General features: G+C 48.5%; 1 protein-coding gene across 6 annotated transcripts; it reads right to left on the minus strand.

Moving 5' to 3' along the window:
- Nucleotides 1-3,064: 3,064 nt before the first annotated feature.
- On the minus strand, nucleotides 3,065-46,331 carry SLC25A48 (solute carrier family 25 member 48). Of its 6 annotated transcripts, none has more exons than XM_082622002.1 (8): nucleotides 46,087-46,331; nucleotides 41,625-41,668; nucleotides 38,107-38,178; nucleotides 35,883-36,141; nucleotides 20,552-20,809; nucleotides 17,888-18,021; nucleotides 7,740-7,869; nucleotides 3,065-4,554 (listed from the first exon to the last, which is right to left on the minus strand). In XM_082622002.1, the coding sequence occupies exons 1-7, from the start codon at nucleotides 46,130-46,132 to the stop codon at nucleotides 7,747-7,749; spliced, it is 936 nt and encodes a 311-aa protein (XP_082478128.1). In that variant the 5' UTR covers nucleotides 46,133-46,331; the 3' UTR covers nucleotides 3,065-4,554; nucleotides 7,740-7,746. The 6 variants fall into 6 exon arrangements, with proteins under 6 accessions (XP_082478128.1, XP_082478127.1, XP_082478125.1 ...); XM_082622001.1 differs by having other exon boundaries at nucleotides 20,552-20,842; XM_082621999.1 differs by lacking the exons at nucleotides 3,065-4,554; nucleotides 7,740-7,869 and having other exon boundaries at nucleotides 16,823-18,021.
- Between the last annotated feature and the right edge of the window lie 25,210 nt (nucleotides 46,332-71,541).

Consider the following 71,541-nt stretch of genomic DNA (forward strand, 5'->3'; position numbering starts at 1 on the left):
CAGCCAAGAGCGCTTTTGGGTGACTGATTTTGTTTTGTAGAACAGGAGTTCTCAAAGTGAGACCCGTGCTCAAAACTATTTTCATATGACACCAAGATATTATCTGCCTTTTTAACTCTCATATTATCGCAAGTGTACCATGGAGTTTTCAGAAAACTACATGGCAAGGGATATCGCAACCGACCGAAAGCAGAAGCAAATATGGGAATCCAACTGTCCTCTGTTTAAGCCAGACATTAGGAGATTTGCAAAACTGTAAAACAGTGCAACTTTTCTCATTATTTATTTTTGTTTGGAAAGAATAACTGTTTTCATTAAAATATGTGTGCTAAAATGTAATGGGCTTATTATACTTTAAACAAATACTTTAAAAATTCTCAGTTTTTACAGATGGCCAAAAGATGCTCAACATCACTAATTATCAGAGAAATGCAAATCAAAACTACAATGAGGTATCACCTCACACCAGTCAGAATGGCCATCTTCAAAAAGTCTACAAACAAATGCTGGAGAGGGTGTGGAGAAAAGGGGACCCTTCTGCATCGTTGGTGGAAATGTAAATTGGTACAACCACTACGGAGAACAGCAAGGAGGTTCCTTTAAAAACTAAAAATAGAGCTACCATATGATTCAGTAATCCCACTCCTGGGCATATAACTGGAAAAAAACCATGGTTCAAAAGGATACATGCATCCCAACTGCAGTGCTGTTTACAATAGCCAAGACATGGAAGCAATCTAAATGTCCATTGACAGAGGAGTGCATAAAGAAGATGTGGTACATACATACACTGGAATATTACTCAGTCACAAAAAAGAATGAAATAATGCCATCTGCAGCAACATGGATGGACCTAGAGATTGTAATACTGAGTGAGGTACTGATAAGTCAGACAGAGAAAGACAAATATCATATGATATCACTTATATGTGGAATCTAAAAAAAAAGTACAAATGAACTTATTTACAAAAGAGAAATAGAGTTACAGATGTAGAAAACAAACTTATGGTTACCGGGGGGAAGGGGGGAGGAATAAATTGGGAGATAGGGATTGACATCTACACACTACTATATATAAAATTGGTAACTAATAAGGACCTACTGTATAGCACAGGGAACTCAATACTCTGTAATGACCAATATGGAAAAAGAATCTAAAAGAGTGGATATATGTATTCATATAACTGATTCACTTTGCTGTACACCTGAAACTAACACAACATTGTGAAAATTGTTTTAATTTCTGTAAATGTTATAATCTACATAAACAAAAATTCCTTGCGGCCTTCCGTAATTTTACAGAGTGAAAGGACTGCTGTGGAGAACCTCTGATGTAGAATAATGGTTATTGGTATTCTTTTTGCCGTCCCCAGGAAGGCAAAAGGGCAAATCTGAAGCTCTTCAAGACCAGGATAGAGGCACCAAACCTGGTGCTTAGCGTGAAATTCTGTTCTGTCTTCAGCCTCTCTGAAAAATGGAATTCTGGGACTTCCCTGGCAGTCCAGTGGTTAAGACTCTGCAGTCCCAATGCAGGGGGCACGGGTTTGATCCCTGGTCGGGGAACTAAGATCCCACATGCCGCAAGGCTCAGCCAGAAAAAAAAAAGAAAAAAAAAAGGAATTCCATTTGTAAACATATTCCTGATGATGACACAGATTAGCCTGTACTAAGCTTCCCGAGGCAGGATCCCTGCCATGGTCACCCAGCATGCCTAGCACAAGCAACTGGTACAGAGTCAGATTCAACACACATCTTTTGGGTTGAGTGTATGACGTGTGGACTAAGGAAAATCCCCAAACTGTTGGTCCCAATTATTCCACAAGATTATCTCCTCCAGGAGAATCTAACAGGAATTGGGGCCATTGCTCGTTGACCCCTCCCAGTACTGGCTACACATGAGGTTTGTCTAGGTTGGGGTTGAGTGCCTTCATTAAGGTTGAGGCCCATCCTTTTGCTGTTCAGGTGTTCCTGTGTGTGTGTGTATGTGCAGAAAGTGTGCTGCAGGCTGTGTATACTGGCACGAGGGTGGGCAGGGCAGGCAGAGGAAGGACTATTACTTAGAACCTGAAGTTGGCCTGTGCAGCTGAGCCAGCGGGAGCCTGAGAAATAAGTGCCCAGCATGGAACCCAGCTCTGCAAATAGATGTGGCTTTATTTTTAAAAATTATAAAATCAATATATCCTCACTGTAAAAGATTAAAACACTATATTGGTGCACAGAGAAATCACCATCATCATCAAAGTAGAAATTGAAAGCCTTCTCCCAATTCCATATTCCCAAAATAGCCACTATTAAGTTTGGTGTGTATCCTTCCAGATTCTTTTCAATATCTATATAATTATGCATAATTAGAATATATTTATATAACATATATATATTTTTAATTAATTTATTTTTATTTTCGGCTGTGTTGTGTTGCTGCGCGTGGGCTTTCTTTAGTTGCAGCGAGGGGGGCTACTCTTTGTTGCAGTGCGTGGGCTTCACGGTGCCTTCTCTTGTTGGAGAGCATGGGCTCTAGGCACGCGGGCTTCAGTAGTTGTGGCTCACGGGCTCAGTAGTTGTGGCATGCAGGCTCAGTAGTTGTGGTGCACAGGCTTAGTTGCTCCACAGCATGTGGGATCTTCCTGGACCGGGCTCGAACCCGTGTCCCCTGCAGGCGGATTCTTAACCACTGCGCCACCAGGGAAGCCCCAACATGTATATTTTTAAAGGAGTAACATCACACATTTTACCCTTCCACTTCATTTTTGCACTTAATATACGGCCAGCATCATATTTCCATGTTAACTTACCTCCTTCAATCACGCAGAGGAGCCAAGATGATCAAAAGAACCTGGGACAGGTTCTGACACCTGAAGAAGGTTGTTGTGGATCTCAGCTCATCAGGAGCACCCAGCAGAAGACCCCACCTGGCCTCGTGAATACAAGACTCTTCTGAACAAACTGGCAACCAGCAGCAGCGCCAGGAAATGGTCTAGCTGAGGAGGACTTAAGAAACATGTTCTGGGTTGTGTTATACAAAACACCTCAGGTTCCCCTGGGAATGAACCAGATGCTAGTCAGCTTCTCTTCACCAGCATCCATAGTGCCTGCCGGGCCCAGCGATGCATGCAGACCCATCTCTCATGTAAACAGAACCGTCTCTAATATGCCAGAATGGAAGTACCACAGGGGCCCTTCATGGTTGTCCCCGACACCAAGGACAGCGTCTGCATGTAGTAAATGCTCAAAAACGTTTGATGACTGAAGGAATGAGCAAACATCCTGCTGCTGGAGGGATGAAGAGTTTAGACCACAGCCTATAGAGCTGCCCAGGGACCCCGCAGTGCCAGGGGTAGTAAAGGAGAAAAATCAAGGAGACCATACTGAGGGTTTTATTTCAAGCAGGGAACCCTTTGCTACAGTAACAGCATAAGTTGAGGAGACTGAACACTTTCAACTTGGTGCCAGAGCCATGCTTTGTGTTGGTGCTGGGTCTGCTGGGGGAGGGGATTTTCAGAGACATTCTCCAAATCACTCAAGGGGGATGCGAGGCAGTGGAAAAATCAAGGAAGACCCTTTCAAGGGGAAAAAAGGGGTGGTGGTGGGGAATCTAAGGATATTTCCCCCACCAGGATTTAAGCCAGGAATAGATGCATCACGCTGGCTGGTGGCGGCTTCCCAGGGCACTGTGTTGAGAAGGATTCGGGAGCTGCATTCAGCTCACGAGGAAGGGGCTGTATGACTGATTAGGGACGCTCTTGGGGGCGTGGAAGTGGCAGTGACATCATGGACACATAACAGCAAAAGAGCAGTGGCCTCCCCACGTGGTCCCAGGGAGAAGTAAAATTTAGATTACATCATAATGGAAATCAGACTGTGGACAAAGAGTTCATTTTGTTCTGTTTTGTCCTCCATGTGAAAATAAGGCCCAGAGAACGCCCACCTGACCTGTGCTCAATGCTGCCATCCCGGAGATGCTGCAGCCACGCGTGCCACTGTCCGGGGAAGAGAAACCTGCTACAGGGCTTCCCCGCCACCCTGACCACCTGAGGCAGCTGGGGAAAAAGGAGCGAGCTTGCCATCTGAGTTCCTCTCCTCACCTGTGTCGAGCAGGCTCCTCTCTGGGCCGGTGACATCCACAGGGGTCTAAGCAGAGGGAATAATGAGGGTGGCCAGTCTCTTGGAAGCCAGGCGGAAGCATCTGATACAGAAATGGTTTTATTTGGGAACTTCGAGACAACTCCAGCTCCTCTGTGAATTCCCAGTGAGTTTACAGCAGTCTTGGGGGCAGGGTCTATTTGATCCTGCTTGATATCAGGTGCCAGTGAGGATCTGAAATAGATGATCATGAATCAAAGGTCCTTCCAAGGCAGCAGCTCAGCGGCCCCAGCCCAGAGGTGAGCAAGAGTGTTTTCAACTGGGAAAGCAGGGATCCCGGAGGTGAGACCGGTTGGCTGAGGGTCGGCAGGGAGGCGTTCTTTCTCTTCAGTAAATTCGCTACCGCAGGTTCTAGAGACGCCGCCATCAGCATCAGCTGTAGCAGAATGAGGCCCTGGTCAGGTGATGCTGGCTCTGGGAAGAAAGAGGAAAGGTAAGACTTTCATCTAACTGGGGTTATCAGTCAGTGAGATCCAGGAGTCAATCCATCTGAAAACTGTTTTTGTGAAGCAACACTGGGCAAAGTATCGCCATGAGAACAGACTGGGGAAAGGCTATGAGGTTGTCTGGGGTTATCTGTAAAAGTTTGATAAAAGATATTGTAGGAAAACATGTATCTTCCTGCCTTGAAAATAAATTTTCCTGAAGTTGAAAGTGGGCCAATGAAGTCTGAATATCACAGCAGAGGGTGGACCAGCAGCATTCCAGGAAAGTTCTGCGGGCAGGGGATGCTGGTGGGCCAGTAGGGATGGTGCAGTTGGACTCACAGGCCTCGGACCTGAGAATTCAGGTCAGTGCTTGGATTCACAAGCGCTGACCGCTGAGCAGTGGTTGGGACCCCACTTCTACCACCAAAAGTCATCTTCCTCGTACAGTCTGGTCCTGGTTTCTCCATGTGAACAGACAAGACTAACCACAACACAAAACCACCACCTTGTGCAGTATTTACTGGGTTTCAAATGATCCTTGGGTCACTCATATGTGTGATCTGGGAGCGAGATAACTGAGTGGATGAGTGAGAGGGAAGTGCTCTTTCTTTCCAGGACTTCATGGGAGCGGGGGCAGGGGGGGCTGGGGACGGGGGGAGGGCTCTGTATCCAGTGGTTGGAAGGGGGCTGGAGCTGCTTGGGGCTGGACTCTATTCCCTGCAGGCACCTGGAAACAATTCCATGCCGTTCCCACCACCTGTGCCCAGGAATCGGGATAGACAGCATCCCACCACTTTTTAGGCTCCCTAATTCTCTAACTACCTCATCCCACTCTGTCCTCAGTCTTAGATTACTAGGCAGACACTGGCTGCCTTGTCTTCAAAGAGTGGGTTTTACTGCTGCCTGGGGCATGACCCGCCTGAGATCTCAGCCCGACTTGATAAATTCAGATCCAGGACTCATTAAAGGGCTTTGGTGTTCTTGGATTAGAGCAGGAAGTTGAACTCCTTGGGTGAGGCTTGTTCAAGATGAGGCTCCAGAAGAGTCACTGGGAACACCCTCCTCCACCTGAGAGGCACCAGTCCCCTTGCCACCCCAGCAAAGAAAAGGCACACAGACATCTGTGCCCCTTGTCCTATCAGAGCACTTTCAGAAGGAAAAGCTTCCAGCTGGGGCACTGCTCTGAAAGGCCAAATCCAGGACAATCAGGATTGGGCTTGCTAGCAACGCCTTCTTTCCTCCTGAAGCAGCCAATCACCAGGGTGGCCACAAGTGGCAGGCTGCCATGGCTCAGGCAAGCATCCAGCGACTCTGGGATCTGTGAAGCCTTAGCATTAAACCCGCTTTGCAGCTGAAGATTTAATGACATGGAAAAATGGTCCTGAACTAGTAAATGGGAGGAGTGAGTTATAAAATACTGAGTAAAGTTGGATCCCATTTGGGGGATAAAAAAGTTGGAAGAATATTAACAAGGTCATGAGATTACAGGTATTTTTATTTTGTTCTTTCTGTTTATTTGTATTTTCTATTTTTTCCTACAATAAAAATGCATTGATTTTATGATAGGATTTTTTTAAAGTCACTTTCATCTGTTAAAAGGGGGATGTGGCCAGTTTCTGGGCACAGCTTTAAGAACCAGACTTCTCTTCCCTGTCTTGGACATAACCCAAGTTCAGTGACTCTTTACCCAGGATATTTAATTATGCAAAATGTGTTGCTGCCCTTTTCCTTTAGTAAGAGAGGGCAAAATGCCAGAAAGCTGTGGATATAGGTGCTTTAGTGAAAAGCTAAAGCATGTTATTTAAAGCCAGTGTCCAGGGCTGGGCCTCAGCTCATTCTCATGAGCCTGATCCATCCTGCCCTTCCCTTGGCTCTAGGGTCTGGCCCCATCCATGCATCCTAGCCAGACTCTGATGCCCCAGGGCAGTCAACAGGGAGGTTGGCTAGACCTTCCTAATGAAGACAATCCTTTTTGAGAGAATGTGCAGTCACCACGACTGAAGCAAAATGGTGCCTTGTTTTCTAGAAAATTCAGTGACTCATCCCACTTTGCCTTCTGAGCTCTGCAAACAACTAGTTTGGAGCTAGAGAAGGAGAAACAAGGGAGGAAAAGAAGGGGAGGAATTGAGGGGATATTGGAAGTTGATCATCCATCTACTCAACGGTGTTTCTGAGTGGCCATTTGTGTTTCAGGCTTCGTGAGAAGCACTAGTGATACAGAGGTGAAAACATAGTTACAGCTCTCCTGGAACCTTCGTGCTGGCTGGGGTGTGAGGAAAGTTGGCAGGCAGTTATAACGCAAGGGCATGTGGTAGGGACACAGCAGAGCCTACAGCAGGCACACATCCTCCTGGCTGAGACATCAGGGCAGGCTTCCTTGAGGAGGAGACCTCTACACCAAGGCTTGGACAACAAAGAGGAGTTGGTGAGGCCAAAAACAAGAGGAAGGCCTGAGAAGAGGGTGTCAGGCAAGGGCGGCATGCACAAAGACCCAGAGGCTAGAGTGAGGATGGTATGTTTAAGATGCTGGTGAGAACGAGGCTGTTAAGGACCGACACATAACCTAGAGGGCAATGGGAAGCCATTGAGGACACTGGAGCAAGGGAGTCACTTGTTCAGATTTCTGTTTTTAGATCCCTTTGGCTGCAGTGACCTTTCTACAATGAGAACAGGAAAAGGAGAGGGTGAGGGAGGCAGGGATGGTATAGCAGAGGCTGTCCTCTAGAGCTCTGGGAGCCTGTCCTCAGACCTAGACTGAGTTCAATAGGGAGGTGGGGAGATGCGGCCTGTGTAACAGGCAGTGGGCACCCTGGTTCAAGTCCTCAGTCTTGAGCCTGGGTTATTTAAATTGTACAGTGAAGCTAAACACGCATCTCTCCAAGGGCTGTTGAAGCTACTGAATGGGAAACAGATAGGTGAGCTCACTATAAACAGGTAAGTTCTGTGCCGACCTCAGTTACTGAGCGTCCAGCTCACCATCAGCCACAGGTGGGCATTTCAGAAGGGCTTTTTGATGACAAGAAGGGTGGTAATTCTAGCCCAGAATTAACACAGATTAAACAGGAAACAAATGACAGAGGGATATTTCAGAAGGCCACACCATTTTCACCTCAAAGAAGAAAGTTTTAAGCTCCAGGAGGGCACAAGTGGCTGGGAAGGAGGTGCACTGACCTTGCGCTCAGGGGCTGGTCGCCACGTGGTCCCCGCGGATGGCCTGCAGCGAGAGCTCGTACCCAAGGAACATGGCCGCGCTCATGGGGAAGCCCCGCATGGCATTGACCGTGATGCCTCTGAAAAACACCTTTGGCAGGAGGCGGCATTATCACAGGGCACTGACCTGCACCTTCCGCAGGGCTGCCACCGAGGGCAGAGCCAGGGCCGGCGCTGCTGCCCACCCACGCAGCCCCCTGTCCCAGGCTGGACCCTACAGAGCCCAAAGGACCGGGAAGGTGGAGACCCTCCCCCGCCCAGCACACACACACCCCAGCCACGCCCCCGCCCTCAGCCACGTCACTTCTGAAGGCGCGTTCCTTCGCAGGCCCGGTACGCATGCGCTACATACTATGAACCAACAGGTGAGTCCCGCGAACACCACAAACACTCGCTTAATTGTTCCGCTCTCTCGTGAGCATGCGCACACATGCTCGGTTCTCGGGACTCTGCAAGTCAGAGCTCCACATGCTTTGCAGTGGTAGAGCACCCGGCCATGACCAACAACTGTGACAGGTGCTTCACAGGACGTCCCCAAAGGGGCAGGGTAGGGGGAACTCAGGCCCTGCTCAAGATGACACACCTGGAGTCCAGGTACAGTTTGCCAGTTAGTAGCTGTGTTACTTGGGAAAATAGCAAAGTCTCTAGAAGTCAATTTTCCCAACTGTCAAATGGGGGTAATAATACTATTGACCTCCTACAGTTTTTGAGGGAATAGATGAGACGTTGCTCTTAAAGGCATTTTCACAGTGCCTGTCCAGCAGTAAAGCACTCCTTAACTGTTGACAATCACACCACCATCCTTATTATCAGTAGTCACCACTTCATACAGAGTAGCACTCCACTTTGGTCATGAGTATGAGCGCTGAGGAGTAGTACCAGTGGTCTAAACCCGGCCTTTAATACAAGAAGACTGTATTTGTCTTCACCTCTAGGTATGAATATGGTAAGATGCTTTCCTTCCACTCTGAATCTTCCTGCGTAGTGCTGGGTAGACACTGATCTCTGTGATGTGGTTCCAGCCGTTGGGAAGTTGATAACCTACTAGGGAAGATAAGCCCCATTCAGGAGTAACTACAGTATAACCTAGAACATGATGAGAATAAATAAAGGCCTTGGTGAGGGGCGGAATGAGAGGTGGAATGCCATTAAATGTCTTCTCTGGGAAGAGATCACATGTCTGAAGGCAAATCACTACCCAAGTGTGAATGACCTGAGAACTGTCAGGTATAAGATGTAAACTTGTTTATTGATGCCTGTATAATTTACTGTTTACGGACTAGACCTGGTACTATAATTTTCAGAAGGTAGAAATCCCTTACATGTCCCCAGTTTTCTTAGTTGTTGGACACTGTGATGTCAGGGTAGGTGCAGGCCACTGTCATGGGCCAGGACATCAGGTGACAGACATCCCTTCAGGAGAGGCGCCTGCACCATGGCACTCGTGGCAGCCTGGGATGTGCAGCTTTGTCAGGAAGGAGAGAGAAGGGCCTCAGTGTACCTTGGGGGCTGAGGGAGGGTTGGCCCCAGGGAAGGGAGCTTAAGATCCCCAGAGGTGAGCAAGTGGCCCAGCCAAACCCTGGAGCAATTCAGGTAGGGGGCAAGAAGCCTCCTTGTAACATTAGTACTCCTCTCTAATGTCTAATCTTTATGGAATTCCACAGGCTCAGCCAGGGTGACTGAATAGGAGCAAGGAACTGGGTCAGCCTCTGAGAGGAAAATTCCATGCCGGATGCACACAGAGGCTCCCGTGTGCACCGGGGTTTGGCTCTGCAAGGCGAGGCAAGCCAGGCAGGATGCAGCTTGAAATGTGATCCTCCTCTCCCATGGCACTGGGCCGTGCAGGAGCCGTGGGCCACTTCAGGCAGCCAGAGTTCATGAATGCATGAACGAACGAACTCCTTGATGTGAAAAAAGAATGGTCTCTGGGCTGAAAGCATCCTGGTGGTGGTTGTGGTAGTGGGGGATTCCTGGAGTGGAGGGAGGCCTTCAGATCCCCCAAGTGGCAGAACCAAACAGTAACTAACACTGGTGCCTACTTACCCCTAGCTATGGCCTGCTCTGCTGTGAGGCCCAAAGATGGCAAAAATAGTGCAGAGCTACTGGCTATCACCTTGGCTTTTGGAACACAAAAACAGTAGACAGAGTCTTTCCTCATGAATCCTCAATGGCTCCCCACTTCCCAAAGTCAAGTCCATACCCTTCCCTGGCCTTCCAGGACCCACATGCTCTCTCCTTGCACTTCTCTGAGCTGCCTCTTACACTTGACACTGTGGGCAGTATATTGGCCTGCCATTTATTCCTCCTAATAGGCCAGCTCTCTCTCACCACTGAGCCTCTTCTGGTCCCCTCTGCTGGAATCCTCCCCAGACTTGGCTATACCCTCTGGTAGCCCTGCCATGGCCACCCCAAGTAGGATTATGGCCCACTGTCTTCTGTGCCCTCAGTATCTCTGCCATCACAGCACTTCTCACACCATCCTCCAATCACCTATGATTTGTCTATCCCTTCATTAATAGTCCCAGTCAGAGTAGTGACAGCAGGGCTGTGTGTGTGGCTCACATCTGAATCCCTAGCATCTGCATGGTGCTTGCTAGAGGATCCTCTATAAATCTTATTAAATGAATCAATGGATGGATGGACAGGCAGATAAATGAATGAGTGAATGAATGAATGAATGCATGAACGAACAAACTCCTTGATGTGAAAAAAGAATGGTCTCTGGGCTGAAAGCATCCTGGTGGTAGTTGTGGTAGTGGGGGATTCCTGGAGTGGAGGGAGGCCTTCAGATCCCCCAAGTGGCAGAACAAAGAGTAACCAACACTGGTGCCTACTTACAAATGGTCCCCTCCATCTCTCCTTAGAGTCATCCAGTCTCATCCCACTGTCACAAACCCCCTCACAACAGTCACCTCTGTGGAGCTAGAGGACATCAAGTCAGTCCTCCAGCCTCCTTATTGCAGATGACAGCTCTCCATGTGTGAGCCATGGCCCATGTGGTTTAGGACAATCCTCTCAGCAGGCAGAGAATGGATCCAAAACTACCCCATCTTTCTACCGTTCTGACTTGGGAATGCCCCAGAAGTCCATGGACTTACTAGTTCCCCTACCATAAAGACTGCTTTACTGGTAATCACTGAGTTACAAGGGGTTACTAAAATTGAGTACCATTGCCGTTATTTCACTCCTTTCCAGTTCTTTACTGTCACTGAGTTCTTCTTCCATAGGGAAGTGAGAATAGGTTGCAGCCTCAGTGAGCTGCAGTAAAACTGTTTGGGAATGCGTACTCCACAAAGCCAGCACTCAAGCTCACTAGGATTGGAGCCATCCCTCGGCCTTGGGAAAAGATGCTCCACCTGCCGCTGCTGGGGATCTGACTGTGAGACCACCCAACTTTCCAGAGCTGTATAAGATTATTTTTTTAATCATGATACTATGTATGTTTATATGCAAACACATATACAAACATACATAAATATACATACACACATATATGCTTGCATAGGCTGCGAATATTTTGAAAATATATCACAAGAAACTTATAACAGTGATTGCCTTTGAGAGAAGACTAGCAGGGGGTCACAGGAGGACGTTTAGACAGTATATCCTCTTATACCTTTTGAAGCTTCCTATGTTCACATACTACAAATTTTTTTTTTGTGTGTGTGGTACGCTTGCCTCTCACTGTTGTGGCCTCTCCTGTTGTGGAGCGCAGGCTCCAGACGCGCAGGCTCAGCAGCCATGGCTCACGGGCCTAGCCGCTCCGCAGCATGTGGGATCTTCCCGGACCGGGGCACGAATCTGTGTCCCCTGCATCGGCAGGCGGACTCTCAACCACTGCACCACCAGGAAAACCCCACATACTACAAATTTTTTAAGCAACTAATAAAAAATAATTTCAGTCAATGATGTGGTTAATCAAGTTGAATATTGCTATCTCTGCTTAAAACCTGTCTCTGAATATAAACTGTGGGTCAGACACTTTTGAGGTTAAGAAATCAATCATCTGACCTCAGTTGTTTTCTAGGACTTTGCTTTTAACAGAACACAGTAAATTTTTGGAGGAAATAATATCAGCAATATATTTTGCTTCTACAGGACTTTTTGGAAAAATGGTACATTAATATTTGGGGAAATAGAAAAAAAATCTCAAATAAAAACTGAGCATCTCTTTTGAATCTCTCTTATGTGTCACTCTGTATTTGTTGGTTGAATCACAAACTGTGCTTCTGCTAAAAAAATACAAATGACAACTGATTCAACATCTATTTATGATAAAAATGATAAAGGCCATATATGACAAGCCCACAGATAACTTCTTAATCAATGGTGAAAAGCTGAAAGCATTTCCTCTAAGATCAGGAAGAAGACGAGGGTATCCACTCTTGCCACTTTTATTTAGCATAGTATTGGGAGTCCTAGCCACAGCAATCAGAGAAGAAAAAGAAATAAAAGGAATCTGAATTGGAAAAGAAGAAGTAAAACTGTCACTGTTTGCAGATGACATGATACTATACATAGGAAATCCTAAAGATGCCCCCAAAAAACTACCAGAACTCTTCAATGAATTTAGTAAAGTTTCAGGATACAAAATTAATACACAGAAATTTGTTGCTAACAATGAACTATCAGAAAGAGAAATTAAGAAAACTGTCCCGCTTACAATTGCATAAAAAATACCTAGGAATAAATCTAACTAAGGAGGTAAAAGGTACTTGGTAAACTATAAGACATCAATGAAAGACACTGAAGATGACATAAACAGTTGGAAAGATATACCATGCTCATGGATTGGAAGAATTAATATTATTAAAAAGACTATACTCCCCAAGGCAATCTACAGATGAAATGCAACCCCTATCAAAATATCAATGGCATTTTTCATGGAACTAGAACAAATAATTCTAAAATTTGGATGGAAAAACAAAAGACCCTGAATAGCCAAAACAATCTTAAGAACAAAGAACAAAGCTAGAGGTACCATGCTCCCTGATTTCAAACTATACTACAAAGCTACAGTAATCAAAACAGTATGATACTGGCACAAAAACAGACACATAGATCAATGGAACAGAATAGAGGACGCAGAGGTGAACCCATGCTTATATGGGCAATTGATCTATGACAAAGGAGGCAAGAATATACAATGGGGAAAATAAAGCCTCTTCAATAATGGTGTTGGAAAAACTGGGCTACCTTCTCGCACCCTATATAAGTGCAAAGTGCATTAAAGACTTAAACGTAAGACCTGAAACCATAAAACTTCTAGAAGAAAACATAGGCTATACATTCTTTGACATCAATCTTAGCAATATTTTTTGAGATCAGTCTCCTCAGGTAAGGGAAACAAAAGCAAAAATAAACAAATGGGACTATATTGAACTAAAAAGCTTTTTCACAGTGAAGGAAACTACCAGCAAAATGAAAACGCTGCCTACTGAATGACAGAAGATATTTGCAAATGATATATCTGATAAGGGGTTAATATCCAAAATATACAAAGAACTCATATAACTCAACATCAAAAAACCAAACAACCCAATTAAAAACTGGGCAGAGGACCTGCAAAGACATTTTTCCAAAGAAGACACACAGATGGCCAACATGCTCATGAAAAGATGCTCAAAATCACTAATCATCAGGGAAATGCAAATCAAAACCACAATGAGATAGCACCTCACACCAGTCAGAATGGCTGTTATCAAAAAGACAAGAAATAACATGTGTTGGTGAGGATGTGGAGAAAAGGGAACCCTTGCACACTGTTGGTGGGAATGTAAATTGGTGCAGCACTATGGAAAATAGTATGGAGGTTCCTCAAAAAAAATTAAAAATAGAACTACCATACAATCCAGCAATTCCACTCCTGGGTATTTACCTAAAGACAATAAAAACACTAATTAGAAAAGATACATGCACTCCTATGTTCATTGCAGCATTATTTACAATAGCCAAGACTGAATTAAATATTGACATTTGTGAAAACATGGATGGACCTAGAAGGTATTATGCTAAGTGAAATAAGTCAGAGAAAGACATATACTGTATGATTTCACTTATGTGTGGAGTCTAAAAATCAAAACAAATGAACAAACATAACTAACCGGAAACAGAGTGATAGATACAGAGAACAAACAGGTTGTTGCCAAAGGGGAAGGATGTTGAGGAGGAGAGAAATAGGTGAGGGAAATTAACAGGTACAAACTTGCAGTTACAAACTAAGTGAGTAATGGGTATGAAATGTACTGTGTGAGGAATATAGTCAATAATTATGTAATATCTTTGTATGATGACAGGCGGTAACTAGACTTATCATGGTGATCATTTTGAAATGCATAGGAATGTCAAATCACTATGCTGTGTACCAGGAACTAACAAAGTGTTGTAGGTCAATTATACTTTTAAAACAAACAGAGAAAAAGAGATCAGATTTGTGGTTACCAGAAGTGAGGGGTGGTGGGAGGGGATGTACAACAATGATAAATATAATGAACACTGCTGTACATTATGTGTGAAAGTGGTTAAGAGAGTAGATCCTGAGTTCTCATCACAAGGAAAAAAGTATTTTTCTATTTCTTTAAGTTGTATCTATATGAGATGATAGATGTTCACTAAACTTATTGTGGTCATCATTTCATGATATATGTAAGTCAAATCATTATGCTGTACACCTTAAACATCTACAGTGCTGTATGTCCATTATATCTCAATAAAACTGGAAAAGAAAAAACAACAACTGAGGTGAGAATTCTAGGAACATGGCAGAGTAGAAAATACCAGGACTCTGTCTCCTCACCTAGATAACTATTACACAGATAGAATTTGTCTGATGTAACTACTTTAGAACTCTGGAGTTTACTGAAGGCTTCCAACTTCCAGGGGAGAGTTTGGGCAGTGGTTAATTTCAGTCAATGTCAGCATTTAGCACAGTAGCAGCTACCCACCCCCCATCCCAAGCCCTTTGGCAGGCATCTATGCACATGTTCCTGGAGTAACCTGCACACAGCCTGTGGGAACCAGGGTGTGCAATGAGAACCTTGTCCTCCAAATACTGGACATCTCTGTTCTGGTCACTGATTGCTGTTTCTGATCATGAGGTACAAAGAGGAGGGCAGTCATTCTTGTTTAACCTCCCCCTCCATCTTGCAACCCCCTTGTTCACTGGCAGAAGTGACTTCCAGGGAATTTAAAGGGATGGTGCCCCTTTCCCTTCCTTTCATTTCTCTATTTTTCCTCTTTTGGGAGCCAGACATTAAAGACTAGGACATTCAAAAGCAACTGCATGTATGAGGAAAATTACAAAGTGACTGCGTATGCCCAGGGAAAGGCACAGGCTCAGAAAAACACTGAGAAAACCTTAAGTTTACACCTCTGGTTGATCATTGGCACAGAGATAGTCTACAACAATCAAAAACAATAACAAAACCCACTACACCCTGGGGAAGAGGGAGAATTGGATTTCTAGAGTTACCACATTATTAGATTCAAATGTCTAGTTTTCAATTAAAAATCACAAGGCATATAAGAAACAAGAAAGTGTGGTCCACTCAAAGAAAAAAAATCAAAATAAAATGTCCCTGAAAAAGACCTGATAGCATACCTACTTGACAAAGACTTTAAAATATCCTTCTTGAAGATGCTTGAAGAACTAAAGAAAGATGTGAAGAGAGTCAAGAAGATGATATGTGAACAAAATAGAAATATCAATAAAGAAATAGAAAACCCAGAAAGAAAGCAAACAAATTCTGGAGCTGAAAAGCACTGAATGAATGAATGAATAACTGAAATGAAAAATTTACTAGAATGATTCAAAGGTTTATTTGAACAGGCAGAGGAAAGAATCAGCAAACTTAAAGATAGGACAAGAGAAATTATTGAGTCTGAGAGACAGAAAGAAAAAACATTGAAGAAAAGTAAACAGAGCCTAAGGGACTTGTGGGAAACTATCAAACAGAGCAACATATTCATTGTGGGAGTCCAAGGAGAAGAGAGAGAGAGAGAGAGAGAGAGAGAGAGAGAGAGAGAGAGAGAGACAGAGAATATTTGAAGTAATAGGGCCAAAAACTTCCCAAACATGATGAAAGACATGAATATAAACATCAGAGAAGCTCAATGAACTCCAAGTAAGATGAACTTAAAGAGACCTACAAGAAGACACATTATAATAAACTTTTGAAAGACAAAGAGAGAGTCTTGAAAGCAGATAAAAAGTATCCTCTATAAGACTTTCAGCAGATTACTCATCAGAAACTTTAACAGCCAGAAGGCAATGGGTGAATATATCCAAAGTGCTGAAAGGAAAAAAACAAAACTGTCAACAAAGGATTCTATATCCAGAAAAACTATCCTTCAAGAGTGAGAGAGAAATCAAGACATTCCCAGATAAACAAAAGCTGAAGGAGTTCATTACCATTAGATCTACCCTGTAAGAAATGCTCAAGAGAGCCCTGCAGGCTGAAATAAAATCACTAGACAGTAACTTGAAGCTGTATGAAGAGATATTGTAAAAATCTCACAAAAGGTAAATACATGGGGAGAGTGACACTAGCATCATGGCAGCCCCAAATGTCCCTTATTTTGTCCTCACTTCAACAACAAAAATTCAGCATCCATCCATGAACAAAAGTGCCTCTGTGGGAGTTGTGGGATCTAGCACCATACACCGAGGGACCCAAGAGGAGTCTTGCCCACCTGTGCATCAGCTAATAGGCAGACAGACCTCAGTACTGGCAGCGAAACCTGCAGTAGCCTGTGAATTGGCTCCAGCCACCCTTGGCTGTAGTCCAGGAGCAGGAGAACACCGACTTGGGAGGTCACACACAGATGAGAGAGCCTTTGTGGAAGTCCACGTTTCCAGAGGAGAAGCTCTGGCACTCCATTGGAGCAAAAAAACAGAAGTTTGGACACACTGGAGTGGCAGTTAGTAAGGATTGGAGGGCTTGGGATGAGGCAGTCACGTGAGATAAGGCCCAGAGGTCAGTAGTAACATTAACACTAATAAAACTACTAATATTAATGCTAATGCTAAACAGATGACCCTTTCTAAATGTTCTCTATGTGTTATACATTAAACTGAGCACTGTTTATATGCCTAATTTAATTTAACCTACAAATATCTCTGCTGTTCATGGTAGGGGTGATTATCACTGGAGAAATTGAGGCCCAGAGAGGGGAAGCTTGCCTGGATTCCCCCAGTTCACAAGTAGCCAGGCCTGGCTTTGCACTCAAGTCTGCTGACTCTAAGAGGCATGCCAAGAAAGCCAGGGGGGGCTTCCCTGGTGGCGCAGTGGTTGAGAGTCCGCCTGCCGATGCAGGGGACATGGGTTCATGCCCTGGTCCGGGAAGATCCCACATGCCGCAGAGCGGCTGGGCTCGTGAGCCATGGCCGTGTACTGCAAAAAAAAAAAAAAAAAAAAAAAAAAAGAAAGCCAGGGGCCCATTTGAGGAAGAGCAAGCATGAGGGTACTAGGGGGTATAGTGGGAGGCAAGATAGATGGGGATGTTTATAACTTTGGACACTACATGTGGAAACCTGATCTTCATTCTGAGATCGTTTAGAGGCAAGTAGAGGCTTGGGTTTAGGATAAGCCCTTTAGGTTCAGGAGAAGGAAGACAAGGCCAGGCTAGAGGCTGCCTCAGTAGCCAAGACCAGAGGTGATGGGGTCTGGACTTGTGTGGGGTGGAAAGCAGAAGAGAGATCAGGGAATTGGAACCCGCAAGATGTGATGATTGAGGTGGTTCTGGGAATTCCCACTTATGGGAGGGGTGAGGCTGAGGTGCTGAGCAGGGAGTGAGGAGGGAGCTCCTAGCCTTTCTGGATGAGGAGGCCAGCTTTGGTAACACAGATGTGGGTCCAGACCCCGGCTCTGCCACATACCAGCTGTGTGACCTCAGGTAGTTTACCGGTCCTCTCTGAACCCATCAGCTGGGTGCACACCCACTTCTTCCTCCAGGCCGGGGCTAGGACTGGATGAAACAAGTGCTTCATAATTTAACTGCCAGCACCTCGGTTTCCTGAGTCCCTTCTCTGTAGTCTCACATCTTCCAAAATCTCTGACCCTACCTTCCAGGGACTGACACTGACCCTGCATGACTGCTGTGGGGCTTACTTTAAGACCTTCCTTCTGGTAACTCTGGGAGATACAGTCCAGGACACCTTTGTATTTGTTTACATAAACCCCGTCAGCTTGCAGTCGACTCTTCACGACATCCATAGGAGTTGCTGTCCCCCAAGAAATTGCTCCTGTTAAGAGAGAGACAAACAGGTATCAGGGGCTGGCTGGTTGGGGTCTGGAGGGGACCCGGCTCCCTGCAGATTTCCACCATTCAGAGGCTTAATATGCTGCTGGGGGACGTGGAAAGAGCTCAAGGTCAGGACCTATGAAGGGGGTTCTTGATTCTCCCTCACCACTTGCTGTGGGACTTTGCAGAAGTCTCCTGCCACCTCTAGGCCTTGGGTTTGTCTTCTGTAAAATGGGCCAGCAGTACCTATCTTCATGGGGTTGCTATGAGGACAAATAACCTGATGCATGTGAAGCATTTAGCACAGTTCCAGGTCCATCGCTAGTGCTTCCTAAGCAGAAAGCTTTATTAGCAGCTTTTATTGGAGGAACAGGAACAGGCCCCATAGTACTTTCCAGGCACAGGGGAGGGAGATCAGGGTGAGGCCTGAGGCTGAAGGCTGGCAGCTCCCCAGAGGCAGGATTTACTCTGAACATGAAGAAGATGCTAAACAAACACTTTCAGATAGCCTGCTTGCCAAGGAAGGGTCAGCTGAGGGATTGCAGAGAAGAGCAGGGGCAGGTCTTTTAAAAGCTCTTATCTTTTCCAGTGATGTGGAACAGAAGCCTTAGGACCATGTGCCACTGGGTCATCTTCATTGGATAAGTTCAGGTGTCCTGGTTTGAGTACTTTGTGACTTTAAGGGACTCTAAGAAAACAACGCCAGGTTATTGTATAAACAGAGAAATTGGCACATTCTTTGATGGGGAGAGAAAAACAAACCGATGCCAAAGTCCAAGGCAGCTGGTTTGCAACGTTTTGTAACTGCTGCCCAGCGGCTCCCAAAAGAGGCCTTAGCCTGTCCCCAGCCCCCTTCCCATCCCAGCCTCCTGCCCTTGGTCCTCTGGGAGACCTCTGGACCTCTCCTCCCTCCTGCCTTCTTCCAGGATAAATGGGGCCGCTTTCCCTGGAGTCAGCCCAGGTGCTGCCCTGGCACACTCCCCTGTTCTCAGCCCATGGGCGAGGGTATTTCAAAACCAGGTTTGACTGCCAGGCCACACGCATCTGCTCTCACCAGAAATGAGAGAAGCTGGGGCCTGTTTGCCTTCTCAGTCAAGAAGTACTTATTGAGCACTTACTGGGAGCTGGCACAGGCCAGGCCTCAGGCACAAGGCAGGAAATGGGAACACTAGGGTCTGGTGGCTAAGATGTGGGCTCTGTTATGTGTTTCCTAAGTTTCAAGCACAGCTGATTAGATGAGGAGGAGGAGGAGGAATGACAATTTTCTTCTGTCCAGTGGATCTTTCCCATCAGCATCAAACATACCATGTTACCTGCCTTTTTAAAAAAAATTTTTACTAGAGTTTGGTTGCTTTACAAGGTTGTGTTAGCCTCCACTGCAGAACAAAATAAATCAGCCATACACATACAGACATCTCCTCCCTTTTGGACTTCTCTCCCATTTAGGTTACCACCGTGCATTAGATAGAGTTCCCCGTGCTATACAGTATGTTCCCATCAGTTACCCGCCTTCTTGAGAAGCACTCCTCTCTTGACTTCTGTACCCCTCTCTGACTATAGCTGTGTTTCTCTCTTTCCCCATACAGCACATTCAAATCTCTCAGAAGTGTTGTTTGTACTTGGGTTCTCCAATTTCTTTCATCCCATTCTCTCTTGATCCCACTTCAATCAGGTTTTCATACCTTTCTCTTCATCAAAATGGGTCTTGTCAAAGTCCCTGGTGACCTATGCATTGCTAAGTCCAAGCAGTGGGAATAGCAAGTGCAAAGGCCCTGTGGTGGGGAGAGAGCCAGGCACGGTCAAGTTGCAGGAAAGAGACCAGTGTGGCTGGAGCAGAGCAAAGTAAGGGGACGGTAGCAAAAAAATGAGTGCGGAAGGGTAACAGGCAGCTGGAATGCTGATGGTCTTGAAACCATTGCAAGGTCATTGACTTTTACCCAAAGTGAAATGGGGATGCAGCGTGGGTTCTGCGTAAAGAGGTTAAGTAACCAGTCCATGGTCACAAAATGACTAAGTGTGGATTTGAACTTGGATCTTTCTGACTGCAGAGTCCCTACTATACTATCTACATTAGCTGTGTGACCTTGAGTTGGTCACACTGAACCTGTTTTCTCACATGAAAAACGGGGAGACCGATTCCTACCTTCTGGGGCTAATGAAAATCTCACATTGGAAAGGTTTGCAGTGTGCCAGTATTCAAAAAAGGTGAGCCATGATAACAGATTTTCTTTTCAAAGCTCAGTGGTACCTGACACAGAGCAAGTGCTCAAAATATACCTTCCAGCTGAAAGCTGCAAGAGTCCAAATAGGGACTCAGAGAGAAGGGGATGGGAGAAAGAGGGGGGACCATTCCCCATTCCTAGCCCTTCGTCTGCCTGGTGAGGTCTGGCCATAGCAGGTACTTAGAATTGTTGGATGAGTGGCTGGATGAACCCTGCCCTTCCCCAGGGCTGAGAAGGGCATGGTAGGCTCCCCAGCTGTCTTGCTGCCACGGTCAGCATGGGGGCAGGAATCAGCCATGCCGCCCTTACCTGCCATGCCGCCTGCCAGCCACACAGCACAGGGGCTGGGGCCTGTGTGGGCCTCAGGCGTAATCCAGTCACTCAGGAACACATAAGGGATGAAGTAGAGGCAGTAGCCCGGGACGTCCCGCAGCAGCATGGCACTGGCGCCCCGGTACAGCCCTGCCAGGCCTTCAGTCCGCACGATGGTTATGATGCAATGCACAGGCCCCTGGTAGGCTGGCTGCTCCCCAAGAGCTGCCACCCTGGGCTTCAAACCAAGGTTGGCTGCAAAGACAGGGCAAAAAGATGGCAAGTGACCTGGGGGCAAGAGAATGACCATTGTCTGGCACTGGAGTCAGCCCAGCCCATTGACAGTTCCCACTCACGTCACCAATTGATTTTTACCAAAACTTCTGACCGTCTTGGCAACTCAAATGGGGATTTTGAAGTCCCAACAGGGAGCTCCTGCCAGCATGTGCAGCCAGACTGGACAAAATCCCAGCCAGGTGATAAAGCACCTGTTGCCTTAGAATGCCCAGAGGTTCTCGGTCAACCATCACTATGTCTTTTTGAGTAGATGTGACTGCACAATGCCTTGGATCAAATATGCTGAGGCATACCAAGCTCCTTCTTGAAGCAGAGGCTGGAAAATCCAACACACTGTGTGTGTGTGTGTGTGTGTGTGTGTGTGTGTGTGTGTGTGTGTGTGTGTACACTCGTGCATAGTGTGGTAAAAAGTGTATGAGATTTGGACCCAGACTGTCCTGGTTCCAAATCCTGGCCCTGCTTACCAACTTTCTGACCTTGGTAAGCACCTTTTTAGCCTTTGTTTCCTTACCTTTGAAAAGGGGACAGGCCAATACTGTATTGTATACTTGAAAGTTGCTAAGAGAGCAGATCTTAAACATTCTCACCACATACACACACAAAATGGTAACTATATGAGGTGATGGATGTGTAAACTGACCTTATCTTGGTAATCATTTCACTATACATACATGTACCAAATCATCACATTGTGCACCCTAAACTTACACAAGGCTATATGTCAACTGTATCTCAATAAAGTTGGAAAATTGTATTTTTTAAATAAAAAAGAGAACAGGCTGTTGTGAGTATAAACAAGGTAATACTTATAAAGAGCTCAGCATGGTGCTAGGAACACTGTAGGGGTGCAATGTTATCACCAGATTATTACTGAGACCAAGTTGACTGGTGTGAGTTGGGTGCAGGATGCACTGGCTGGAGGGCTGGACATGTTCTCACTGACTCTCTCCAGCCCTGGCCAGGCTGGGCCCTGAAACAGCTGTAGGGCAGTACTGGTGCCACTGGCCCCTCAAAGCCCAGGGGCATAGGGTGCTGTCTCCTTAGCTGACCTCTGGGGTCTCTGCTGGCAGATTATCAGTTGTTATATCAGTAGCTTCTTTACAGGATGTGTGTAGCCAGCAAGTAGTGACTCTGTCTGTTCCTCTAATTCTTCCATCGGGCTTCTTCCATCTCCCTGCCTCATGCCTGTCTCCTTTGCTATGGACCTTTCAGCACAGCTTTGACTCATGGCCAGAGAGACCTCCTAGTCCCAGTGCAGATACAGCAGACTCATGTTCAACTTTCCCTTCTTGAAGAACTAACATGACATGGCCAGGACAGAAACAGAATGAAGCTTGCCTGTGACCACATGCGTATTTTGCCACCTGGGTTTAATTCCTATAAGCACCCTCTCAATGGGGTTTTACACATGCTGGCTAAGAGACAGATCACTTTTGTTATACAGGTGAACATCCAAGCCCCCTACATAGCCCCATCTTTATCAAATGAAGGTTAGGAAAAAATACTCAGCTTCATGATGCCACAGTCCAAACCAGAGATTTAGGAGTAAGTACAACCTGCCCTTTTCACTCAACCCGGAAGTAGACGAGGTCCAAGGGGAGGTTCCTACTTGCCTGGAAAGTATGCTTGAACAAACTAATCCTGTATTTTCTTTCTATGTTGGGGGAACAGAGGCATCCTGGCCACGTGCATTAGGCCAACTACAACGTGGGCAGGAGGCTGAGTCTCATTCTATAGTCTATAGCAGGGAGTGAGCAGGGATGGTGGCCACTTTTAGGGGCACAGGGCCCTCTGAGCTCAGAGCAAGATCAGACACTGTGGTGTTTGAAAATCCACTGAGAGGTCACTGAACACCCCTTTCTCTCCCAAATCCACTATGATACCACCAGGGTCATCCTGGGAAATTTTGACGTTAGCCCACATAGATGTTAATTGTCCCAACATATTAACTTTGCCTGGGCCATGCTCATGTCAAAGTAGCAGTGATCTGTCCCAGGAGTCAAGGTTTTCATGAATCAACTGTGGGCATGATGTAGCTTTCAGAAGTTACTGATTGAAAGAGAATGTCCTGATAACATTCTGCTTGTTTGGGGGACAGATGTTGTAAAAAAACTTGTCCAACCTCCAACTGACTTTGTCAACAAAAAACCTGTACTTTTTTCCTTTTCTTTTCAGGATAAGCAATAAGGAAATTCTCTCACATTCTCCTAGGGTTGTAACATAAGCAATCTAGCTTCTACTGCTTGAAAATTATCCATTTACAATTATTACAGCAATAGAATTGTCATGGTGACCTGGAATACTGACACGAGTCTGAACTGGTGGCCAAGGCCTTCTGGACACAAGTTGATACTGTGGAGCCCTTGGAACTCCTTCCACCTCCCTCAACCCCAATATTTTTAAAGAAACTTTTTATTTGGAAATAATTTCAAATTTGCAAAAAAAAAAAGTACAAAAAAGGAAAACTGTACACAGAACACCTTTACCCAGATTCACCTATTGTTAACATTTTACCTTATTTGTTTTATGGTTTGTATGCTCTCTCCCTCCCTCCCCCTCTTCTCCCACTCCGCCCCCTACTTTTCACTCAAACATGTGTGTGCAATTAAACTGAACAGATGCCTTTGTCCCAGGGCCTAAACTTTGCCTGGGCCATGTTCATCTCCAGGTAACAGTGACCTGACTTGGAGTCAGTGTTTTCATGAATCAGCTGTGGGTACAATGTGGCTTTCAGGAGTTACTGATAGAAGGAGAGAATCTGATAAAATTGGAAAAACACTTGGCCAAACGAGAACCGGCCTTGACATCAAGACCCAAACCAGAACCAAATCTGTACTTTCATTTTTTTCTCCCAAAATAAGCAATAAGGAAATTCTTTTGCACACACATGCATACATAATTTTATTCTCTGACCCATTTCAGGGTGAGTTACATACAAAATGGTCCTTTGCCCCTAAATACTTCAGTCTGTGTTTCCTAAGACTCGGGATACCATTCTACGTACTGTGGGACAACAGCCTGGTTCATAATCTACATGGACAATACTTGTATCTAATGTACTGTCTATGCTCGTACCTTCCTGTGATCTCATGCTGACCTTTAGAGTGTTCCTCCCCGACCCCCAGGACAGGATCCAGTCTATCATGTATTATATTTAGTTGTCATGTCTCTTTAGCTTCCTTTCATTTGGAGCATTTCCACAGCCTTTCTTTGTTTTTTTTAATGACACTGCCATTTTTCAAGACTACACCACCCCCTTTCTTGTTAACAGAACTTTCCTTATCTGAGATTTGTTTGATGTGTCCTTGTTATTACATTGAGATGATGCATTCTTGGCTGGACTTCTTCCCTGTTCTTAAGTCTCACCTTTTTTCCCATGAAGACCAATCACTCTTAATAGCCCTTGTCTTCTCCTCTGGCCTCCTCTGCCTGTTTTTATTAGTTTGTTTTTTAACTGAGGTATAATTTACATTCCATAAAAGGTGTAGCTTGTAAGTGCACAGTTGGTGAGTTCTGACCATGGCATGCACCAGACACCATATCCTACTGAGAAAATGACGTCTTAGACTTGAAATAAACTGTTTTGGTCACTCAGGCAGAGCAAAGAAGCCTACCTAGCCTCTCCTGCTTTTCAAGGCAAAAGGATTCTGTGACATCGATGACGTGTCACTCAATGAGAAGCAAATCTCTTTTGGGTGACAGTAGTTATGGGCCCACCTACTTTAGCAATAGTGCTATGGACAATTCATAAGGGACCACAAGGCAGAAGACTGCTGGGATTCTGATCAATTGCTCAGACCACAAGATGCTCTGTGGCTCAGCTGGGGAAGGAGTTGCCCAGGAGCCTTGGCAGCTAGACTTAGAAAAGCGCCGAATCAGAGCTTCTGGTAAATCTAGCAGTGGACCAAATTTAGTTTGTGTAAAACAAATTTTGGTGACCCTTAACAACTGACTTGGGAGGTTGCTGGCAAGCAGCTCTTGGAAATATGTGTAACTGATACATGTGGATTTGTCTTTGTGCAAGGAACCCAAGGAAGGAAGTAGGCACCCTCCTCACACTGAACCACTGCCCCTCAGCCTGTTGTTCTGGAACCTTCAGGGCTTTGGCTTGGGGTGCACACATGCAAGTGAAGGGTTCACATTAGGTATATTTCCTTCTAGAATGAAATGTATTTAGTTTCTCTAATGAGAATTTTTTGTTCTAAAATGAGGATAAGATGATGAATCAAATTTTGATTATTTCTTATCATGAGCACTTTGCCATTAAGGCCATTTTTTGCTGTACTCTCTAAATCAAGAGTCTTTTACTATGGTAGGTAGAGTTACACTCAGGATGCCTGTGGTTTTCTTTGTTTTCCCAAATTCATTTAGGGTCAACTCAAGCACCCTACACCAAGACGAGCAGGATGTTCAAAGTTGATAAAATTGCCCCCCACCCTGCTCCTAACCTTCACCTAGGAGCTTAGGAAGGCCTACACAGTTCTAAAAGGACCCCTCCTCCGGGCTCCCCTGCCTGGTCCAGCTCAGTCCCCACAGCACACACTGTGGCTGTCTGGCTCCACCGCTCAGCAGCAGTGTCTGGTGCCTTGCTTGCTGGCTCCTGCCTGGGCCAGGAGGTCCCTCTGTAGGCAGGTGCCTCTGCAGGGAGCTCTGCAGAGAGTACAGGTGTCCAGGTTTGGCCAGTTCTAACAGGTACACATGCAGCCACTCCTTGGGGGGTCCTCCTACCTCAGAGAGGCTTCACTGGCTCGGATGCAGGCTGAGGTCCCCACAGATCAGCCACTAGTGCCCCTCTTCTCAGAACCCAGGGTCCTGCCACTGCATCCCACTGTACCCTTCCCAGACACAAACACGAACAAGTTTCACTTCTTTCCTTTTTCAGGCAATGCTGTTCAATTTCTTCAGTGGGTCATGACCTTGGAAACAGGAAAGTCAGCTGAAACACAGTGACTGGTCACTGATCCACTGAGGTAAGGAGGGCCCAGGCCTCAGGAGCCTCTCTGGAAGGGAGAGTGCCACCAGTCCTCCTCTGTGTGCCTATGTTAGGGTGGGGTGGAAATACAACATCATTTCTCAACAGGTCACTTTCTCCAGAAAATCCTTAACAAGTCTGCCACCCACTGATGAAGCCCTGCTGGTCCCCAGTTAGCAATGTGTAGGCTCACCAAGTGTTCTGTGCTCGAATGCCTCTGGGCCAGCAGGCTCTCAAATGGAAGGGGGCAGCATGGGGTTATTTCAAGGGACCCACCAATCCACAAGCATTATAGATTGACAGAATTCCTAAAATATCTCACATACATGTCTGGCCATTTTTCTCATATGTGTAGGTGCTATTGTGGGAACACAATAACAATTACTTAAATACACTGATGATCCATGGTAGCTTCTTGTCATATGTGTTTTCTTAATCTGTGGACATAAAGTAAACAGCTGTTCTCTGGGTTGGTCTCCATTTTATATATTTAAAAGGTACTCGTAGAAAAAGCTGGGACCCCTAGTCCATGCCAAGGCTGTACCCCCTATCATGGTCTGTCCTGGCTGCTGCTGTTTTCTGAGCATGTTGTTTTGCCTTAACCGGTTCAATGAGTTTCCTGATGATAGGAATCACACACTGTGGCCTGTCCCAGGCACTGTGGCCCTGTGCCTGACACTGTGGTCCTTCTGTGTCTCAACATCCATTCAGTTAACACTTGAGCATCTGATCGGCAGCTCTAGCACCGGGGCCTCCCAAAGCTTTCACCTCCTGTGTTCGGCATTCCTCCAAGCCCAGCCCTGTCTGGTCCTTGTGCCAGAGACTATAGGTGCTAAAAGAAACTTCCAAATCATAAACTGCCACACTTGTCGAAGATGCTATGGAAGCATCCAGTAATGTGGATGGACATCTTCCAACAAACAGGTTGGGTATAACCTCTGTGGTTTGGGTTTGAACAAGCTGAGGGATCCCTCAGTTCACTTCCCCAGGGTATTAACAACGGGGAAGCTCTGGCCCAGTTCCTGTTTCTAAAGAGTCCAGCAGTTTTCTCATATTCTAAAGAGTCCATGATAGGCAGATGGTTTAGTAGAAAGAGCCCTGGATTAGGAGCAGCTGGGATTTGCTCTGTTGCTCAGCTGCTATTTACTGTACAACCTGGTGCAAAGGACTCAACCACACTGGGCTGCAGTTTCCTCATCATACACAAAAGGGGAAGAATCAGTGGCCTGTCCACATCATTTGGCTTTTGTGAAAATTAATTGAGAATGTTGGCAAATGTACTTTACTAAAATGTGTGTTGTGCAAATGTACTTTACTTGAGGCAAACAGTTATCATTCCTGTCTTTATTACCTCGCCCTGATGTGACTTCAGATTCCCGAAGTGCTGGACCTGCTAATCTCAGGCAGCCAGGCCCTGCTGTCACCTGCCATGACCTGCCAAGCCTACTGTGGAAAGATTGTAGAGATCGATCCAGCTCTGAGAACTACCAACACTAGTGTCAAGTCTAGAAATCAGGACAATATTTGCCCTTGTCAATTGATTCAAAGAACAAATGGATGTGTCCCCACTGTACGTAACTTACACAATGGTGCGTTAGGTTGTGTACACCTTCATTAATCTTGGCAAGCTATGTGGGACCACAGTTTGAAACATATTCAGTCACAGTGTCCAGAACTCAAGGGCGCCTCTTGAACTGCATGGCTATATGCCTGGCCTCTTCACAAACCTCCTCCCTCCGCTTTTGGGCTGCCATTGCTCCAGCCCTCACTTCCTACTGGCACACAGCCTACTTGAGAAGAAGGCACCGACTGTATGGTCCTGGCTAGTTTCCAGGTTTTTGTGCCCCTTATCACATTCCAAGGGTTCCCGCCTTCCCAGAGGCTTTCTTCTTTAGGAACTGAATGGAGCAATGTGTATCTCTTTACGGAGCTTAGCATCAATAATTCCTGCCCTGAACTAGGAAATTCTTAGAAAGTCCACTGTATCAAAAGGCTAACCTGCCTGGAGATAAGTATGCTTCTTGGCAGCCACACATCTTTATGGGAGCAATAAAACTGTGTTGCCAAAGAGACAAACTGATGTAGTCAGGGCCTCTGAGGCACAGTTGTTGACCTTCTCAGCCAGACATTTCAGAAGATCCAGGGAGAAATGGTTTCGCCCCATTTTGTCATCATGCAGATTCTTGAGCTCAGACGGCCTTTGTGTTCAGGTGTGTGGCTGATGATCTTACTTGCCCAGATCACACCTCAGCTGGCACTCCCGCTGCTACCATCCAGTCCAGCTTGTCCCCTCTCGGCACATCCAGATATTAGGACCTTCTCCTCCTCGAATCCTGGCCCACTCTGTCCCTTTCATTCCATCAGATTATCTTAAGTATGGTAGAGTCAGGCTTCCTCAACTTCCTTCCTCTTGCCTCAAAATTCTCTCACAATTGTCTCTTTCCTTCTCCCCTCCCAACTTGGAAAAGAAAGTCTTTTTCCTTCTTTACCCATTGGTCTCCGTCCCCACTGTCACCCTGACTTCAGCAACTCTCCCTTCTTCCCTCTCCTTCTCCACGTTGGTGACACAAGTCTCTCAGGACTGTGTTCCCAGGGTGTGGAGCTGTATGGCCCGGGGTGGAACAGCCCAGGGAGCCAGGACAAGTCACTTAAGCCCAGCCTCAGTTTCCCCACCTGTCAAATGGAGAATGACAGTGCAAATTTCACAGAGTTGCTGTGGTGAGTGAATCACGGGATTTGTGTTAGCACAGAGCACACGGCTGGGGCGCAATACTTGTTAACTACAGCTATTAGCATCAGTATAGCTCCCTCCCAAACTTCCTTTACAGCGTTTTCTCATTGACGTCTACCCTGGTCTTACTGCAGCTCACCTTGGCATTTGCATCTAACGCCATGACTTCAGCTATCACTTCTATGTCTGTCACACCCGTCTAGACCTCCAGCCCTGACATTCCGTTTGCAGTCCCTCCCTCAACAGGAACCAAGGTCAAGTCCCCACAGTTCTCACTCGAGCCTACCCCTCCAGCCAGGGTCCAAACCAGCAGCAGCAACGATGAGTATGTGTGCTCACCCACTCCACGCGCCAAGCTCTGTCTTGCATGCTTCATCTGCTGGTTAATTCCCTGAGTGGGAGGTACCACCTCCCTCATCGCCAACCAACTTTGAAATCCTGGGTCATTTTCGACACTTTCCTCTCTCCTGCTTGGCCTGTTGGTTCTACATCATCAATGCCTTTTCCATCTGCCGCTCCCCTCTACTCCCAAAGCCCACGGCCCTGGGTCCGGCGTTCCCAGCCTCTCACCGGGTCTGTGGAGCAGCCTCCAAATCAGCCTCCTCACCTCTACTATTCCCACCCCCTTCCATCCCTTCTGAAGGCCAGGTTCACTTCCTACCACACAGCTCTGCTCATGCTCAGGTCATGCTGCTGTCCAAGATGCTCCACTGCCTGCAGAATAGAAAGGAGACCCATACTCCAAGCTCTTCACAACTGACCCTGCATCTTTCACCCCTCCCCCCTCATCCTGCCACATGCTTGCCTTTCCTGCCACTGACTCTTTTTTTTTTAAAGATTTTTTTTAACGTGGACCATTTTTTAGCATCTTTATTGCAGTATAACTGCTTTACAATGGTGTGTTAGTTTCTGCTTTATAACAAAGTGAATCATCTATACATATACATATATCCCCATATCTTCTCCCTCCTGCATCTCTCTCCCTCCCTCCCTATCCCACCCCTCTAGGTGGTCACAAAGCACCGAGCTTATCTCCCTGTGCTATGCGGCTGCTTCCCACTAGCTATCTATTTTACATTTGGTAGTGTATATAAGTCCATGCCACTCCCTCACTTCGAATGTGGACCAGTTTTAAAGCCTTTATTGAATTTGTTACAATATTGCTTCTGTTTTATGTTTTGGCTTTTCAGTTGCAAGACATGTGGGATCTTAGCTCCCCGACCAGGGATCGAACCCGCACCCCCTGCAATGGAAGGTGAAGCCTTAACCACTGGACCACCAGGGAAGTCCCCTGCCACTGACTCTTCCCTTACATCGTTTCTCAGTCTGAAACACCTCTCCCTCCCTACATCCCCACCTCCAAATCCTAGCCAGTATTCAAACACCCAATCAATAGCCACTTCCTCTCTGGAGACTTCCCAGTCTGCAGAGCCAGATTCTGAGGTTCCAGAGACTTCCTGGGGCCCTTCTCATTCTGGTGCACACCTGATTCCCCACCAGACTGAGTGCTCCATGAAGGCAGGGGCTGTGCGTGTCTGATACCTGATTTACCTACTCTGCTTGGCTCAGAGCAGGGCCTCGGGAAATGCTAGTGAATGAATGAATCAGAGTGAATTCAATCAAGTGTAACCCTCAGCCCTTTGCCTCCAACTGGGCCCAGTGAAATTACTATGACTGTCAGCACAGAGTTAATGCTGAGTCCTCCTCTGATTCCCCAAACTCTGGCCTCCTGTGGTGTTGAGGGCTTTGTGATCTGCACATTAATTAGGCTCTTAATGAAAACAGAGACCTGAAAGCTCCCAGATGGGGGAGGAGTGAGTGTCATTGGCCACCGGGCTCCAGGATGTGACTTGGCCCAGGCAGCAGAGGGACCTCACCCCTGAATTCCAGCTCGGGCCCTGCAGGGTGCCTAGTGAGGCTCATGCCTGGGTGAAGGGTAATGATCACTTGAAAATGGCACCTTCACAGGCACCTTACTGTCAAGGCCAGATCTGAATTAATTCAGGCCAAGTGACAGAGGCCCCGGGAGAAAACCTCTGTGAAGTTGGAAGAGTTTTCATGAGGATAACTGCCATCTAGCATGTACTGGTAGGCAGCGCCAAACGGACACTCCCTTTAAACTTTAGCAACTGCCTATGTAATTTGGTAAAACCCCTCTGTATAACAAATTTCACAATACGTACCAAGAATCTTAAAAATGACTGTACTTTTTGACCCAGTCACGAATCAAAGAGCCCACACATTTAGGGAAATGACTGTAAATGAAGGCAGCTCTTTATGGACAAATTTGCTGATCACATCACTATTTTTAGAAGAGGAAAAGCTGTAAACAGCCTAAATGTTCACTTGTAGGAAGACTTCTAAATAATAAGTTTAATTGCATAGCTAACATTTATTTCGTGTTTTCAATGTACCGGACATTGTGCTAAGACCTTCCTGAGTTACATGTTATCCCATCCCATCCCAGTTATGAAGGAGTTACTCCTGTTACACCTTTTATGCAGATGAGTAAACAGGCTTGGCAATAACAGGTGGAGGTAAGATTAGAAGCAGGTGGCCTAACTCCAGAAACTGAATTCTTACTACACTGTATCATCCCTCTCAAAATGTGTGTGTGTGTGTGTGTGTGTGCATGTGTTTATTTGATGGAATATTGTACATCTATTTTAAATATTATCCATCTATTTTAATTTTATAATTCTATTTTAGTAACATGGAAGATGCTTCTGTTTCACATTGAATTAAGAACAGGGTGTGAAACTGTCTATATAAGTACAACCTCTTAAAACATTTAATCCATGCATATAGAACAGGAAAAGGAAACATATTAATGTGTTAACGGTGACTGTATTTGGGTGGATGGGCGCTTTCTCCTTCCACATTCAGACAGTCAGGATGAACTCAATGGTTTTATATTTGCACGTCTCCAACGTGGCGTAGTCTCTCATAGCCCATTGTCACCACCCGGGAAGTGGACTGGAAGTTCTGGGGTAAAGCCACAAGCCATGAGCAAACCCACAAGCCCTGCACAGGGTAGCCTGCAATTACCCATCTCAGCCCAGTTATCAGGAAAAGCGGGCCTGACTCCGAGCACAGACCACAGACCACAAGCTCGCAGCCAACCACAGCCCCACACTGTCCAGCCCACACAATGCTTTGGGCTGCATGGTGTTACGTTGGTTTGTGTTTGGTTTTGTTTTGACTTGAATTATCTGACAAGTTCCAGTTGGAAGACCCTGGGAAAATCTAGCTTTCTGCCTTCTCTTAAAAAGCAGAAGATCCAGGCCATGTGGCAACAGTCAGCCGGAGCAGGGTTGCAGTCACCCCTCCCACAGGATCTGGGCAGCTTGCAACTGTGCGTACCACTCCCGACTGCCTTCCCAGCACCGAGGCTGACACATGTGCTTGAACTGCTGTGTATCTAACAGCAGAGTGATATGGAAAGTGAAGTATGTTCTGTGTTTCAATAAAAAGAGGAAAAACGAAACACAGGTTAGGAGGACTGTAGGTGTCCAAAAAATGGAAAAGGGTACATTTTCCAGGTACCTGTGCTTACTTATGTTACCTTCCTGGTCCCAGTGAGTCTTTGAGTTTTCTATCTCTGGCCTAGAGGGTTCCCGAGGAACAAGTGAAAGGTAACTACATGCTTCCTCATCTTCTGGAGAGATTCCTGGCAGAAAGTACTGCCTGGTGACCCACTGCCTGCCTCCCATGCTTTATCCCCAATAGTTGATCCTGACCAGCACCTGTAGTCGCCAAAGCCCTTTCCCCATGCATCTGGGGGGACAGGGGAAGGTAAGGAAGAGTGGGCCACACAGAGCGGAGTTGCCCAAAGCCACAGAATTCAGACCCATCCCTTGGAGCCCACAAGCTATGCCCACTACTTGAACAATGTCATTTTGGAGACATGCTCCAAGTCCCCTTTCCTCCCTCAAAGTTTGCAACTGGTTTCGTACATGATGATTTTGTGCAAAGGCCCAGATATTACCAAAGTTGTTGTAGCCTCAGCTTCTACAAAACCCTGGGGCAGAGGCAGAAACAGCATCAGTGGGCTCTGAGTCAGTTGCCTGGGTCTGTATCCCAGCTCCACTTTCCACTAGGGCAGTGACCTCAGGCGGGTGATGGAATCTCTCTGTGCCTCAGTCTCCCCTTTGTAAATGTCTAGGAATTGGGTTGTTGTGAAGATTAAACACACACTAAGTTCTTCGCACAGTGCCTGGCACATGGTGAGGGCTAAGTAAATACTGGCTGCTCGGCCCCCATGGCTGTGACTATGCTGGGTTAGTCCAGATCAGAGGCTCTAGGGGCACAGCTGAGGCGGACCCTCCAGTCTTGGTTTCTACCTTCCCTCTGCCCACTCAGGTCAACCGTTTTGTGTCCGCACTGCCAGCTAAGCCCCTGGGATCAGGCGCTAATGACTTCGAGCTCTGCAGGGCTGAGAAAAATCTGTGTGCAGGGCCTCCCTTGGTCTCTTATTAAGAGCCTTCCCTGAGCTCCCTAAAGATCAGCTTCCTGGCACACTGGGGAAGACAGAACAAACACATTTTCGTTTTCTGTTGCTGCCTCAAGCGGTTTACTTAAGAACCGGTTTCCTTCTGGCGCCATGCGGATGAACTTACAGCCTGAGGCCATGGTCCCGTCTGTACAGGAGCAGGGTCAAGGAACCACCTCCCGCCCTGAGATGCTGGAGGAGGACAGGGAGGGTACACCATCCCCATGTTCTCCCTGCTCAGAGGGCTTATCCAGGAAACAAGGCTCCAGAAGGGTCCCGACTTCCTGGACGGGCAGTTCTAGAGAGTCCCAGCCCAGGTGGGCTGTGCCTCAGGCTCCCATGGCCCAGGAGAGCAGGCATGGGTGGCCCTTGGTGCTGCCCTAACCAGGTGTACAGTCCTGACCTCTACGCTCTCTTTTCACCCCTCCCACCACCTGCCCCAGAGCCCTTCCTGACCCCCAGCCTGGCTGAGAGCCCAACCCACTCCCTGCTACCCACCCTAGTTGGAGTGGCCCAATTCCTGTCTGCCCGTCTGCTGGACAGAGCGCTACAAGAGGGATGGAGTCTTTTGTTCATCGCTGTGTCCCCAGCACCTAGCCCTGTGCCTGGCACACAGCAGGTACATAACTATTGTGTGTTGGGTAAATGAACAGGGTTAACAGTCACGCTGACCTCCCACTGTCGGGTGGATATTAAATGAGATGATGCACATACGGCGCTTAACACAGTGTCAGGACACGATGAACACTTAGCAACTTTGGCAGCTGCTAATGGAGGCTGCTCAGCTCCCTTAACGTGAGGCTCCTGCACACCCAGCGTTGGGGGCTTTCTTGCGTCTGGCTGTTCTGCTCTTATCCTTCCTCCAGTCTCCGGAGGCTTCTAGCCTGGCCTCAGGACCCCTGTAGCTCAGGCCTTAGCCTGCCAAGTCAGCCACCATTCTAGAACCCTCTGCAGGAAAAGTGTAGGTGGGCGAGGACAGAACAGAGAATGGAAGCAAACACTGTGAAGAAAGTTTACCAATTAACTTGCCTCCAAATGTCCCGGCATTTATTGAGAAACACCTTCCTTGGTGTCTAGGCTGGCTGAGGGCCCCCTCACACGTACACAAGCATGCCTACTCCTCTCTCTTCCCCTTCCATGGACAAGGTGCCCTGGTTGTGAAGGAGGTGGGGCTGCCCCCAGGAGCCTCATCACCGAGACTCTTGCAACATCTGGACCCCAAAGAGCTTTAAGGCTTATGGAGAGATTTTCTCTGCACCCTAGACTAACACAGCTTTTTGGAAGTAGACAGGATAGCGCAAAAAACCAGCCTGGGGGCCAGGACTCCTGGGTTCTAGGCCTGTCCACGATGCCCTTCATTTCTCTACATCTTTGCTTTTGCCTCTGGGATAGGACCAGATCAGCGAGCTTCAAACTCTTCTCAGAGGTGTGACCCTTTGGTCAAACTGAGCTGTACCAAGACACGATTCAGTATGTCAGGTAGATGGAGGTGAGGATCTGCCTGCCCCGTATCTCCCTGGGCGGCCCCCATGGGAGCATGCTCTGTGACCCTCTGGGTGAGCCAACCCATTTGTTGCCTTGCATGTCCCCGCATGCTGACAGGGACCATGAGCATCCAGCAGGTGTGACTCATTTTCTTGGGGTAGCAGGGACCCCTGTGAGGAGCATCAGCATTGTGCTCAGAGAGCGTGCAGACCTGCCCTAGACACCTCCCCGGCTGAGCAGGGAGTGCAGGCTGAATCGAGGAACCTGGGTTGGGCGCAGGAGAGGCACTGGCCTGGGCTGTCCTGAGTGAGCTTTTGGGGCTTCAGCCATGGGGCAGAGCCGACCCCTCGCCTCTGTGGGCAGAGGGTTCACATGGAGGCCATTCAGAAGGCTGCCAAGGAGAGGGGACTTACCCATGAGATCTGTCAGATATATATCTGACGTGATAGGAAGGACCTGGGATGTAATCCTTCCACTATACAGAAAGGAGACTGAGGCCCAGGAAGGGATAATATCTTCCCTGAGGAGACAGAGTAAAATGAGAGCCAAGGACCAAACCCCAAGGTATTGAAATTTGTCTAAGACCCCCAGCTCATCCTTCCTCTGGAGCTGGCACTTTCTACTCTGCACAGCAAGTACCTTCCCATCCTTTCCATCCTCCTTCATCAAAACTGCTCCAGAGAAGAGTCAGAAACCTCTTTCCCAGCAGGGAGGAGATGACAGCTCTAGCTCGCGGTGCAGGAGTAGCTACGTAGCACACAAGAAATGAAGCTCTAATGGAACATCAAGGGTGAGGGAGGGGCGGCCCGCTTCATGGCCCTGCAGCCAGTCCAGTTTGAGGCCTCCCTGGCTGCACTCCCTGGCGTGTGGGGGGCAGGTGTGAGTCTGAGACCTGGGCAGTCACACAGGGCCCCTCACTTGACAATGCTCTGCTGTTGTCCTTTTAAAATTCTTACTAATTTGTGATCAAGAGAGAGATTGCATTTTCATTTCACCCTGGGGGGCTGCAAGTTATGTAGCTGGTCCTGACTGCCCAATCATTAATTGTGTGTCCTTGAATAAGCATCTTAACCTCTGGGAACTTCAGTTTTCTCACCTGTAAAATGGAAAAAATCACAGCACCTGCCTCAGAGAAGTGTGCTGAAGACGAATTAAGAGAACCCAGGCGGGGCTCTTTGCAAGCACCGGGCGCGTAGAAAATCCTTAACCAGTGAGAGTTACCACTACAGATAAAATGATTCAACATAGATGCCCTGCTCCATAAAAAGATTATTAACCAAATCCCAGACCTGGGAAACCAGGAAACGGTCACAGGTCCCCAGACACCAGGCCACCTCCCCTGGCCGCTTACCTTCCCGAAATGGCTGTGTTTGCATCTGCAGCCGGATCTTGATGAGGTCCACGGGTGCACCCAGCCCTACAGAGACCACGCCAGCCACCATGCTGGCCAGGAGCAGGTCAGACAGCACACGGGGTGAGCCGGCCTCGGGCTCCTGGCACCGGTGGTGGCTGAGGAACCTCTGTGTGTTGCTGAAGACCCCAAACACCACTGAGTTGTAGACAGCGATGCTGGTGAGGGGGAAGGCCATGCCCTTGAAGAAGCCAAACACCTGTGGAGAGACCCAGGTGGAGGAAGCATGAGGGCCTATGCTGCCCTTGGTAGAGACCTTGCCCCCCTGGAGCCTGCGGGCTGGCGGGGGAGACACCATAGGAGAAGCAAACCAGTACGTTGGTGGAAAGAATAAAAGAGGATGCTGATGTGAGAGAAGAGACAGGGGAGGGCGAGAGCATCCTTAATCCGAGGAGGAACCGGCTTCTGCATGAAGCTTTGGTTCCTGAGCCGTGATGTGCTGGGCCTGGAACCTGCATTTGTCACTGGAGTGGCAGTGTTCTTGGGCTGCGGCCAAGGGCAGCCCATGGAGCCCCAGTGGGTAGTGGGCTCACCACGCACCACACACTCTTTCCTCATGTGTCACTCCAACAAAAGCATTCTCTGGGCATGTGCCAGGCCCTGGAGGACAACAAGAAAGACACTCTCTCCACCCTCACTGAGCTCACAGTCTGGGGGCAGGGGAGGGGGGACCCAGATAAACTGACAGACAATTAAAATATAATGTGCTAAGCCTGTAGTGATGGGGTAAGAAGGGTCCCACAGCGTCCCAGGGGCACCTGGGTGCCCCGAGCATGGGAGTCTATTGGAAAAAAGCCAGAGGGGGAGTCCCTGGATGAACAGCACGAAGAGGCTTCTGTCCATACACACTGCGTTCTCAGCAAACACCACAGATGCTCCACTGAAACTGGAAACTTCCACAGGCTCTTCGAGGAGTCAGTGCAGCATACATGGCACCAAAGATGAAAACGCACCAGGAAGCCACTGTAAAAACTCCAGGCTGTACTCAAACCCACTAACCCTGACCTGAATGCATGCCCCCTATTTGCAAGGGGCAGGACACCTCCTCACACAGGCATCCACACACGCATGTGCACGCAAACACATATGCACGCATGCACCATGCTTCAGCCTCTTCCTCTACAACAAGGTCCCGCAGATAACTTGAGACATCACTTAGCTCTGAGCTGCTGTTTCTCAGAGGAACTCCTACAGTCCCCACGGAAACCCCAGAGTGGTGATGCTGGCTGGCAGACACTGTGGAGAACATGTGCCAAAAAGGAGGCTCAACAGCTGCCATTCGGGGGACGCAGGAATCGGACATTACCCCAGAACAACGAGTGCTGGGTTTACAGTGCTCACCCTGATTTTAAAGCAAACGATCAAGAGATTCAGAACAACACCAGGACACAAGACATACTTTGACTGAAGAGAAGAACCTCCAGGTGCAGGCAGGAGGCTCCCGAGCTCCAGGGCACTTCCTAGGATGGAGCCTGGCGGGGACAGCAGTCAATTACGGGGCCACATTTCCAGTGACTCAAGGAAAAGCCCAGGGCTGCCACAGGGCTTACACCTGACTATTTCTTTAAACCAACAGGTCATTTCATTCTAAATTTTAAAATTTATTTTAAATTCCCCAAGGAGGAGCCTTGGAAAGTCTTCCAAAAGCACATACTCATTCTCAAGAAGGTCACCTGATGCTTCTTCTACAAAATGTTATTCAGAATTTCCCCTTTGCAGAGAAAACCCCTGGGTCCATGGTCTGGAGTGACCTGGGGTACAAGCCCGTTCGGGGTGTCTGGGATCAGAAGAGCCTGCTCCCTGCACCCTCCGCCCCATGCTGGGATAAAGGAGCCTGTGAACACATGATTTACCGCCACACATTTGGTTTTGAAAACCTGGCAGGTCCTCCTGTTTTTGTAGGAATTTTCCACACTGTGGTTCTAAATGCCTCCGAATTTCTCCAGAGAGGTGACACCAAACCAGTTTTTTCCCTCAATAACATCCCACTTGGGGGCAGGGTTAAGTTTAGGTAGCACATAATATTTGAGGAGTGGTGTGAGATGAAGAGAGAAAATTGAGCCAAAGGTGATGAGAGGAATAAACAGGCCTCCTGCTGGGCATGCGGGTGTGAGGGGCTGTGACCTCGGTCCCCAGGAGGAGACACCACCCCGGGAGCACTTACACTCTCCCTCCTGTACACAGTGCGGATGCAGCTAAGGGTGCTCCCGTAGCCAGTGCCGGCCTGCAGGCGAGCCTGCGGAGAAAGGCAAGGGCGTGAGGGCCAGCCAGAGACAGGTTACATCCCCACCTCCCTCACGGCTCTGGGCTCCCAGCACTGAAGCCCAGAGAAGGGAAGCCCGGGCCCCAGTGACCCCGTCAGGAAGGAGGCCTGGACTTCAGTCCCGGCCTGGCTGGCTTTGCATCCTCTACCTGCACCAAGTCCCGTTCTCACCTGCTAAATGCAGCAGGAGTCCCCTTGGTCTGAGAGAAGAACAAAGGCCAGTTTGCTGTGCAAAAACAATGCTTGTGTGGGGACATATGATGCTGCTGCATCTTGAGTACAAAAAGCTAACCCGTGGCTCTGGCCCACCTGCTGTCCATCACTCTGCCCTCCTAAATACTCCCGGGAGCAACCTGCTCTTCTCATCTCCAGAACCCCTGCATCTCTCACCCTGATGATGGGCTGGGCCCCTCGCTGGCCTCCTGCTTCCCCCACCCCAACTCCTCTGCCTGTGTCTACACAACAGTCAGACTAATCTTTTCCAAACAACGATGAATGTTTGTCACTGCTGATTCAAGCTCTCCAGTGGCCTCCCACCAAACTCAGAATAAATTCCACCCTTAATCAGCACCCAGAAGCGTGGCTTTCACCACCCGCATGTCATTTCCTCCACAACCATTGTGCCTGCCACATGGCATATTCCTGGACCCTGGAGCATCAGTTGTTTCTCACTTCCAGAATGTTCCACCTGCTTTCTTCCCCTGGAAGACTCTTTCTCCAGCTTCTGCTCATCTTTTGGGTCTGAGCTTAAATGCTGCAATGATGTGATCTGTTTGTTTACTTAGGGTTTATTTGGGCTCCCCCTCTGGGGCAGGGCCATCTTGTATTTCCTTCTCGTCCCCGGAGCCGAGCGTGGCTGTGGCACTCAGCCCTTTGCACTAGCTAACCGAGCGGCCGGAGGGTGAAACTGTGGCATCCTCTAATGGAGGCTGGCTCTGGTGACTGGGGGCATCCGTAGACAGGCAGAGGGTCTGAGAAAAGCCACAGAAGAGCCCAGTGCACACTTCACTCTGGGTCTAGACCAGAGCAAAAGTCTGTCAGCTCTTGAGGAAGCTGCCACCGAGGCCAGCAGCACAGCTCAAGCCTCTAAGGCCTCCAATTGCAACAGGAGCTAGCATTTAGTATGCACTAAATGCGTACTTGGGAAAACACTGGAAATCCTATGGAACTTATCTCACAGAATCCCACAAATGCTCTGAGGCATGGATACTATCCCCACTTCACAGATGAAGAAAGCTGATTCCCTGTATATGTTTCCGATTGCTGCTGTAACAAATTATGATAAATTCAGTGGCTTAAAACAATGCAAATTTATTCTCTTACAGTGCTCTAGCTGGGCTATAGAGAGCTGAGCCCTGAGTAGAAAACCCTGGTCACATTGCATCAGACATAAACTTTAAATGCACCAGCTGTGCCAGGAGCCAGCAGTGAATCCTGACCCCAGCTCTACTGCCACCAAGTAGCCAGTGCTAGCTCTCCCACCTGTGGTGAGGCAGCTGCGGGCAGGGAATGAGTCTCTGGCCCAGGTCAGCAGCCCGGATCCTTCTAGCTTGGCTCTCCCAGGGGTGAGCCTGGGAACCAGGAACAAGTCACTCATCTGCCTCCCCACACCCCAGTGTGTGTATTCTTCAGGACAGGAGGGGATCGCTCACTGCTCTATCCGCACTGCCACTTGACAATCCTCATGACAGCCCCACCGGGGAGGTGCTCTGTGCCCATTTTACAGACGAGGAAACCGAGGCTTGGGGAGGTTAAGTGCTGTGCCCTAGGCACAGGAGAGCATGTGGGAGGCTGGAACTGGACTCCAGGTTATTCTGACTCTGAGGCTCTTGCCCAGACCTTTCTCGGTGAACAGGAACTCTAGAGAAAATGCCAGCCAGAATGAAGGAGGATGTTCTGGAGAGAAACAAGGGCCCCAGGCCACAGCTCCGGGCTGGACCCAGAGGCCAGCCATGTAAGCCAGCATCTTTAGGCTGGGACCCTCAGCAGAGAGGTTCTCAGGCTGAACAGAGACAAGATTTTATGTATCAGGAAAGGTTCCCTGCAGAGGCTCAGGGGGCAGAGTGGAGAAAAGGAGGAGAGTCCTGGTCTTTATAGGTAACATGTGGCCAGGCAAAGAGTGGCCAGGCTTGCCTGTGCCAGGGGCAGGGGATGAGGATGGGGGTTCCAACAAGCTCTACCCTCCCCTAACCAAGCTGCAGGTGAGGGAAGGATGCTCTACCAGGGAGAGACACTGGTTGCCTGGGTCAGAAATGTGGCTGTTAGGCCTGCCGGGGCAAGGACTGGACTTGCTTTGTCCACCACTGCTGCCCTGCCAGCCCCACAGTGCCTGCACAGAGAAAGCATCCAAGGTGCATTTGATGTATGAGCAAAAGGCTGGGCTTGTGTGAGGGGTATGAGGGGCCAGGAAGTACCTTTAACTATTTAGACACATAGGCTGACCTCCCCATCAAGAAGAGAGCAGGCCTGGGCTCTGACTGAGGAGGGGCCCACGGCCACGCAGGGAGGAAGATGGGGAGAAATGGGACCACAGTGACCACTGGAGAAGGGCCTGGGAGGTCCTCTTTGTGCACGATCCTGGCAGAGCGTTAGATACAAATGTGGAAGTCAGGGTGAGGAGGCACTATTTGTGGCCACGTTCTCAGGGTACAGCTGTGAGTGTGGCTCACCATGGGGACAGGTGGCAGGGGTAGGGGTGGACCCAAAGAATGTCCCTTTGTAACATCTCACTCCTCAATGCTTCGATTTGTTGTATGACCTGAGGTGACACCCTTCCCCTTTCTGGGCCAGTTTCCACATGTGTAGAACAAGAAGTGTGGATGATCCTGATGCCGGGTGGCTTTGCTGGCTCCAACAAGTTATAACGGCTTCCCATTCCCAACCTAAGTCTAGAGTCTTAACCTGAAGTTCAAGACCTCCAAGGATTGAGTGCCGACCGACCGGTCCTGGATTCTGATCCGTAGCTGCTTTCAGAAACCTGATGCATCAGCATAAGTGGCCATGTTGGCCCTTCCGAAGCATGGCCCCCTGGCGGTGTCCCCACCTCACTGTCTTTGCCCATGTTGTTCTCTGTGCCTGGAGTATCTTTTCCAATGGCCCAACCTTAGATTATGGGCCCAGATTCTGGTTCCTTTGCTCCATAGAGGCTTGCAGGAGAGCACTCACAGTGCCCCACCCCTCCCCTGCAGCTCATGAGAGCCTGGAGGCAGAAATGGAGCTTCACAAAAACAAAATCACTGCCCAGCAAGGAGGGGGGAGCATTCCAACCGGGCCTCCTAGCGCTCTGCCCCCGTGGACTGGCACAGAGAGCCTGCCTTGCGCTGGTGGCTTTCTGGGGGTCAGAAACAGCAGGCACATTCCCGGAGTCAGACTCACTCCAGGCCCCTTTCCAAAAGGTAATGGCAACATGGCTACCGTACCTTGACTGTGTCCAGAGGGTGGCCAACAATGACGCTCGCTGCACCTGTGGATCAAAGAGGACTTCCTGGTTACTCAGTCCCTGGACTCCTCGCTTGTACTGGCTGGCTCTTAGGACAGAATGGACGACTCAGACACTTACATTCACTTATTCAATCAATGCCCAGTCACCAGAGGGGACACCCCCCCACCCAGTGTGTTAGGCACAGGCTCATGCATGGAGGAAGGCAAAGAAAATGGAGTAAAACCTGGGCCCTGCCTCAAGAAACAAGTACCCTTAAAAAAGGCAGGTAAAGGTGCTGGGATAACTGGGTACCCACATGCAAAAGAATAAAAAGACCTCTACCTCATACTCTATACAAAAGTTAAAAGAAACCAAAGACCTAAATGCAAGCACTGCAACTATAGAAATCATATGCTAAAATATAGGGGGAAATCTCCACGAATGTAGATTTGCAACAGATTCTTACATATGACAACAAAAGTACAAGCAACAAAAGAAAAATTGGATAAATTGGATGTCATAAAAATTAAAAACATTTGTGCATAAAAGAACACTCTCAAGAAAGTAAAGAAACCTACAGAAACGGGGGGGGGGATATTTGCAAATCAAACGTTTGATAAGGGTCAAATATCCAGAATATGTAAAGAACTCTAACAACTAAAAAGAAAAAACATTTTTTTAAGGGCAAAGGACTTGAATAGACATTTTTCCAAAGAAGATATACAAACGGCCAAGTACATGAAAAGATGCTCAACATCATTGGTCATTAGGGAAATGCAAGTCAAAAGCACAGTGAGATTCTGCTTCACACCCACTAGGATGGCTATAATAAAAAAAAAAAAAAGGAAAGGAAAATAACAAGTATTCGTGATGATATAGAGAAATTGGAACTCGTATATATTGCTGGTGGAAATGTAAAATGGTGCAGCTGCTGTAGAAAACAGTTTGGCTTATTACAAAGTTAAACATAGGATTACCCTATAACCCAGGGATTCCACTGTTAGAAATATACCTAAAAGAACTGAAAACAGGCACTCAAACAAGTACATATATACACATGTTTATAGCAGCACTATGCAAAAAAGCCAAAAGGTAAAAACAACCCAATGTCCACTGCTGGATGAATGGCTAAATAAAATGTGGTATATCCATACAATGGAATATTACTAGACATAAATAGGAATGAAGTACTGATACATGCTACAGTGTGGATGAACGTGGAAAACATTATGCAAAGCGAAAGAGGCCAGACAAAAAAGGTCACATACTGTATGATTCCATTTATATGGATTATCCAGAATAGGTAAATCCATAGAGACAGAAAGCAGATTAGTGATCGCCAGGGTTTGGAGGAGGGGAAATGGGAGTACCTGCTTAATGGGTCCAGAAACTTCTCTGGGCATGAGAAAAATGTTTTGGAACTAGATAGATGGTTGCACAACACCGTGAATGTACTAAGTGTCACTGAATTGTATACTTTCAAATGATTAATTTTATGTTATGTGAATTTCACCTCAAAAAAAGAGGGAGGGTATGAAGAGAAAACCCAGAAACTTTTCAGGTACCTGCAGGTTATTTAGCTTTTCTACACCTCCCTTTTAGCATGTGTAGTGGGAATAATATTAGCACCTACCTCACGGTTCCATTTTAAGAATGAAATGAAGTAAAAAATGTAAAGTACCAGCAGAGCTTGGCACTTACAGGATGCTCAAAAGTAGCTGCCATCCCCATTGATTTTTTTTTTTTAAGAAGGCCTCTTTGAAAAGGTGTTGGATACTCTGGATCTTTTCAATGAAAAATGCCCATCCACACACACATTCACAAGGCCAGAATGATTTTGGAGGCAAGCAAGACCGCCCTGAGGCCATACTGCAGAAGGCAGTGATTGTGAGATTGAAACAGGAGCCATCCTTCTGAGACCAATTCCCCATCCTGCTGATGAGGAAAGAAGTGTCTCTGCTAGCAGGAGTGACTGTACCAGGTAGGGCAGATCAGGGGTCCTGGAATATTAGATATCTACAGGGCAGAGAAACCAGCTATTCCAGAACAAATGTTCCCTTGGTCTAGAAACTCCAGGCCCCTCTCAACCCCTCCTTCCCACAGAACAGGGCAGAGGCAGAAAGATGGTGGGCAGCGGAAAGCCGGGCCATTCACTCTGCAGGAACCCCTCCCTTCAGGGGAAGGAAGGAGCTCTGGTCCTCAGGCTCTGGCTGTACCCCTCAGCCCAGGACAGCAGCCCCAGACCCAGCCTTGGGCCATTATCTCCCTGCACACTCATTAGTCCACCCATCTGAAAGCAGGGATACAAGATAAGAAACAGAATTATCAGGTCAGTGGTTTCCAGACCTTGGGATATTACAGACCAGTAAAACTTCAAACAAAATGTGAAGGATGTAATGGTGAAAGTTTATCATGACAGGTCACTGAGAGAGAAAACAGCTATAGATGAGTACAGGGCTTAAAATGGCCCTGGTACCAGACTGTCTGGGTTGGAATCCTAGTGTTCATCCTAGATGTATGGTTTTGGGCGTCATTGAATTTCTCTGAGTATCCATTTCCTCATCTGTCAAATGGGGATGTAATGATAGTAGCTACCTATTAGAGCTATAAAGAAATATACATAGACATGAGACCACATATTGTATGATTCTGTTTATATAAAGTGTCCAGAAAACACTAATTTATAGAGCCTGAAAGTGGTTGCCCAGAGAGAGAGGGAGGGGATGGGGTTTAATTGTAAATGGGCATGAGGGATCTTACTGGGGGATGAAACGTTCCAAAACTAGTTTATGGTAATGGTTGCACCACTTGGTAAAATTACTAAAAATCACGAAATTATACACTTGAAATGAGTGGATTTTATGATATGTAAAATAACCTCAATAAAGTTGCTTTAAAAGTATCCATGTAGCATTTAAACAGCACCTGACACTTATGAAGTATTCACTGCTACTACATTCATGTTCATTTCATGGAAGCAAAAACAAAAACAAACAAAACCATGTTGACATCAACAAAGTAAGGGCAATCTCAGAATAAAGGCCAACCCACTACTTGCTGTGTGAGTTGGGGAGGGTCTCTGTGTCATCAGAGATTCTGAGCTACTCTGACAGTGTTACCCTCCAGGACATTTCTCAAACCAAGCCCCTGGCAGCCCTACTGAAGTTGGTCTGACTATTTAAAGGGCAGCCGAGGAAAGCCTCTCCCTCTGAACGGCTGAAAGGTTGTCCAGAGAGGGTCTGGATGTGCCTGGTAGGTCCCTGGGCACAGTCCCCTGCCTGGCAAAGTTAGGAGAGGCAGGTCTCAGCCCTACCCAAGGGAGCCTGTGCAACGGAACTGTCCCCAGTGAGAGGAATCACCTTTGCTTGGGAGGGTGAGAAGCAGGGGCCCTGCAGCCACCTGTCACCTGTGGGGGACAGACATGGACTCCTGCTAGGAGGTGGGAGGGTGCCACCAGAAGGGGAACCACCCGGGATCCTAGCTGGTTAGTTGCTTTGTTTTTTTTCCTTTCCTACAAATCTCCTGATCTCCATACCTAGAACACTTGGTGGGGCACAAACACGCTAGCCATAGCCTCTACCTGAGCGTCTCAGGATTTTACACTGGGGAGGGACTGCATTCGCCAACAGCTCTTTTCTGATGGTCCTCTTAGATGGAGCCAAAAGAAAGGCTATATCTGACAATAAGCAGTCCCTCACCCCCGCCCCGCCCCCAATAGCTGAGCAAAGAGGAGGGATAGACCTATTGGAAAGAGAAGAATGGAGAAGCAAGGCAATGGATGCGACTATTGCCCAAGCAAACACACCCCAGGCTCAGCAGAAAGCGGCTCCAAGAGTGGTAGGAAGGGACCGGCGGGCGCAACAGTGCCCGAGGAGAAGTGTGACAGTTGGCTGTGGCTGAAAACGTGAAGGGTTCCTCCTATCTGGCAGCGGGGCTGGGCTCCCAGCTCTGCGCTCCGCTCCCCGCAGCCGGACGCCACAAGGGCCGGCCTGACCGCCAGGCCGGGCTCCGCATCCCGCGCGCGGGGGCGGGCGGCGGTCAAACGCCACCCTCACACACGAGTTCCTGTGAGCCCAGAGTCCCCAGACTCAGGTGCGCACCAGGGCGCCGAAGGGTGTGTACGCGCCGGGACGTTCCATTGGCTATCCGCTTTGACCAGCGGTTTAATCATTACAGGATCAAGTTCCGCGGACCCAAACTTTGAGGCAAATCGCAGGCTCGGGATGAATCTCCCCCGGGGTCGAGGCAGCAGGCGAGGAGCGGCAAGACCAGCCGGGCGGCGGGCAGCGTGCACCCAAGGCGCGTGTGGGCAGCGCCCGGGCGCGGATCTCCCTGACCCGGCACGGCGTGGAAACTCCGCCTGCGCAACTCCCGCTGGCTCGCTCTCTTCCTCTCGGGCCGGGCTGTCCCGTCAGCGCACTCACCTCTGGGGGGTCCCTCCCATCCGGGGATGCGCTCACCTCCGATCCAGCCCGCCACGAAGTCTTCCAGCTGGAAGTTGCCCATGGCCGGGGCCACGGAGCCTCGCGTTCCCGGAGCCGGGTCGGTGCCCGTTCAGGGTCTGCTGGTCATGGCCCACAGGCGAGCGCGCCGGGCGGGCGAAGTCAGGGACGCGGAGCTCCCGGCAGGCAGGTCCTTCTCCACAACGGGTTCGGAATGGCTCGGAATCTCCGAAGCGCGCAGCCCGCCCGGCTCTCTCTCCAAGTGCCCGCGGGCAGCTGACATCACGCCCCCAGTAGACCTTAAAGGCGCAGCGCGCGGGCCGGGCGAGGGAATGTCCACCAGTAGTTATGGTAGTTCTTCACATCTGCTCCGAGACACTGGAAATGATTTCAGGGACATTTTTCAAAGTTCATGACAAGAGGTACAGAGGAAGGCTTTATCCGAGGTCCAGGAGTATTTGATTACAAGCACCAAGGTCTCTCTGTGATAGGATTATTTAGCTGGGTGGACACATCTTCTTTTAAGCTGAAATAATTATAATTGAATGTCCAACTATCAACTAAACCAGAAGTTCTCAATTCTTTGAGCTGATTGAAAGCCATGGACAGTTTCGCTATAAAATACAAAGGCCACACAATTTTCCATAACAACTTTAGTGGTCAGGGGCTCTTCTCCCGCCTGCACTCCACACCTTTCTCTAGCCCCCAGGTTTCAAAACCCTATCTATTCCTGAATTACTGAAATAACATGTGGAAAGCACCTGGCCCAGGGGCAGGCTCCAAATCAGCGCTAAGTAAGTACTCTCTCTTAATAATGTTCAACATTTCCTGGGCACTGAAATCGGGTACCTGGGCTTACTCCTCACAGCAGCCCTGTGAGATGGGTGTTATTATTATTCCCATTCCTAGGGAAATGATTGTATGACACATAGATTTTAATCTTTTAGAAAACTGGTCCAGATTAGGAGATGAAAGTTGTCGCACCTGAGTTATAGGTTTAGCTGTGTGAAGACAGATTTGAGCTTTTTCCCAGAAGATCTGGCTGCCACGGTGGAGAGTCCAGGGGAGACCCCCACCCAGACTTGAAGGTCCTGCAGCATCCCAGCTGAGGGCACACAGCCCCCTGCTGAGAGCACCCTGGCCAGGTGGGAATTTCCAGAGCCCTGAAAACTCAGCCTGCCCCTGGCCAGGCTTTCAGGAGGGATGAGGCTAGCCTGGAAATTTCCTCTGAGAGCTGCCTGGACATGAGGTCTGGGTGGCCAGGCAGCACACTGTGCCTCTGGAAGTGCCTGCCTTGAAGCTCCCCAAAGCCGCTGATGCCCCACCCACAAAGCTCCCAAGGCTCTCTGAGCCAGTCCCCACCCACTGCAGACAAGCAGACCCAAACCTAGCTCAGCCTCCTTGGCTCAGACACGTCTGACCAGCCTGCAAACGCACTACCCGCATGCTCCAGACAATCACAGGGAGCCATAGCTGCCTTGCCCTGAGGATGTTTTCAAGCCAGAGTCTGTGCACAGTCTTACTTCCTCACTCCCCCTCACAGTAGCTGTGAGCAGGCACTGGGGGTCATCCCGGAAATGGTCACTTTTATGTGTCAACTTGGCTGCGTGACAGTACCCAGTGATTTGATCAAACACTCATCTAGGTGTTGCCGGGAAGGGATTCTGTGGAGGTGACGACCAACTGATTTTAAGTCTGGGAGCTTATCCTTGATAATCTGGATGAGCTTCATCCAGTCAGCTGAAAGCCTTTAGAGCAAAATGGAGGTTTCCCTGAGAAAGAAATGTCACCTGTGGAATGAGCATTTCCAGCCTGCCAGCCTGCCCTCCAGATTTCACACTGGCCCAGCCGGACCCTACAATTATGTACCATAGAATCTCCCTCTGGTTCTGTTTCTCTGGTAGAACCCTAACTGTGTACACCTGTGAAATAGAGATGAGGTGGCTCGTAGGAGACTCAGGGAGGTTTAATGAGGCCCTAACCAGTCAGGGGGTCTCATACCCCCCAGCTGTGAGCTGGTGGAGGAATTCTAGGGACAGCCTTGCTCTTGACCTCTCTCCACACACTTCTCACCCCACCCTCCACTTTCCTATCCCGCCCCTTGTCCTGAAATGGTGCTTCATGGTGTGCTCATGTCTCCCTGAGCCTGTGCTGACCCCCATCAGCCACGGGCTCTCTCTTCCCTGCCCCACTCCCAGGCAGTGATGCTTATTGCCATTCCAGCCACGTCCCAGGCCCTGGCCCCAGAGCAAGCAACACCTGGAGGGCCAGGGTCATGTCTGACTCTGCAGGGGCCCAGCTCCCTCAAGGCCCAGGCTCAGCCTGAACCAGCCCGGAAAGCAGAGGGGTGGTCACCTCTCTCTCAGACGCCCTTTCTGTAGGCAGCCCTGCACCCAGCCAGGTCCCAGCTGAAGGTCCATGCTTGCTGGGATATGTGACCTGGCTATGTAGAGGTGCTTTTGGTCCAGAGAGAGCTCCCTGGCCTCCCTCCAAGAAGGAGGAGGACTGGTGTACCTCAGTGTCCTGCTAGTTTCCAGCAGGGACTCAGCCTTAGCACATGGGATTGCAAAACATGGTGAGGGGTAATGTCTGAAGGAAGGGGCCTCTGCTGGGCCTCTCCCACTGGCACATTTATGTCACATCATCAAGACCACCATGGTGTGGCAGCTGCCCAGGGCTCCTTCTTCCAAAGCAAGACAAAGTTTGCCACTGAGGCTTGATCCAAAAAGGGCTGAGAGGAGTGGGGCTACCAGTAGCACCATTCCCCCCTCACCATGCTGTGCCCTGCCATGCTTGGGACGTGTGCCAGGACAGTTATGAGAAATGAAAGGTCTCCAAAGAGTGGTCATTGTGTGAACTCACCTTGAAGCCAGTCCACGGGTGGAGAGCCTGCCAGTTCACCAAGGCCTGCCTGCTCTTTTGGAGGACCACCCAAAGGGTGCCAGGCGGATTGTCGTTCCCTCAGTCCTGTGTTGGCGCCAAGTAAGAAAGCCTTGAGTTGGCAGGCAGAGGCTCCGGAGCCCTGGGACAGCCTCCCGGGCCCAGAAAGCAGCTGCTTGAACTGCTAATGAGCTGCAGCAGAGCGGAGGGTGTGGGCTCCTTTCCAGAAGGCACCTCTGTGCTCCATTCCCAAATGTGGACCACAGATCTGCCCAGCAGGCACACCGGCGAGGGAGGTAGGGGGAGGACCCAGGTCTCGTGGCAGCCAACGGCCTGGCCAGAGAATCCTAGACCCAGCAGAATGCTGGCTCTGGGGAGGACCCTGAGCCGCCACTTGTTCCTGACTTCCCTGCTTTGGAGCAGCGTTTGTAGTGCTGCCGTGCACACTTGTATTCTGCCCTTGGGAGAGAGCAGGTAAAGCAACTGAGGCACAGAGAGATCAACTCCCTGGGTTGCTAGGGTCAGAAAGAAACCCAATTTCCTTTCTTCTTCAGCTCCTTCCCCAAAGGTAAGCCCCAGAGCATCTTCCACCACAGTGGGGATCAGCAGATGGGCGATGCTGACAGTCTTTGATAATGAGTGGCGCATTTCCCATTTCTCATTTGCCCTTTCAGGTAAACAGTTTCCCAAGCACCTAGTCGGTGTCAGTCTCTGCTCTTGGGAAGGGCTCTGGCAGAGAGGGGACCGTTTGCCTGAGACGCCACATGCGGGCGGCTGTGAGAGCACTGAGGGGAGTCCAGTGTCAGTCAGCAGTCAGGGAAGGCCCCCCACTCCCCCCCGCCCCCACCCCTCTCCAGGCCTGCAGCCTCCTGGCTGCACCCTGAGTCTCTCCAGCCCCATGGCTCCACCTCCTTGGCCAAGCCCAGGTCCCCCATCTGTTACACCTGGGCCAGGTGCTCCCACCTGACACCCCGTGGCAGAGACCCTGCCCTGCTCCCTGATCTCCTCTGTCTTCTGGAAGCTTGCTCTCACCCAGTGGGGTGGCCTTTCTCCCTGACTACTGCGCTCTCTCTCCTTCTCTCTGTCCACGGTACTCACTTCCTGCCCCTCGTTCCGTTTAGACTCTCAGGGCCCTCATCTGGACCCTCTCCCAGCCATACCCATCACCTCTCAGATCACAGCCTCGACACCTCATCTCCTACCTGTCTCTCCTCTCCTCAACTCCTCTACTTGGATGGCCTCATGTCATCTCTAACTCAGCACATCCTTTGATGCACTCTCTGTTTAACTAACTCTCTAAATACCCTTCCAGCGCCCCACCCAGCTGGCCACCCAAACCAGACGCTGGGCATCACCCTCGATTCTGCTCTCTCCCCCAAGGCCTCATCCCATCAGCCGTGAAGTCCAGGGTCCATCTCCTCCCTGGCCCCAACATCCATCCCTCTCTGACGTCTCCCAATGTGGCTCAGCCCAGCCCTGTGCCTCTGCCTGCCTGGATCATGGTAGACAGAAGCCCCTGGGTCCCTCTGCCCCAATCCTCTGTCCCTCCAGCAGCTGCCACATTGAGCTTCTGAGACCTTGAATCTGCTCCTGCTCTCCGGCTGACAGACCTCCCATGACTCCCCATGGCCTTGAGTCTAGTTCCACTTCCTTAGCTTGGCATGTGAGGGTCTGTGGGCCTGGGTCCGGCTGCCTTTCCACTTCTCACCTCCTACCACCCCAGCCCTCCCCTCAGGCCAAAGCCCCAGCTGAGTAATATGTCCTGCACGCCCCACATGCTTTTCACATGTGTGCCCGCCCACATGTTCCCTTGCTGGGAACCCCCTTTTCCCCACTTCTTCTATAGCTAACCCTCACACCTTACCTTATTCCTTTGAAACTCAGCTCAGACAGCTTTTCCTGATAGGCCTTCCTTGAAGCACTCATGGCCCACTCCATGCTGGATCTGCTATCTTTCAACTGTATTTCCAGAACATTCCAGGCATATGCATAGCACTGCCGTCACACTCTATGGATTATAGTCTGTCTTCCCGTCAGGACTGTGGACACACTGAGAAGAGGGCACTGCCTTATTCTCTTCTGGACCTGCAGAGCCTGGCAGAGGCCTGGTGGACATCACTGCTCAGCGGGCCTTAAAAAGGGAGGCCATGGGCTTCCCTGGTGGCACAGTGGTTGAGAGTCTGCCTGCCGATGCAGGGGACACGGGTTCGTGCCCCGGTCCGGGAGGATCCCATGTGCCGCGGAGTGGCTGGGCCCGTGAGCCACGGCCGCTGAGCCTGCGTGACATGGAGCCTGTGCTCCGCAATGGGAGAGGCCACAACAGTGAGAGGCCCGCGTACCGCAAAAAAAAAAAAAAAAAAAGGGAGGCCATGGAGACCAAGTCTGAAGGGCCTGCTGACTGCTGGCAGTCAAAGAGGGAGTCCAGATACAAGGCAGGCAGAGCAGAAGAGACCAGGGTCTTTCTTGGCGTGTCACAGAAGCCTGGCTCCTTGCAGGCCCTCAAAAGTTCCAGATGCTTTTCCAGCTCAGGGCCTTTGCACTAATCGCTCCCTCTGCTTGCAGCTCCCTCCTCTTGCCATCCTCAAGGCCAGCTCTACCTCCCTCAGGACTAAGCTGAAACATCCTCTGCAGAGAGGGCTCTCTCATTGCCCCTCTCGAGGCTCCCTGCTTCTCCTTCCAGCCCTCACTGTGTTGGTCAGTCTTTGTGCAATGCCTGGGAGGCCCAGGAGGGTAGGAGCTGTCCGCCTTGTCCACTGCCGCTGCATTCTAAGCCTCTGCTGCAGAGCAGATGAACGGTAATGACTAATGATTGAGTGCAAATGAATGAATGAAGTGGGACACATGCATGTCTTGTCTTTCTTCTTTGGGTGTTTGTACCTGCTGCATCACTCCTGTGCCGGACTCAGACAATGGGAGCTCTGGGGTCCCTTCCTTGACTCTGATGAGTGATTTTGAAGGTGCTACTGGAGTTTCTCATTTGGGGCAGGATTCCTTCTTTTACTGACAGTTCTTTGAGAGAGCCTGTTCAGAGCATGTTCTGACTGCATTTGGTCCAGTGCCCCTTCAATTTGATGCTCCAAGTCAAGTAACAGAGGCGAGTGGCTGTGAAGTGAGGGGGCAAAGCAGCTGCTGGGAGGCTGGGAGGCTGGGCTGCCTGGGCTCTGCTTCTGGTGCTGCTGCTCACTGGGCACCTTGGGCAAGTCCAGGGCTCAATTTCCCCTCTGCTTTTTGTAGAGTAGAGACAAGTCTCCTCAGTGTCCAGAGAAGTGTAAAACTCTGGGCCATGGAGATGCAGGCTGTGGGTGTCTTCTTAAGACCTGTCAGCAGAGGGCGCTGCTGCACAGCACTTGGAACTCCCAGGAGGAAAGGACAGGCTTGGCTGCAGCAGGGGGAGAGGTTCCTGGCCCAGTTTCCCTGGCACTGGGCTGGCAGACTCAGAGCCAGTATACACTTGGGCAACGAAAGAGGCGCTGACACGGGAGGCTCAGGAGGAGTCTGAGGGTGCCAGAGCAGACCTCTGAGGGGCTTGATGAGGATCCATCTGAGGCTTCCTGGAAGCTGACTCTGTACTTGGAGGGAGAGCCCCCAGTAAGGAGAGGTGACACCTCCATCTCTTAACCTGCCTTGACTCATCCAGGCCTCAGATTTACCAGGTTCTTTTCCACCTCAGGGCTCCAAGCGGGGCCAGTGCTCTATGTTCTTCCTACACTAGCTCATCGAATTCTGTGAGGCAATTCCCCACTTTTCAGGTGAGAAGAATGAAGCTCAGGTTAGTTAAGCAATTTCTCCAAAACCACACAAAACCTCCGTGAGTGGAGGATTAACGATTCACACCTTTTGTTTGACTCCAGGACCCAGCTCATGACCAAGGTGCTGCCTCCTGGTCAAGCCTCAGAAAGTGGAGGTGACTTTCCCCAAAGCCCTGGCCCCTGTGCATAAATGTCCTAACTTCTCTGACTCAGCTCCTCCACCATCGGGGAGATGGTATTAACCTTTGCCAACTACGCTCACATTCTTAGGGCGGCTGGAGCATATGTCTCAGGAATCAAGGGGAGCGCCCTGGGCTGCCCTCAGTCCTTGCCTCCCTGCCAGGGTCCTGTGGGCTGAGACGGCTCTGTGCACATCTGAGAACAAGGCAAGCCTGCCCTTTTCTTCTCAGCTGATGGGCGTAAGCGGGCTTGTGCTGAGGACAAGTGGAGGCCGGGCAAGTCAGGGACCAGGAAACCTGGGATTGAGGGATTTCCGCAGGAGAAGAGGGGCGTGGGGTGGGCGATGTCGGGGGGACTCCACTGCAGCTCTTGAGGTCACATCCAGCGGCGTGTGCTGAACCACCTGGGGTGCAGAGAGCTGGTGACTCGGATGGTGAGAGAGGAGTCTGTGTTGGGAATGGTGGCCCCATCTCTGCCGCCGTGTGGCGAGTCTCCTCCACCGGCCGGCTCAAACTTCAGCGGCGGGTCCCCGAGGGAGACCAGGAAACCTCATCTCATGCCTGAGCTGAAAAGAAGAGGAGCCAGACTCCGAAGTCTCAGGAAGGAGCTGGTCCTAAAAAGACGATCTGGATTTTGGCCTGCAGAGGCAGTAGAGACGGCATCCATCACATCACAGGCAGAGGGCAGAGCTGAGTGACCCCAGGCAGGAGAGAGCACGGGCGCCAAAAGAGCTCGCCTGCTGTGGGAGAGGAGGCTGAAGGCTTGGAGTCTGAGCTCCAGGACCCTGGCTGGCCAGGTGACTCTGTGGGCGGTGGCATCTGCTGTCTATCGGCGGTCCGCAGGCCTCCTGCCGCCCCTGTGAGTGGACGGAGGACCCATCTGGGGGCTAGCTGTGTCTCACCTGGACAGACCTCCCTGGCCCACCCTGAGGCGGGCCTGGGCTCCTTGCACACCAGCCTTGCTCTCTGTGGGAACCTGGCGGGCTTGCCTGGGGAGGCTGAGGCCTGTGCTGGTCCAGCCTCTCAGAAGGGCTGTGGTGTCCCTTCGCTCCCCTCACCCCAGCACACGCACAGCACACTCATCAGCCTCTGGGTGAGGGTGGGGCGTGGGCACGAGAACCAGCAACATGTTCCATCCGCAGAGATAGCACAGGTCTTCCCACTTGCTGTGCGTCTCTGAATGCACTCTTCCTTCCGGACCTCAGTTTCTCCATCTATTAAAAGAAAGGCCAGACTTAAGACCCCACACCTCAAAGAAAGAGACGGGGTGACAAAACTCTCAGCTTGGAACCCCCCCAAAACCACTGCTCCCTGTTCCAGGGTCAGTGTGAACATGGCAAAGAGCAACTTCCTGTTTTTAAGAGAGGGGAGATTTAAAGGACTCCAAGGACATCTCATTTTTGATGCAAGTACAAAGAAAAAACTTAAAAGAACAAAATCTCAAAACCATGTGGATTCAGTTTTCTCCAGAATAGAGGTTTCCTAAGTGACAAATCTGTAGCCAGGGAGAAGGCTGAGGAGAACCAGCCTTAAATGAGGTACAAGTCCACTTGGGGAGGGGCGTGCAGAAGGGAAATTGCCCACTGCCTCATGCCTTACATGGTTCTGCTGCAGCCGGGTCTCCCAGCAAAGCAGCCGAGCTCCGGCTCTGCCCCTGCCTGTCACTTCTTCCAGCCCCCTCTCCACCTTCTCCGGAGGAGCTCCACCTTTTTCCTCTTGCATGCAGCCTCCGAAGGTGCCTCAGAATGACCAAGGTGGCTTCCATCCCCCTTCCTCCACTCCTCCCCTAAGTTCAGGCCCCATAAAACCAGAATGTGCCCCCTTTTCTGCCTTTATTGATGCCTCATCCATTCACCCAACAATGAATGCTTGAGTATCTCCCATGAACTAGGCATAATGCTGGGTTCTGGGGATACAGCCCTGTTATCTTAGCACACCCCTCCCAAGTACAGTGTTCATGCCACTTCCCTCTGATGCTGCACCCCAACTCTAGGGCCTGCTTTGGTGAATGAGCCCTCTCTCCCCACGAATCCCCAGAATTTGGCACTATACCTTATATTAGAGCATATGGTAGGCCATCTTCCAGGATGGTCCCCAATGCTTCTCACCATTCATGCCCTTGTCAGGTCTCTTTCTATACTGAATTAGAGCTCACCTGTGTGGCCAACAGAATATGGCAGAGGTAAAAATACATGACTTCTGAGGCTCAGTTGTTAATAGGCATTACAGCTTCTGTCTTGGTCTCTGGGATCACTTGCTCTGGGGAAGCCAGTTACCATGTTGTGCGGCTGCTCAAGCAGCCTTGTGGAGGGGCCCACGAAGTGAGGAGCTGAGGCCTCCTGCCAGGAACCGGCACCAATTTGCCAGCCGTGTGAGGGAGGAAGCAGACCCTCCAGGCCCAGTCAAGCCTTCAGATGACTGCAGCCCTGGCCAACACCTTAACTGCAGCTTCACGAGCGATCTCAAGACACAATCACCCAGCCAAGCTGCTCCCAGATTCCTGAACCTTAATGCTGTGAGAAATTGTGTTTATTGTTATGTTAAGCCCCCAAGTTTTGAGATAATTTATTACATGGAAATAGACATCTAATACAAGCATAATAGTTAAGAGCATGGACTCCAGAGCTAGATAGTGTTTAGATCCTAGCTCTAAAGCTTTCCAGCTCTGTATTCTTTGGTTGGCCATTTAATCTCCCTGTGCCTGGACATCCTCCTCTGTAAAATGGGGCTGCTAACTGTACCTAACCAAAGTCAAAATCAGTGTGTTAAGTCATGTGCAGTGCTCAGCACTGTGGTTGGTGCACAGTAAACCCTCAACAAAAGTTAACTCTCACCATTGTTCCGGCCTCTGCGTCCTCATGTGTGCTCATGTCTGTGTCGGCACAGAGCAGCTCCCGGCCAGTTCCAGCTGGATGGATGAGAAGCAAATTGCTCTGGAGATAAGCCCATCCCCTTACCCGGGATCTCTCTGCCCCAGACCCTTCCTGCAAACCACTCCCTCAAGAGAGCTCTCAGTCTTGAAAAGCTCCAGGGTCTCTTCAGCCCTGGCACTTGGCTGCAAGGCTCCCAGCCCTACCTGTGCTCTACAAGCCCCACACACGGACCGAGGGAGCCGTACCTGGGACCCAGCTCAGAGAGCACAAAGAACGAGTGGCCCCCCTGGTTTCTAACTCACACCCAGACACCTCGCAACTGTTTGAGGGCAGTGAGGGCTCAAGGATGCCAGCCAGCACAGACCCAGCCCAGACTCGGCCCTGAGGAACACACAAGGGACCAGGCCAATTCCCCCACTCCAAGAGCAAAGCCAAGGAGTCTTCCAGCAAGGGCACCTAGATTTCGTCCATCACACTCCCAACCCCAAGTCCCCCAGCCCAAAGGGAAGTCGCAGGAAATATCAAAAAGTGGATGTTTTTAGAAGAAATTCTTCCATGTACTTGAAGTGTGACCGACTGATTTATTTTCCCTCCTCCTCAACCTCCTCATCCTCAGGAAGAGTGGGGAGGAGGTGCAGGCATTCCCCTGGTGCAGGAACAGGAATCAGCCATCAGGGGTGTGTGGGTCATGGAATCAGCACCGCGGGAAAGACTGGCTGTGAATGTGGGACATGACATGTATGACTGGGCACTCAAGGACAGTTTCAAACAGAAGCTGACGTCCGTGTGCTCAGTCCCAGGAATGGGTGGGGTAGGCGGACACACCCATGTGTCCTCATCCCATGTGCTTCAGCCTCAGGGCCTTCTGCTGTGGTGCGTGGGGGGAACCTGGAGTTGGGGCACCAGACAGCATGTCCACGGAGTCCAAGAAGGCAGGGCCTCGGCAGATGTGTGCTGTGTCGCTGTGTCCTGCCTGCTGCTCCAAAGAGCAGGAAGCTGGGGAAGGAAAGGCAGAGGGGCAGTGAGGAAAGGAGAGCTGGGCGTGGGTCCAAGGGAGCCTGGCAGGCAGCAGCTGGCTCTGTCCTTGCCGTGTGAAGACTCACGGAGGAGGGGCATGTGGGGAAGTGCTCAAGCACTCAGGCCCCCCCAACCCTGGTCAGACAGACCTGGGTGTGAATCCCAGCTCCTCTGTTGGCGAGCTGTGTGAGCTCGGGCATGTTACTTAACCTCTCTGAGCCTGCTTTTTCAACTGTAGAATGGCGATGACACAAGTGTATGCCCCTAAGGATTATGGAGATGGTCTCTGTGAGATGCCTAGTACACAGTAAATGCTCAATACATGGAAGCCACAGGTATTACTTCAAAGCATCAAATTACTGCACCAACGCCAACCCTTGTAGTGGAATGATTTATTTACAAACTCGTCTCTGGTCTCTGCGCCTCTCAGGTGTCCAGACAGCCCTGCCCCTTCTGCTTTGTGGAGGCACTTTTGGGGCAGCTGCTCTCCACTGGGCAGGTTTCCCAGCTAGGACGGATGAGTGGGAGCAGCCGGGGTGGGAGGGTCACTTCCTGGGGTCCGGGGCCCTGGGACAGAGGTCTGCCAGGTCCCCCAGTGCTGCTGCCTGCACCCTCTGTGGCCTCCCTAACTCACAGAACACCTGCCGCTGACTGTCGTCCTGCAGCTCCCTCCTGGTGGGTGGGTCACGGAAGCCTGCACACCACCTGCCAGGAAGGGCCAGGCTGGGAAAACTCCCCTCCTTGGAGCGGTAGTGAGGGAAGAAGCCACTGGGCGTCCTCCTCTCTGATACTCTGGTCTCCTCCTCGGTCCCTGCAAACCTCGGGCCACGGGGCCAGCTCCTCCTCAGCCAGGAGCAGCCCGTAGGTGCGGAAGAAGGGCAGGTACTCCAAGGCCACCAGGGGCCCATGGGGGAGGTCAAGGTTGCTGCAGGGCTCACTGTCCCTTGAACCGGTGGCCTGCAGTTGCTGGGACGGGGGCTCTGGGTCGTCCTCCTGCAGGAGGCTCTGAGAGGGCAAGACTCTGTGCTCAGCCTCGCAGCTCTTCTGGGACGTCTGGGAAGAGAAGGGAGTTCCATCTGTCACTGCACCCAACTCCCCCAGTCTCTCCAGCTCCCACCTACATTGGAGGCCAGAGGGGTTTTCCAAATGTGGCTGTCCTCGTTACAACCCAGGGTGGCTCCCATCCAGGGTCGGCTTACCCACAAGCCTCACCTGCAAGGTCCCCGCGGGACACAACAGCTTTCTTGCCTTTCCTCAGTCACACCAAGCAGGTCCCGCTTTAGAGCCTGTGCTCTAAAGACTCTCTTAGACTATCAGCTCAGGGGAGCCTTCCCAGCCCCTGCCTCCCCCAACGTGACTCCGGATCACTTCGCCCTTCACTTCTGCACTGAAGCATTTTTCTTAGCCAGTGGTCTGCCTGCTCCGTGTGTGCGGTGGTCTTTGTCTGGTGTTCCTGGCTCATTGTAGGCACTCAGCCTATGTTTTTCCAACAAATGATCAGTCTAGTCTGCTGACTCTAGTGCATCTCATATGGCCTTCACTCTGTCCAGTCCAGCCACATAGACCTTCTCTAGGTGCTTCTTACTTGCCAAGCATCCTCTTGCCACAGGGCCTTTGCACTTGCTAATGCTCCTGCTTGGAATCTCTCCCCTCTCCTTCTTCCTAGTTGACAACTTCTCCAGCTCTTGGCTTAAGGTCTCTTCCTGTACTCCCCTGGTCTGGTTGCATCACTCTACCATTGACTCTCACCATCCTGATTCCTCTCATTCAAGGCACCCATTCCTCTTCTGTGAAACATTCGTCTGCATGATTACTTGATTAATGCCTTTCATCCTACAATTTATAAAGTCCACCAAGGCAAGGCCCATCTGTCTTCCGTATCCCTGGAGCCTAGAAGAGCCCTGGCATACAGTAGATACCAAACATTGGAAGAAATGAAAGGAAGGTTGGAGGGAAGGAAAGAGGAAGAAAGAAAGAGTACTGAACTGGGCTTGGCCAGGAACAAAGTCTTTGCCAGACTCAACGTCGACAGGAGGGAGAAGCCATTTCTTGGGGGGAGGGTGGGGTGGAGAACGAGGAATTACTTCCCAGGCCCTGAGGGAACATAGGGACCCAGAGCACCTGTCAGTGAAAAGCCAGCCCATGCTCCACCTTTGCCTGTCAGGGCCATGGGTACATGGTGGGGTCCATGGGGTCCATGTGTGGCCTCTGGGCCCCTATTGGAGGACCCTCCCAATAGGAGGGACCTATTGTGGTCTGGCCGTAGCCTTCTTGATCCTTGATGGGGACTCTGGGCCTTGAGCGCCCCTCCCTCACTAAAGGCCATGTGGTGGCACACACTCCTGCGTGCAGCTTGAGTACACGGTCCCCATCGTAAGTCTTAACCATTGCTAAATGCCTGCTGTCCTGCTGACTGCAACTTCCTGAAGAGTGGGTACCAGGCCCTCTTCTGAGTTCCATGTGTCTTGCTCAAGCCACCTTTGCTGAGTTTCTGCCACTCCCCAGACACCCCATGGGCCCTGCGCTGTGCAGTCCTCTCTCTCCAGGAATCCTAAAGAGGCCTGTGAGGAGAGACTTGCCTTTCCAGCTTTGTTGTGCCAAAGAGACAGGACAGACTAGTAGCAGTGCCGGCGTTTGAGCCCGAGTCTGCCCTGCTCTGAAGCCTGTGGTCTTCTCACTGTGATTCACACGGTATCGTGGGTTGAACTGTGTCCCCCACAAGAAATGAGGTCCTAACCCCTAGTACCTGTGAATGAGACCTTATTTGGAAATAGGCTCTTTGCAGATGGAACCCAGTTAAGATGAGGTCATCCTGGATTAGAGTGGACCCTAAATCCAATGACTGGTGTCCTTATAAGATGAGGGAAATTTGGACACAGACACAGGGAGAATGTCACATGACAATGGAGGCAGAGACTGAAGAGACGCTGCCACAAGCCAAGAAATGCCAAGGATTGCCAGCAACCATCAGAAGCCAGGAGAGAGGCAAGGAGCAGATTCTCCCTCTGAGCCCCGAAGAAGGAACCCTGCCCACACCTTGATTTTGGCTCCTGGACATCAGAATTGTGAGAGAATAAATTTGCGTTGTGTGAAGCCACCCAGTTTGTGGTGACTTGTTTCAGCAGCCCTAGGACACTAGTTCGCGCAGGTTGGCTGGATGGCTGGTTGCGTGGATGAAGGGATCTGGCATAAGGATGAAGACTGGCAGCACTCTCCCAGCCCCACTTGGCCAGCAGCTTGTGGGGAGAGGCCCATCACCATGACGGCAGCCCCCTCTGTGGGCTGGGCTCACCTAGGCCTTACCCTTCCTGCCATGTGGTAGCGCTGGCCCAGCGTGGACCTCCCTGCCGTGGGCCAGCAGCTCTCCTGAACCTCAGCCTTTCCTGCCTGGGTCCTGGCTCCACTTCACCAGCCAGGCCTGGATTGAAGGAGGCCAGGTGTGCCTCCAGTTCCCCAGGGGGGCTCGGCAAAATGGCACGTGCACAATGCTGCTTGCGCTGTCCCTGGGACACCGCCTCCAGAGGCCGTTCCAGAGTCAGCAGTAGCCCCGAGTCATGACAAGATCAAGTCTCATCTTCAGAGTCGGGCTGAAAAGACAGAGCCTCCTCAGCAGGTGCCTTCCTCCTGACCTCCTCTTCCCCCTAGCAAATCCCCCTCTGCCTGTCAGAGAAGATTCCATCGTGAAGTCACAAGGCCTGGTGCCAGGCAAGAAAGCCAGATGGCTCTGTTACCATGGAGACTCCTGCCCAAGCGCCCAACACCTGGGATCATCACCTGCCTCTTAATTCAGCTTAATCCAGCTCTCCCCCAGAGACTCAGGGGGACAAAGGGAAGGTGGACATCTTCTGGAATCAGATCAGTTCTCCACGACGGGGCCAGTGAGCTTGCTCAGGGACTTGTGCCCCGAGACTCGTGGAGTCCCCCAGGGCCTCTGGCAGGAGGTGAGGAGGAGTCCCAAGGACCTGTTCTGCAGCCCAGGGCGTCTGGACGTCTCCTTACCTGGGGGCCTCAGTCCCCTCAGGGATGCAGCCGAGACCCGGGTCTCTGCTCTCCATCTCAGCAGCCCCTCCTGTGTTGTTCTTCCCTGGTCACTAGTGAGCACGAAGTGAGACGGCTGTGGAAGGACTGATTACGCCGAATGCCTGCTTTCTCCCATGGAGCCAGCAGCCCTGGCTTCTCTCCCAGGTCTGGTACTCCTGCTCAGAGGGAAGAGACTGGCATTTGTCGTCACCTCCCAAGTGTCCTACCCACTGGGTGATTCCCACATGCAGTCCTCACTACAGACTTTCAAGTCAGAAAGTGCATCACTGTTAGGCCATTTTACAGATTGGAGAGTTGAGCCTCAGCAGTAGGACAGCCTGGAGAAGAGGACTTCAGTTAGTCTTTAGCCTGAGGGCTCAAGACAGGGGAGCCCCAGCCCACCATGGGGGAGCCACAAGGCCTGGGCGTCTCCAGGACCTCAGGCTTCCGCAGTGCAGGATTCCAGGCAAAGCGTGACCCAGCGGACCCCCCGGGGCCCAGGCAGGGCTCCCCCATCTCTCTGCCCTGGGACCCATGGACTGCTGGGCCGTTTAAGCCCGCTTTTCTCTTTTAATAGACTTAACCCTCGAATCCATGTGGCTCTAATAGATAAGGCTCTAATTTTATTTTATATTTTGAATGGTTAGTCAGTTGACTCAACATCATTTATGAATAATTTATTTCTCCCCCAACCTGATTTGAAATACCAAAGTAAACCCACATTCTAAGTTCTTAACTATTTCAAACACAAGTCAGTTTCTCGAATTTATTGTTCTGTCCCTCTCTTGGTCTCTCTTTGTACCAATACCATATTGTTTTGATCTCTTTAGTTTTATCATAATTTCAATTCATGTTATACAGTCATCTTTTAAAACATCAACTTTATTGAGGTCTAATTTACATACACTAAAAAGTATACGGTTCACCAATACCAATCAATCTATACACTAATGTAACAACCCCAGAATTAATATACAGAAGTACTTCTTTTCAGGTAATCCTCTCTCTGCTTCCCAACCCCAAGCAACCACTGATTTGCTTTTTGATGCTACTGATTCATTTTGGAATCACACAATATGCATTCTTTTGTGTGAAGCTTTTTATTCCACATTTGAAGATTCATCCCTGTTGTGGCACTGTTCGCTCCTTCTTATCAATGAGCAGTACACCATTGTATGGCATAACAGTGTGTTTATCCACTCATCTCTGTAGAGGCGTTTCCATCATTTCCATTATAAAGATGCTCTGAATAGGTACAGGACTTTATGTGGGCATGGTCTTCATTTCTCTTAGGTAAATACCTTGGATGCGCATAGCTTGATCACATGGTAAGTGCATGTTTAACTAAATAAGACACTGCCACACTGTTTCCAAAATGGTTGTACCATTTTTACATTCTCAACAGCAATGTATGAACATTCTAGTTGCTTCACATTCTTGCCATCATTTAAAAATTTTTGCCATTGTAGTGGGTATATAGTGGTATGTCATTATGGTTTTAATTTGCATTAATTACTAATGACACTTAGCATCTTTTCACGTGCACGTTGTCAATTTATGTATCTTCATTTGCAAGCATCCAAATCTTTTGCCAATTTTAACAACTTTATTATCATTAAAGTACTATAAACTGCATCTATTCAAAGTGTACAATTTGATAAGTCTTCACTTATGTCCACACCTGAGAAGCCATCACCACAGTCAGGTTAACAGATATTTTTATCAACCCCCCCAAATTTCCTCCGGCACTTCTGTAATCTCTCCCTCCCACCAGGTCCATCCCCAGGCAACTATGACCTGCTGTCACTATAGATTATTTTTCATATCCTTACCCTTCTGGGAGTTGGTAGAGCCTCTTGAATATGTCAATTTATGTCTTTCACCATATTTGGGAAGCTTTAGGGCAAATATTCTTCAAGTATTTTTTTCCCAGTTTACTTCTCCTCTCCCTCTGGGACTCCAGTGACACATATGTTATTTTTAAAATATATATTTTCCCACAGATCCCTGGGGCTCTGCTCATTTTTTTTCTAATTTTCTTTTTTCTCTGTTCCTCAGATTGTGTAATCTCTATTGATTTCTTCAAGTTTACAGGTTTTTCCTCTGGTCATCACCAGTCTGCTGTTGAAATCATCCAGTGAACTTTTTAATTTCAGATTTTGTATTTTTCAGTTCTAATATTTCCATCTGGTTCTTTTTTGTAGTTTCTGTTTCTCTGCTGAGAACTTCTACCCTTTTATTCATTCTGAATTTTTTTAACCTGATGGAGCATGGTTATAAAAGCTTCTTTGAAGTCTTTGATAATTCCAACACATGGGTTGCCTTGAAGCTGGCATCTCTTGTCTTTTCCCTTGAGAACTGGCCACATTTTTCTGGTTCTTTGTATGCTGGGTAATTTTGAAATGTCCTGGACATTGTGAATATTATGTTGTGTAGATTTGGGTCCTGTATAGCATCCTCTGGAGACAGTTGATGTTTTTGTTTTAGAAGGCAATCAACTCTGTTAGGTTCAAGCTGCAAGTTCTGTCTTACCTTCTGTATGCAGTGGTTCAAATCTAAGTTCAGTTTTCTAAGCCTTTGCTGTGTTGTGTTGTAGTGGTGGTTTGGGTCTGTCCTGAACTTACATTATTTAGTGATTAGGCTAAAAATATGGGTCCCTGAAATCATACAACTCATTTAAAAAAGTTTTTATGCACACGGTTTAAACCTGATTTTGGCTCTCAAAGCTTGGCTGTGCTGGTTTGGGTCTGTCCCACTCATGTGTAGCTCAGGGATTAGGTCAACGCTTGTATGCAGGTTTGAAGAATTAAGGGACCTCTTTTCTGGCTCTCTCTCCTCCTGGATTTCCCCCACACTCTCTGTCCTTCCAGGGTCCCCCTCCTTCCACTGTTGCTTTTGCTACTGTGCTCATGGAGTTGGCCCTCTAGGCAAAGCAGAGAGACAGACAGACAGACACAGAGACACAGAGAGAAAAAGAAGGAACCTAGTAAAACTACCCCTGCATGGATCACTTGTCCAAGTTTTGACTCTCCTCCACAACTTGTTTCATCTACTTTTTAGAGTTCTCAGGTAGTTGGTTTTTGTATCTTGTTCAGAATCTTTAGTCATAATCAACGGGAGGAATGAACGATAGTGACCTTATACTATCACTCTAGAAAAGGAAACTCCTTTTCAAAATATCTTTTTTGTAAGGTTGTCTGTCTTATTGTTATGTTGTAAGAGCTTTTATATATGCTGGATACAAGTCTTTTGTCAGAAATATATATCGTGAATATTTTCTACCAAGCTGTGTCTCGCCTTTTCATTTTTTTAAACAATGTCTTTCTAGGGAACAGAAGTTTTTAAATTTGATGAAATCCATTTTTTTTTCATTTGTGCTTTTGGAATCCTAAGAAACCTTTGCCTATCCCAAGATTGTGAAGATTTATTTCTGTTTTCTTCTGGAAGCTCTATAGCTTTAGCTTTTATATTTTGAATTATGATTCTTTTGAGTTAACTGACATGATTTGAGGTGGGGATCAAGATTTATTTTTCCATTTGGCTATCCATTATGCCAACACTACTTGTTGAAAAGATTTTCCTTTCCCCCATTGAAATACTTCAGCACCTTTGTCAAAGCTCGGTCATAGATGTGTGGGTCCATACATCCTGGACTCTGTGTTCTGTTTTGTTGATACATACCACACTGCCTTGATTACTGTGATCAGAGTTTCTCAGTCTTGGCACTACTGACATCTTGAGCCAGATGATTCTTTGCTGTGAGGGCTATTCTGTGCATTGTAGGATGTTTAACAGCATCCCTGGCCTCTACTCACTGGGTGCTAGTAGCACCTCTTCCCCTGAGTTATGACAACTGAAAATGTCTCCAGACATTGCCAGATGTCCCCTGGGGGGAAAATAGCTTTCAGTTGTGAACCATTGCTATAAATTGACTATATTCCTTGAAATCAGCTACAGGAGTCTGTCAGCTTTGGTCATTTGAAAAACTATTTTACATTTTTAAAATATAAAAATAAAAACATACTGTAGGTCCTTTGAATTTTCATATAAATTTATGTTAACTTCTAAATATTTCAAGTTTTTTATATATTTATCTTTTTTAGTTAATAAAATATACCCTTTTGAGTGTACAGATCTACGAATTTTGACAAATGCACACCAACATGTAATCATGACCTTAATCAAAATATAGAACAGTTCACCTCCTACACTGTTGGTGGGAATGTAAATTGGTACAGCCACTATGGAGAACAGTATGGAGGTTTCTTAAAAAACTAAAAATAGAGTTACCACATGATCCTGCAATCCCACTCCTGGACATATATCGAGAGAAAACTATAATTCAAAAAGATACATGCACCCCAATGTTCATTGCAGCACTATTTACAATAGCCAAGACATGAAAGCAATCTAAATGTCCATCGACAGATGAATGGATCAAGAAGATGTGGTACATATATACAATGGAGTACTACTCAGCCATAAGAAAGAATGAAATAATGCCATTTACAGCAACATGGAAGGACCAAGAGATTATCATACTAAGTTAAGTAAGTCAGACAAAGACACGTATCATATGATATTGCTTATAAGTGGAATCTAAAAAAAAAAAAAGAGAGATACAAATGAACTTTTTTACAAAACAGAAATAGACCCACAGATGTAGAAAACAAACTTATGGTTACCAAAGGGGAAAGGAGGGTGGGAAGGGATAAATTAGGAGTTTGGGATTAACATATACACACTACTATATATAAAATAGAAAACCAACAAGGACCTACTGTATAGCATGGGGAACTATACTCAATATTTTGTAATAACCTATAAGGAAAAAGAATCTAAAAAAAAAAGATATACATGTATGTATAACTGAATCACTTTGCTGTACACCTGAAACTAACACAACATTGTAAATCAACTATACTTCAATAAAAAACACATAGAACAGTTTAATTATCTCTCCCAAAACCCCTTTTGCCTAGTGGTTTTCTGGTAAACCAGCTCTCAAAAACAAACAGCACAACCAAGCCCTGATGGGAGTGTCCGCTGATTTCCCTGGTGTAGATACTCCCACCTGGCTGATTCCAAGATGCTAACATGGCACGGCTCAATGTGGACTTGGGAAGAGAGGTGCAGACTGGGCTCCTGTGAGGTGGTACCTGGTACCTCCTGGCCACCATTCATTGTACCACTTGGTAGAAGGCACCCCCTTCTCTTCACCCCCATTTAACCACTGATCTGTTATCTGTCCCTTTGGGTTTTGCCTTCTCCCTAAAACCACACAAAAGGAATCATATGCAAGTTCTGGTTATCTCATCTTTCTTGAACCTCCATCTCTGCCTTCTCGACTCAGAGAGACTGAGGCACTGTGTTCTGAATGAGTATCCCCTCCCTGCTGCATTTTAAAAAGGGTCTTCAGGGGGACAGCTGTGGTGATTTTAGGGCTCACCGCCTTTGTTCCCTTTCTTGCCTGAATCACTGTCCTGCATTTTCTGTTTTCCATTGTCTTAAGATAGTGGTTTCCTGGTTTATCCACTTTCCTATTTGTTCACAGTGGGAGGGCAAATTTAGGACTAGTTACACTTCAGCATGAAGAGAACCAATTTTCAATAGTCACATTTATTTGCATGGTTATTCTATGCCAGGAACCATGTTGATCATTTTTCATTGATTATTTCCACTTAATAATCCTATCGGGTATGTAAAGAGAAGAAAATGAAGTGTAAAAAGGTTAAGAATGTATTGAGTAATCAATGGCCAGTATTAAGTGACAGAGCTGGAATTCAAACTTAGGCAGTTAGATTCCAAAGATGAAGTACTTAATCACTTTGCCATTGAAGAATGATTTCAGGTGATACACAGGCGAACAGTTTTTAATTTGATAGCAAATATATTTAACTTAATGTATATTAGAAAAAATATAATTACCACATCAAAGCTATGATTTTATAGATATTTTTGCTTGGGACAAGGTAGATTTTCTTTCAATAAAAATATGAGTCTTTAAATGTCTGTATCATAGGTTGTAATCAGATGTGGAAAGAACATGGAAGAGATGTGAGAATGTCTGTGCTGTGGGACACAGACACTACACTTTGTCCCTACTGGTTTGGTGAATGTGGTTTCAGGCTGGCCTGTGTCCATGTGTATCTGTCGAGGTGGATGACGATAACTAATTTTACGTAAAGGAAATCATGTATCACAAGTTGTTTTCTTCATTTCATAATGCGTGTTAGACTTTGCCCTAACCCATAAATATAGAGAGTTTAAGGCCAGCCCCTCAGGCTTTTCTGTGGGATTGATGCCCTTTTTACCTGTAAGACATTTCAGGTGACTTTTAGAGAGCCACCTCCCCATGGCTGCTGTGCAAGTCCAGGGTTCCGGGATTTCTATGGCAAACCCTCAGCCATCCCGGCCTACACAGAGCCCCGGAGAAGATGCATCTAACTCACTGTACAAGCCAGAGCGTACTCAAACTGCAGCTCGAGTGTTTGGTCCAGCAGAGCCCCTATCCCTGGGCCCATCCCCTGGGCGCTGCTGCCAGTTCACAAGGCGTTGGCCTTCCTGGCCTCACTGAATCCTCACTGGATCCTCACATTTGTGACCAGCAGGGCATCATCAGGCCCAGAGATGGGGACTGTCTTATCCAGGTAGAGCCAGGACTCAGCACCAGGCACTGTGTTGAGGAAGCACTTTAAAAACACTCATAATCCCAGGGGCAGGGACTCAGAGCGCAGTTGTGGAGATTCTCACTCCAGGTCAGTGTGGCTAAGCGTCTCGGCCCAGGGCCTTGACTCCGGAGCCTGTGCTTCTAGCCCTTGCTCTGGAGGCAGAGCGTGCTCTCTGCCCAGACAGATTACAGTCTAGACGGGGAGGGACATCAGCCCTCCCTGTGCCTCATGCCTCATCTGTGTAACAGGGACCATGTGACCGTCTTGCAGGAGGTTTGAAATTCGGATTTGCAGGGACACATGGTCCCTGTGCTACTAAAGTCCAGGTGGAGTTTGGAGAAAGCAGAGATTCGATAAGATGGGAGTGGTCAGCTAAGGGAACAGAGCGAGGGGTGCAGAGCTAAGGCCCAGAGTGCAGAGACCTGCATGGGTAGCCCATGCTCAGTGAGATGTCAGCTCAAAACCTGGAGTTCAACTATAGTGTGGATTCTGTTTCAATTGCCAACTTGATTTTTCTTCGTTGGAAAAAATACTCCACCACATTTGTGTCTTTGGCGGTCAGAATTGTCCTTTGTGTTTTCCTCCTCCTGCCAGAAGTGACACTTTTATCACCCTGAAGCTGCTCTTAGGTGGCCTGAGGTCACTCTTTCAGGAGAAACTGAGGCCTTTGGTCCTAAGTCCCTCACCTGGGGTGCGTCCAGGAGCAGAACTTTCCTCCCACCGTTTGGGGGTGTTCTCCCCTTTCCCCCACGCTCCTGGTGTCTCCCTCCTTCTCTCCCCCCAGGATTTTCTTACTTTCTACTGTTTTTGAGGAAAAGCTCCAATAAAGTTCCTGTTCTAAACCATCTCAGGGCAGGAGCATGCCAAGGTACCTGCAGCTTTCAAGAATGTGAACTCCCCTGGTACCTTTAACAGTGTTTATTTCTTTTTGAAAGGACTGATGAGTGTTTAATTTCCCCTTTCAGCTGGGCCCCCAGATGAGCTGCTCAACTAGCCCCTCTTCCAATTCAGATAAGAAGTTTGTCAGAAGGACAAACTTTCACCTAAGAGGACTGTCTGCTTTTCAATGCTGGCAAATCAAAGACGTACTTTTATACATACCAGTCACAGTAACAGACGGGTGCCACTAAGGGTTTACGGCTCTTACCCAAGTCCTCTTCTTTCTCCGACCCTTGCCTCCCCCTACACTCTGATCATCATATCTCTTACCTATCAGACAGTGCCATGCGGATCCCTCCTGTGGGGCCTCCATGTCACCTATGAACTGTTCCTTCTTGGGGATCTACTTCTGACCTGTTCCCCAGCCATGCTCAGTCAGACCCTTAAAACTCTCACCCCAGGCAACTGCAGCCAATTTCAGCTGGTCCCAATCTCAGACACTCCCCGGCTAACCTAACCTGCTCCCAGACTTCTCTTTCTAAAATTCGGATTTTATCCTATCACTCCCTTGCTCAAAAACCTTTGGTGGCTCCCTCTTGCTTAGGAAACCAAATCCAAACTCTCTGTTCTGGCATTCTAGGCCCTTCACCATCTAGCTTCCTTTCTCCACTAAGCAAGTGCCCCCTCCGGCCCATTGGACTTGCGCTGCCCCTAACAGACCCAGCACATTGTCCCCTGTGCCTTCTCTCACACGGCAACCCTACTCCCACCTGAGCAAGCCAGTAGCCTTCCTCCAAGAAACCTCTCGGGTGGCCACAGGTGCTCTATTAGTCTTCTAGGGCTGCCATAATACAATCCCACAGACTGGGTGACTTAAACACTCAAATTTATTTTCCCACAGTCCTGGAGGCTGGAAGTCTGAAGTCAAGGTAGAGGCAGGGTTGATTTCTTTTGAGGCCTTTCTCCTTGACTTGTAAATGGGTCCCTTCTCCCCGTGTCTTCATGACTTTCCCTCTGTGCGTGTCCATGTCCCAATCTCCTCTTATAAGGACACCAGCCATACTGGATTAGGCCCCCTCTGAATGACCTCATTTTGCCTTCATTATCTCTTTAAAGACCCTCTCTCCAAATTACATTTGAAGGTACTAGGGGTTAGGGCTCTAACATATGCATTTGGGGGGATACAATTCAGCTTATAACAGGTCCTCATACTTCCTCTGTCCCCCTTTCTCAGACTGTATTACAGAGAGAATGGCCTCCTTCTGCCTCCCCGAATGCCCAGAGCTGCTCTAGTGCTTTCCCTGTCCCCTGTCCCCTGCAGGGAGTTTGTCTCTAGCCATCTCTGAGCCTCAGAGTCCTCAGCTGTAAAATGGGGATAATAACAGCCTAAGCTTGTGACAAGAATTAATTTAGAGAACAGTCATAATGGGTAAGAATAGTGCCTGGAACATAGTAACCTCCCCACCAAATGACAGTGATGATTACTGTCACCTCTCCTGTGAGTCCACAGGCTCCTTGTCCACAGCCTACTGGTGCACCCTAAACCTCTCAGCTTACAAGACCTAGACAGGGACATGAAGAGCGACCTGTCCCACAGGGATGCCATGGCTCTGAGGATGCAGGACAGGAATCTCTAAAGTGATAGATAGATACATATATACATAGATACATAGACAGATAGAAAGGAATATTGTATAAATTATATATACAGTCTCACATTAACATTTTTACTTACTTTCTGTGTGTATTTTAAAATATCAGTCATAAAGCCAATCATTTATTACAGAGATATTTTGTTATTTCAACACAAATTTTACATAAAATGTACTATTTAAATGTACTTTTAAATGAGAAGGAAAAAAACTCATATGCCCTACAGTTCCCTCAGAACTCTTCCATGTAAATTTTAGTTGGAGAAATAGGTACTTTCCTAGTTATCCACAAGGGGGAAGACTGATTCCATTTCTTCTGGAAGGCACCTTTTGGGTCATCATTAAAGATCATTTAAAACTACTATGATTTTTTGTGTGACTATTTCTTTCAAAGAAATGAAACTTCTCTATTCATGGGAGATGCCTTTTTTTTTTTAAGCTGACAACTTACAGATGGCCATTGGTTTGAAAACATATTTCAAAATCATTTACACACACATTCTCCCTGCAGTCAGTCATTAAGCAGTCTAACAAATGCCACATCCAGAATGTAAGAACACTGTGGTCTTTCCACTAGAAAGTCAAGCAAATTATTTAAATTCACAGGGAAGAAAAAAAAATCTTTTCTCAACATCAAACAGAAAACATTCTCTCTTTGAAAATATAAATCCCTTAAACGTATTCAAGAATTTTAACAAGCACCCCAGAAAACTATCTTATTACTCTTTGAAGCCCTTAAAGAGTTTTCTGAAAATAGTCACATGCTACTCAGGGTTGGGAGAGGGGCTTGTAAGGGCCCATGAGTCCCTGTGTACCTTCTTCTGGAAAGGCAGAACCAGCTTTAGAGAATCACTGGGCAAATGCAGGGGTGTGGAGGAAATCTAAGAGTAAAGCACAGGATCCATTTCCCATCTGTTTTATATCTGGGGTTAGAAATAGGACACAGAGCTCTGAACTACAGGGAGAGCCTCGGAGAAGATGTTAAGAACAGAGAGTTGTGGAGAACTTGGATCTCTCATCTGTCCCCTCTCCCATCCAAGCCTGAGTGGGGTGGCAGTGGGGGCATTCCAGGAGGATGAAACGGAGGTGGTAGGCAAGCCAGAGGTAAAAAGCGGTTTGATGCTCAATCCTTTTTTGAGCTAATAAACAAACAAATTATCTTCAGTTCCAGGAACTGGATCTCCATCTAAGTTCAGAAAAACATAAGAGTCTAGACAACACCAGCTACTTACTCAAAGAAGTTTTTCCTATGGAAATAATTGAAGATATTTTCAGAGATGTGGCTTTAAGACACTTATTACAGTGTTATTTATAACAGAAAAAAGTAAATGAAAAATAAATTAAAAAAAGAAGAATCCCTAAATATCCAACAATGGGGGATTGATCAGATAAAGGATGCTATATCCACACAGGTAAATATTATGAAAAAATGTTAAATTATAACATAGAAATGTGTATATTGCTATGGGAAAAGAGTCATAATATATTAACTGAAAGACAGCTTGGTTATTAAATAGACTATGCAGGATGTATATATATTGGTAGACTTGTAG

Source organism: Mesoplodon mirus (genome assembly GCF_964341445.2).
Source record: "Mesoplodon mirus genome assembly, chromosome: 5".
In the NCBI taxonomy this organism is placed as follows: Eukaryota; Metazoa; Chordata; class Mammalia; order Artiodactyla; family Ziphiidae; genus Mesoplodon; species Mesoplodon mirus.

Coding starts and splice junctions, on each gene's coding strand:
- SLC25A48 (XM_082621998.1), bottom strand. CDS start 46,132: ATGGGCAACTTCCAGCTGGAAGACTTCGTGGCGGGCTGGATCGGAG. Junction 36,142..38,106: donor CTGTGTACAGGAGGGAGAGT/GTAAGTGCTCCC, acceptor GTCTCTCCACAG/GTGTTTGGCTTCTTCAAGGG. Junction 20,843..35,882: donor AACACAGCCATTTCGGGAAG/GTAAGCGGCCAG, acceptor TCTTGCCCCCAG/GTCACTTGCCATCTTTTTGC.